At 36.2% G+C, this 72,089-nt stretch overlaps 4 protein-coding genes and 1 pseudogene across 5 annotated transcripts in view; 3 read left to right on the plus strand and 2 right to left on the minus strand.

The window, feature by feature from the left end:
• The first annotated feature begins 548 nt into the window (after positions 1 to 548).
• Positions 549 to 22,121, plus strand: LOC113516586 (SEC23-interacting protein-like). 2 transcript variants are annotated; one of them, XM_052897604.1, is made up of 15 exons: positions 549 to 704; positions 2,679 to 2,819; positions 5,043 to 5,193; positions 6,779 to 6,864; positions 7,212 to 7,370; positions 8,635 to 8,778; positions 9,319 to 9,445; positions 10,392 to 10,500; positions 11,076 to 11,161; positions 15,936 to 16,060; positions 16,636 to 16,710; positions 17,661 to 17,782; positions 18,572 to 18,692; positions 19,633 to 19,660; positions 20,719 to 22,121. In XM_052897604.1, exons 1-15 carry the CDS (start codon positions 564 to 566, stop codon positions 20,766 to 20,768), a joined length of 1,665 nt encoding a protein of 554 aa, XP_052753564.1. In that variant the 5' UTR covers positions 549 to 563; the 3' UTR covers positions 20,769 to 22,121. The 2 variants fall into 2 exon arrangements, with proteins under 2 accessions (XP_052753564.1, XP_052753565.1); XM_052897605.1 differs by having other exon boundaries at positions 5,046 to 5,193.
• Positions 22,122 to 26,382: 4,261 nt separating this feature from the next.
• Positions 26,383 to 42,651, minus strand: LOC128201235 (protein MEMO1-like). Its single transcript, XM_052897600.1, has 9 exons — positions 42,509 to 42,651; positions 39,328 to 39,409; positions 37,018 to 37,095; positions 36,517 to 36,629; positions 35,727 to 35,838; positions 35,535 to 35,600; positions 34,516 to 34,669; positions 32,823 to 32,927; positions 26,383 to 32,106 (listed from the first exon to the last, which is right to left on the minus strand). Exons 1-9 carry the CDS (start codon positions 42,555 to 42,557, stop codon positions 31,969 to 31,971), a joined length of 897 nt encoding a protein of 298 aa, XP_052753560.1. The 5' UTR covers positions 42,558 to 42,651; the 3' UTR covers positions 26,383 to 31,968.
• On the minus strand, positions 40,338 to 42,196 carry LOC128201236 (uncharacterized; annotated as a pseudogene).
• Positions 42,652 to 48,691: 6,040 nt separating the features above from the next.
• Positions 48,692 to 60,945, plus strand: LOC113515926 (ferrochelatase, mitochondrial). The gene is made up of 9 exons (XM_052897601.1): positions 48,692 to 49,018; positions 49,890 to 50,026; positions 52,044 to 52,209; positions 53,414 to 53,531; positions 53,981 to 54,082; positions 55,008 to 55,173; positions 56,268 to 56,423; positions 59,515 to 59,631; positions 60,671 to 60,945. Exons 1-9 carry the CDS (start codon positions 48,997 to 48,999, stop codon positions 60,800 to 60,802), a joined length of 1,116 nt encoding a protein of 371 aa, XP_052753561.1. The 5' UTR covers positions 48,692 to 48,996; the 3' UTR covers positions 60,803 to 60,945.
• LOC116413048 (uncharacterized) overlaps positions 60,878 to 72,089 on the plus strand; it is a 34,503-nt gene continuing 23,291 nt past the window's right edge. Inside the window, exons 1-3 of the mRNA XM_052897602.1 lie at positions 60,878 to 60,888; positions 60,948 to 61,309; positions 67,627 to 72,089. The exon at positions 67,627 to 72,089 is cut by the window's right edge and continues 945 nt beyond it. Coding sequence (XP_052753562.1) covers positions 60,878 to 60,888; positions 60,948 to 61,309; positions 67,627 to 72,089 — 4,836 coding nt within the window. The remainder of the gene's footprint in view (positions 60,889 to 60,947; positions 61,310 to 67,626) is intronic.

Raw genomic sequence — 72,089 nt, forward strand, 5'->3', positions numbered from 1 at the left:
ACGGTTGGGTTTCCGAAGCAATTCTGTTTCGAGAAAGATGTATAAAGCGGTGCTTTTAAATACTGGCAGCATAGTACGCTGGTTTCTCCTCCTGAGGTTCTGTACTCCGGCCGATTGTGCCTCCGCTGGGGGTTAGTTTGCCATCTTTTGTCATTAAGAGGGGAGATGTGAATATTAAAAATATGTTGTCTTTTTTTTTATACAACTTAGAATGTCAAACAAGCTAACGGCCCACCTGATGGAAAGTGGTAACCGTCGCCTCTAGACATGAGCAGTACCATGGACATAACAGAGTATACTGTTTCACCCATGATACCTCCCCATGCGTTGCCACTCCTGAGGACTCAGGTGTTATTCCTCTGTACCCAGTAAATTCACGCCATATCACATCCTTCAAACCGAAACACAGCCATGCAAACACAACTGCTTCACGGTTGAAACACGAATGGGACAGAGGTACCCAAGCAATCGACTTTTGTACGACTTTTGATGAAATAGCTATAGCATGTATAGTCGGTTCAGCCGGATTATCACCTCTCTGTCTTTCACCATTTGCTTCGACAATGATAAGCTTTTTTAGTCTAACGTATGTTTTCTTGACATTGCAAAGTACTGTTATAAATTGCAGGTGCAGTTGGTTCTACAAGGGTACAACGGACCCCAGATATGTACCCTACACAGAAGCAGTCGCCGAAAAGCTCGAGGTAATTATTGTACTATAGATGTTTCCATATTTCACAGTCAACGGATCGCTCGATTGAAATTGGCCACCGTCGCCTATACACATGAACAGTACCATGCACAGTAATAGCATATTAGTGAGGGAAGAAGGAATTGTCAGTAATGTAGACTACCAGACCCATTGCTAGCAATATACCCTGTCAAATCGATCTCCACATGGTCCTTCCTGGAAACCATCGTGCCGAATTCCACGTGTATTCATTACAATGGGCTAACTGACCTGCCTTTTCATTCTCAACTATCATCCCTCACTGGTGCCCTGCCAGTATATACCGATAGCGCAGGCGGGGTTACCATTCCATTATCGTCCATTAAAAAAAATTAATAAGTTAAGCATTAATTTTAAATGGAATTATTGATTCCATTTGTATATTTATTTATTTAGAGGATAGGGTTCAAACTGTAGATATTGACGGTGTAAAATCTAAGGGAGCTAATATTAAGATGGGCGTTCCACAAGGGTCAATCTTAGGTCACCTTCCCTTTATGGTAGAGAAAATTGCAGATATAGTGCTGTTTGCGGATGATAATGTCAAAGTAATCAATTAGACGATGTAAATTGTGCTATGTCTATATTAAATTGGTTTACATGTAATAACCTATTATTAAATTCCAGCAAAACAAAGTGTATAAAACACTTCCATGTAAGACTAATAAATACACAGTTATTGCTTAATGACGAAATAGTAAATTTTGTTAATGATACAGTTTTTTTAGGTATAACAGTGGACCCGAAATTACAATGGGGGCCCCATATTTCAAAATTGGCCAGTAGACTCAGTTCTGCTGCATATGCAATTAGAAGAATTAGGCAATTAACAGACGTGGCGACGGCTAAACTTGTATATTTTAGTTATTTCCATAGCATAATGTCTTATGGCATACTGCTGTGGGGTAAAGGCGATATAAATACTATATTTGTTTTACAAAAGAGAGCCATACGTTCATGGGTTCAAGAGAGTCATTACGTCAGTGCTTTAAAGACTCAAATATCCTCACAGTTACTTCACAATACATTTATGAAAATATTATGTATAACGGAAGAACTTGCGAGTTTTAAAAAACTCAAAGACTGTACAAGTAGAAACTTACGCAATATAAATAAGCTTATTTTACCTAAATGCCGTCTGCACAAAATCAGTAATTCATTCTATGGTAATTGCATAAGATTTTATAATAAACTGCCGGAATCTGCATTAAATCTGACAGAGAGGCAATTCAAATCTTATATTAAACAATTTTTATGTAAGAAAGCCTATTACAGGATAGACGAATTCATAGATGACAACATATCAAGTAAATAATTAGTTATTAGCATACAACGTTATAATTTTTTTTTTCTCATTGCTTTCTTGATTTAATTGATTAATTTTAGAAATATGAAAGCGTAGCGGTTTTTTGTATTAATTGCCGCATGCATTCTTATGTAAAATGTGAATACTATAACTATCAGATTCCATAGCTTTGACGTGGTCAGTGTTTTGAGTAGTCATGCTTAAAAAAAATGGTCGAGCGCAGTGATGGCTGGCTCATCCGTCATACTCGTGAACGGGTGCTGCTTGTAGGGACTGGTCTGCTCTAATCACTATGACTGATTTCCTCTTATTAATTGTTTAACCAGTTGGTTATGTATTCAATTTTTTTTTTCTTTTTGAGTATTTAATTGAATTAGTGCTAATTGGTGGTTTGTATTCACACAATTAAACTTAAAAATGTAAAATAATAATAAAATTATTTAAAAGAGCATCACGCAAGTTTCTTGCTCGTTCTTCTTGTGATGAGACAGCTTTCCGAACGAGCGGTAAATTAAAAAAAATGTAATGACTTTTCAAAAGTGCTTCAATGTAAGTTTATTTGAATAAATGATTTCTATTCTATTCTATTCTATTTACACCCATCAAAAAAAAAAAACTATCCTACGTTACTCCAACCCACAGGAGGAGTACCGCCACGGCATGACAACTGGCGAATGGCACAGGCGCCTGGTGCTGCCCAACAACGAGTCGGTGGTGATGCACGGCCCCACCGTCATGGTGCATCTGCTGCAGAGTGCCACAGACAGCTTTAGCTCCACACCTGTGAGTATACATCTTTGCATATCTATACTAAAGGTGATATCCGCAAAACTGTACAGGGGAGAGGCAGGTCATTTGCAAACTGGTTCTTGTTTGCTGGTAGGGGTAATATGATGGATATGGAGGGGTGGAATGTAGATGAAGATGACGTCATGTTTGCATTGTTTCAAAATATTCTATATGCAGAAAATAAAATTGAAACTAGACAATGCCACTACATGGGGGGGGGGGGGGGAAGGGATTGTTACCAATGGAGTTTGACAGCCCCATTGCTAGTAATATACCTTATTAGTGTGGTTCCCCCTGGAAACCATCGTGAACAATTCTTGTTGAATTCGTCACGATGGGCTAACTGACCTGCTTCATCCTCACATATCATCCTTCACTGGTGCCCCGCCGGTGTATACCGATAGCGCGGGTGGGGTTACCATACCATAATGGTATGGCATCCATTAAAAAAAATGCCACTACATGGGAAATACTGAGGAAAAATTGATGTTAAAGGTAGGAAATAAAAGACGTTTTCACACACTTGTGTTGCTAAAGATATAATTGAAAATCTTGGCCTTCATACTCCATCTAAATGTAGTTTGTTTAATTAATTTTTCTTACCTGACAATTTGAAGAATTTAGGAAGTTTTCTCAACTCAGTTTCCTAAATTGTCCCGCCTGAGAATCGAACCCTCAACCTCATTGACGCAAAGCAATGTGCCTACTTCAGGATCATGGAGATCGTCGAATGCTTTTATGTATGTACTTGGATCAGAAACCGAGGTTTATGAAAGATCTCATAAAGACTCCATCAGGAGGGAAGGGTATTTTTAGTAGCGGGAACTATAATACCCATTGATAGCAATGTAGCAGGTCAGTCAAGTCGACGTGAAACCATCGTGGTTAATTCTTGATGAATTCGACACGATATGCTAACGGACCTGATCTCATCCTTCCCTCTCATCTCTTACTTCTCATCGTTTACCGATAGCGTAGGCAGGGTTTTTTAATGGGTGATAATGGAATGGTAACCCCGCCTGCGCTATCGGTACACACTGGCGGGGCACCAGTGAAGGATGATAGATGACGATGAAAGCAGGTCAGTTAGCCCATCGTAACGAATTCCACTAGAATTAACCACGATGGTTTCCAGGGGGAAACACGTGGAGGTCGACCTGATTGAGGGTGTATTGCTAGCAATGGGTCAGTTAGACTCCATTACTGACAATCCCTTTCCCTCCGCGTAGGCAGGATTACCATTCTCTTTTCATCTTACAAATACATTACCCCACCCTGAATCCCCAGCTGTTCCTTATCATCCCTCACTGGTGCCCCGCCAGCGTATACTAATATCGCAGGCGAGGTTACCATTCCATTATCATCCTCTAAATACCTTTTCCTATCCTGAATCCCCAGCTGTTCAACTTCGGCAAACGCGTATACCGAAATCCAATAAAGATTAAGGTGTCAGGAGACCAGCCCGAGAAAATAGACCACTTGCTGCTCTTGGTTCACGGCGCGGGAGAGTACAGAATACAGAAGGAGAAGACAGTTAGTGTGAACGAATTGAGATACTGGTAGATAGACTTTGGTCGGATTTTGTCCTGTGTTAATGATAAAAGTGGCTAATATATATTGTAGTTATCTATATATATTGTATTTATAATATCTATACATATATTGGCCCAATAACATATATATTAGATACTAGTTATTCAATATATAAAAACGAAAAGAAGAACCTGCTGTGATGAATATAGATATTCGACTGGTATGGACGATGTGGCAATGGGTGATCATTGTCCGAAAGAACTATATACATATACATATCGAATATTACTGACATCTAGGTAATGGAACTTAAAGGTATCCAAATTGTGTTGATACTATCCCAGGAACACTATCAGCCGTTACCTGTCCACTGCTAAACACGAGCCTTCCGTATAGCTCCAAGAACCGACAACCGATGGGAAAGAAAGGTTCATGAGTGACGATCCTATATATGCAAATGCTGTGTAGGACGACCCCCCCCCCCTCTCTAGATGGAGTGACAACCCCAAATGCATTGAAGGCTGTCAGTAGGTGCAAGTGGCTCTGAACCGTTCCTTATGGCAGTCTGGGAGGTCTATGTTCAGCAGTGAACAGATAATGGCTGAAATGATGATGATAATGACGATGATGATGATGATGATCGTTCGTTCACCATTTACTCATGCATTCAATTATAACTTGCAGCAGACGACGATGCGTCCGCGCGTGGTGCGTCGCGGCTGGGACGAGTCGGAAATAGAGGACATGGAACCGTCGAGCATCGATCACCTGCTACTGCTTTGTCACGGAGTCGGTTCCACGTGCGATATGAGGCTGCGGTCTGTGGTGGAAGTCGGTAGGTGTTTGTTTTGTATGTGTGGCTGTGTGTGTGCGTGCGTGCGTGGGTGCGTGCGTGCGTGTGTGTATGTGTGTGTTTTTTTTTTATTTTATTTCGTACATTATCTTTATTATTACATAAAAGGGTTTAACTATTCACTGCTGAACATAACCCGTGGAGAGGTTTTGCCAATAGTTGCCACGCTCAGCAGATGAATTGGCAACCGCAGTTAAGCTTTAACGATGTTTTAAGAGGGATGCTGCTGCCCATCCTTTGCTCTCCTTTAGTCGCCTCTTAGAACACATGCGGGCAAGAAAGGAGTGGCTTATTCTATGCCGGGACCACAAGGCAATTTATTTTATTTATTTACACTTAATTGTAAAAAAATGGGGATAAAATCAAGAACGACCAGGTGTTTTTTTAATGGATGATAATGAAATGGTAACCCCTCCTAACGGTATACACTGGCGGCACACCAGTGAGGGATGGTAGGTGTGAATGAAAAGGCAGGTCAATTAGACCATCGTGATGAATACACCTGGAATTCAGCACGATGGTTTCCAGGACCACCTGGAGGTTGGGTGCATTGCTAGCAATGCGACTTGTACTCTGCATTGCTAGTAATCCTTCCCGGGCGGGGGGGGGGGGGGGCACTCCCTACAACCAGGTGTTAAGTTGTGTGAATTCCTGTGACCCGAGAGAATATGTGTGCCGTCCCCGCCGGCTGCGGCTGCGGGCCGTGCCGGGAGGCAGCACTAACTTGCTAGCTAAAATGACTGACTACCAGATAAAATTGATCTAATTGTAACCTTAAGGATGAAACAATAAAGACTATTTATCTATAATACAGAAATTTCCTGAATTATTATAAAAATGTGCTCAGTTTTTATGGTTCCGTACCTCCAAAGGAGAAAACGGAACCTTTATATGATCACTTCGTTATCCGTCCGTCCATCTTTCAGCCTGTCTGTCAGTTAACCCCCTTTTTCTTAGGAACGCGTGTAGGTATCAAGTTGAATTTAATATCATATATGTAGGTATGCAATCTCTTAAAGCAGTGGAAAAATCAAGCTTCTAAATCGACGCAATCAATCGACACGGCCGTTTATGTTCCATTTATATCGCATATTTCGACATTCGCAAAGGGAGTCAAAAACTACGTGAAGCAGTTGTGTTTGCATGGCTGTGTTTCGGTTTGAAGGGTGAGATATGGCGTGAATTTACTGGGTACAGAGGAATAACACCTGAGTCTTCAGGAATGGCAACGCATAGGGGGTATTATGGGCGAAACAGTATACTCTGTTATATCCATGGTACTGATCATGTCTATATGCGACGGTTACCACTTTCCATCAGGTGGGCCGTCAGCTTGTTGCCATTCTAAATTGTATAAAAAAACCCTATTGGGTACTTCCCGTTGACCTCAATCATGAAATTTGGCAAGAAGCAATGCCATGTAACGGAAGTAAAGGAAAACAACCGAAAACTGTAAATTTGTATTTCACAAAAAAAAATGATGATTTTGTATGGAACCCTCGTTGTGCGAGTCCGACCCGCACTTGATCGACTTTTTTTAATAAATTTGATTATGTTTCTGTTACAGTGGATGACTTTAGAGCCACCAGTCTACAACTGCTGCAGTCGCATTACAGGAATTCATACGACAACGGGGTCGTTAACAGGGTCGAGGTGAGATATGACATACTAACATAATACCAGAGCGAAACTTTGTACAAAAGTCGTTTGCTTGAGCACCTCTGTCCCATTCGTGTTTCTACCGTGAAGCAGTTGTGTTTGCATGACTGTGTTTCGGTTTGAAGGGTGGGATATGGCAGTGAATTTACAGGGTACAGAAGAACAACACTTGAGTCCTCAGGAATGGCAACGCATGGGGTGTATCATGGGCGAAACAATATACTCTGTTATGTCCATGGTACTGCTCATGTCTATAGGCGACGGTTCCCACTTTCCATCAGGTGGGCCGTCAGCTTGTTTGCCATTCTAAGTTGTATAAAAAATATAATCTATTTTGGCAGGTGTTGCCCATATCGTGGCACGCGACGCTGCACGCGGGCGAGGCGGGCGTGGACCGCCGCGTGGCGCAGATCACGCTCGACAGCATCCCGAAGCTGAGGAACTTCACCAACGACACCGTACTCGACATATTGTTCTATACCAGTCCAATTTTTTGCCAGGTAACTCTATTACTGCTTGAGTATAGTTTTTAACGTATGTCGACCGTCGAGGCGACGTGCTGAAGAAGGGCCAAATTAAAAGTACCCGTAACCGGCGAGCGTGTATGAAAAGATTGATGAATGTGGAAGAAGCGAAGGAGGTTTGTTTGAATCGAAGCATTTGGCGTTCCATTGTTTCTGCCTACCCTGATGGGAGACAGGCGCGACAGATATGTATGTATGTATGTATAGTTTTTAAAAGAGATATGATGATTATTGTCCCCGTTGCTGACAATGGACCGTGCAATGGACCATGTGCATGGACCGTTTAACTAGAGTTGTAATTTTTGCGCCAAAAAAGTTTAAAAAAATATATATTACACTGTAATAAATTGAATATTTCGTGGAAACATTAAAAAAAAAGATTTTATTTTTTTTATTTTTTTCACTTTATATTTGTAAGTTACTTAATTATTTTTATAAAGTGCCAACTTCAGTCTAGGCAAAACTAGTTTTGTTTTAAAACCAAACCACTGAATCAAGAAATCTCTATGAGACCAATCCTAATGTAAGGATATGTTTCAAATAAAAAAAGAAATTACCAAATCTAAAAAACTATTTTTTTAAATTCTGCCATATTTTATTATACATATGTACAGCGTCAGGCGTGTTCTTCTCTAGAAATCTGTCCGATTCTAGAATAAAGGCATACGGGTATGCGACCCCGGCCTCTCGAGCCGCTGCAGTGTCCCAGTCCTTTCCGCAACTGCAGTGTCTTAAAGGAATATATATATATATATATATATATATATATATATATATATATATATATATATTTATTACCCACCCCTAGGCTGTGCTTTAAAAAAACTAGAATGCTGCCTCAGAATCTACACTATTTTTTTTATGGGTGAAAATAGTATGGTAACCCCGCCTGCGCTAACGGGATACGCTGGCGGAGCACCAGTGAAGGGTGATAGATGAGAATAAAAACAGGCCAGTTAGCCCATCATGATGAATTCATCAGGAATTAACCATGATAGTTTCCAGGGGGAACCGCGAGGAGGTCGACCTGGTTGGGTATATTGCTAGCAATGGGATTTTCAGTCTCCATTACTAACAATCCCTTTCCCCCCAATCTACCCTATTACGACTTGATTAAAGCAGGCTTTTATAAGAACACTCATAAATAAAAATGGTGCTTCAAAATCGACTCTATTGCAATGTGAACAAGGCTTAATGTTGCTTGTAAATATAACTCACTGCTGACTTTTTCTTTCCATAGACAATAATAGACACGGTGTGCGCGGAAATGAATCGAATCTACAGGCTGTTCGTATCGCGCAACCCACACTTCCGCGGTACAGTCTCGTTAGGTGGCCATTCGCTTGGAAGCGTCATACTATACGATCTACTCTGCCATCAGCGGGTAAGTGCTTTATATATATATATATATATATATATATATATATAATGTTAACAGAGAAACAGAGATTTAAAAAAGTAACTGTCGATTTTCTTGCGGGCTCTTCTCAATAGGTAACAACCTTCCGAAACCTTGCGGTAGATTAAAAAAAATACGATTTAAATGTGCTTGTAAACAAGTCTTTTTTTTATACAATTAAGGTACCTCTGTCCTATTCATGTTTCAACCGTGAAGCAGTTGTGTTCGCATGGCTGTGTTTCGGTTCGAAAGGTGGGATATGGCGTGAATTTACTGGGTACAGAGGAATAACACCTGAGTCCTCAGGAATGGCAACCCATGGAGGGTATCATGGGCGAAACAGTATAGTCTGTTATGTCCGTGGTACTGCTCATGTGTATAGGCGACGGTTACCACTTTCCATCAGGTAGGCCATCAGCTTGTTTGCCATTCTAAGTTGTATAAAAAAAAGTGGCAATAGATATTCAAAATGGTAATTTTAGCTAAGTAATCACTTTGCTAAGGTTTCCAAATTGTTTTTATCAGCCGAACGACAGCGACCCGTCGGAGAAGCACTACGTGTCCGGTACGGCCGGCACCGGACAGGCGGCCGTCCGGTACCCGCGGCTCGAATTCTCGCCCGCAGCGCTCTACGCCTTGGGCAGTCCTATAGGTATGATGAAATGAGTTGTAAGGACGTCACTGTATATTCGGTGACGCCCCCCGTGCTGTTCATGTCTATAGGCGGCGGTTGTCGCTTCCCATCAGATGGGCCGTCAGCTTGTTTGCTATTTTAAGTTTGCATAAAATATGTTTTAATAATAATATACAATTGTTTATATGTGGCCGTGTGGTCCCGGCATAGAATAAGCCACCCCTTCCTGTCCCGTGGGTGTTATAAGCGGGGACTAAATGAACTGCAAGATTAAAGGATGGGCGGCGATGTTTAAAGAGACTACTCGCAGAAACCCCCTTATGAGGGAGGGGGGGAAGAGATTGCTAGTAATGGGGTCTAACAGCTCCATTGCTGGCAATATACCCTATCAGGTCGACCTCCACGCGGTTCCCCCTGGAAACCGTCGTGACTAATTCTAGTTTAATTCGTCAGGATGGGCTAACTGACCTACTTTCACCCTCATCTATCATCCCTCACTGGTGCCCCGCCAGTGTATATCAATAGCGCAGACGGGGTTACCATACCATTATCAACCATTAAAAAAAACCCCTTAGGGGGGGGGGGAAGAGATTGCTAGTAATGGGGTCTAACAGCTCCATTGCTAGCAATATACCCTATCAGGTCGACCTCCACGCGGTTCCCCCTGGAAACCATCGTGGAAACTATCATGGTTAATTCTTGATGAATTCATCATGATGGGCTAACTGGCCTGTTTTCATTCTCACCTATCACCCTTCACTGGTGCTCCGCGAGCGTATCCCGTTAGCGCAGGCGGTGTTACCATACCATTTTCATTAATCAAAAAAAAAAAAACGCTTCCAAATTCTCTCTGATCCGCTCGGCAAACACTTTCGCGAGGGGACCGTGTCGTCTAGTGCAGACTTTACTTAATTTATAACTAGATGTCGCTGTGTGTAATATATCAAAACTATTTTTTTCTTAGCAATTTTCGAGTGTATACGCGGAGTGGAGTCCTTAGGCGCTGACTTCGTACTGCCAACATGCAAACATTTCTTCAACATATTCCACCCGTACGACCCTATAGCTTACAGGTGAGTAAACAGTCACTTCCTATACTTTTAGGGTAACAGAACTCCCATCGAATACTTCGTATGGATTTCCATATCAAATGGTTGCAAAACAAAACCAGAATGCATAAAGTCGTTAGCTTTTGTACCTCTGTCCCATTCGTGTTTCAACCGTGAAGCAGTTGTGTTTGCATGGCTGTGTTTCGGTTTGAAGGGTGGGATATGGCGTGAATTTACACGGTACAGAGGAATAACACCTGAGTCCTCAGGAATGGCAACGCATGGGGGGTATCATGGGCGAAACAGTATACTCTGTTATGTCCACGGTACTCCTCATGTGTATAGGCGACGGTTACTACTTTCCATCAGGTGGGCCGTCAGCTTGTTTGCCATTATAAGTTATAATAGAAGCCAAAACAATCATTTTTTGTTTGTCTGTCGGTCTGTCTGTATTTGTTCTAGCATCACGCAAAAACTGCTGCACCGAATTGAATGCGGTTTTCACAGTTGTGTTTCTAAACGTTAATTATGTTAATAAGTAGTGGAATAAATGGCTATTTTATTTTATTTATATTTGTAAATAATTGTATTGTTCACAGAATCGAACCCCTGATCAATCCGCAACTGAAAAGTATGAAGCCGTATCTCATCCCGCACCACAAAGGCAGGAAACGGATGCACTTAGGTACGAATACTCCAATATTGCAGTTTGTCTTCACAGGCGTATTTAAGACGGGGACAGTTTTTTTTTGAGGTAAAATTTTAAAGTGTGAGTTTTTAAATTAAAACTGGTCCTGCTATAATTAAAGTCGATGTGTTTTTGTAAAACAAACTCTTAAATTGTAATTAAGTTCTTTTAAAACAAACCATGTGTGTGTGTGTGTGTGTGTGTATATATATATATATGTATCTTATATATTAAATTCTCGTGTCACGGTGTTTGTTACCAAACTCCTCCGAAACGGCTTTACCGATTTTCATGAAATTTTGTGTGCATATCGGGTAGGTCTGAGAATCGGCCAACATCTATTTTTAATACCCCTCAATGATAAGGGTGACCCACCCCTAACAATTTTTTTTTTATTTTTTTAACAATTTTTTTTTTATTTTTATTTTAATATGATTTAGCATTGAAAAATACATAGAACTTTAAATTTTCATCGTTTTACGATCAACCCCTGTATTTTGTGATTTTCGCAATTAGTGGTAAAACAACGTTTACGGGGTCAGCTAGTAAATATATATATATATATATATATATATATATATTTTTTTTTTTTTTAATTCAAATTCAATTCAATTCAATTTATTTTATTCGTTACAATATTGCATTGTGTTGAATATTTTTGCAAGTGACAAGAAGATATCGTAAAATATAACAAAACAAAAAAAAAACATGAAACAACAAAATAACCAATAATAATTGTCAAAAAATAACATTACAATCAATTTAAAAGTCATCAGTAAGGCATAAAATAATGAAAGAGTATTTTAAAATTCATCAATTGAGTAGATGCACCTTTCCAACAAAAGAGTATAAAGTTTTATTTTAAAAATTCTCCAATCTTTAATAGTTTTTAATGCAGTGGGTAATTTATTATACAATTTAACCGCTTGAAATTTTGCGCCATGTTTCACTATATTTAGTTTTGGTTGGACATCATATGCAACATTTTTTCGTCTAGAAATCATGCGTATATTTCTCTCTTCTCTCGTTTCATTTGGCAGACGATTCTTAACATAGTCTGTAACCACAATCAATACATACAAACTGGGTACAGTAAGAATACTATATTTTGTGAAAAAAGTCCTGCAAGACTGCCACTGCGGAATCCGAGCGATAGTTCTAATTGCTCTTTTTTGCAACCTGAAAGCCCTTTCCACATTGTAATTATAGCTGTTTCCCCACAGTTTAATGCTGTATCTAAATTTTGATTCAACCAATGAGTAATAAACTGGTTTGAGTTGATTAACAGTTAACACATCCCTCAAACATCTCAAAGCATAGCATGATGCACTAACTGATTTAGTTATAGAGTCTAACTCAGATTTCCAATTCAGTACAGAATCTATCTTCACACCTAGAAATTTTACTTCATTAACAACTTTAATATTATTACCATTCAGGTACACTTCCAAAGTATCCTTATTTTTAGAAGTTGACCTAAATAGTAAGGCACATGTTTTGTCTATATTTAGTTTTAAATTGTTAACAGAAAACCATTCATCTAAGAGAGCTATAACATTATTGATTTTTATTTCTAGGTCCTTTATGTCCATAGCGGAGATTATGGCATTGGTATCGTCGGCATATATTATTAATTGAGTATCATTTGCAACATTTTGTATATAATTAATAAGATCATTGATAAAGAGAATGAAAAATATTGGTCCCAATATAGAACCCTGTGGTACGCCTCTTTTTATGATGGTCAGTTTTGATGTATATATCATCTCCTGGTTATTTTCTATATTTCTTATTTCGACATATTGTTTTCTATTATTTAAATAAGATTTGAATAGTTTTAGTGATTGTTCTCGTATACCGTAATAGTGTAGTTTGCTTAAGAGTATTTCATGATCAACTGTGTCAAATGCAGAGCTTAAATCCAGGAAAAGCCCTGCTACCTTTTTTTTGCTATTAATCTTATCCAAAACATCATCTATGAGTGTCTCTATAGCTTCTGCGGTGCCTATGCCTTTTTGATACCCAAACTGTCCCTCGCTTAGTATATTATTTGATACTATATGTTGTAGAAGTCTAATTTTTAAAAGCTTTTCAAATATTTTGGAAAGGGTTGGTAAGAGGGATATGGGTCTATAATTTTTGGAATTATATTTGCAGTCCTTTTTATGAATTGGTATAACACGAGCTACTTTAAGTTGATCGGGAAAAATGCCTTCTTTAAAACACATGTTATAGAAATGAGCCAGTGGTTCCGCTAAAAGCTCAATATTCTCTTTAATGATAGATATTGGAATGTCATCATATCCACAAGATTTTTTAGTGTTCATATCTTTTACTACTTTTTTTATTTCAGTCGGAGTAATTGGTTCCCAAGATAAGTTGTCTTGTACTCTATTTGTGTTGTCATGTAGAATCTTTTCCGCTTTATATTTATTACCTGATGACTCGTCAAGCTTATATTCAAAATTCGAAGATAATATTTTAACAATTTCCTGTGGGTTGTCAATTATTTTTGAGTCAACTTTAAGTTTAAATTTTTCATGGTCATGCATCTTTTTGTTTTTATTTCTTTGCTCATTTATTACATTCCAAATACCTTTACTTTCATTATTTACATCTTGTATTTCTTTTTGTATGTAACGTTTCGTAGCATTTCTTACAACTCTTCTATATATTTTAATGTACTTGTCACGAAAATCTATAACACTTTGGCCACAATCTATCTTATTAATATTATATAAAACTCTTTTCATTGCGCTAGATACCTTTATTCCTTTTGAGATCCATTTAGCTTTATAAGTGTTAGTTATCCTAATTTTCTTTTTAGTTTTCTTAAAACAATGTTTGAATATATTATTAAATTTATTTATAAACGTATTTATGCTCATGTCACTCCACTTTATATTTACGAGCAAATCTTTGAAGTTTTGTTTATTTCTAGCGGAATAAGATCTTTGATTTTTTATTATAAATAATCTTTTGCTCTGTGCATGTTGAAATTTTTCTACTGAAAGATTACAAAAGATTCCTGCATGTCCGTCTGCCAATCCATTATGGTCAATGTAACTATCGGTGACAGAATCGTCTGTTAAATTTATTAATATGTTGTCAATGCATGACTGACTCTTATTTCTTTTATATGTTATGTCTTCAAAAAGGTGTTTAAAACCATAGCATTGTAGTAAATTTATGAATTCTCTTTTTTGTTTACTATTTTCTAATATATTTATATTAAAATCACCACAAATAATACATCTTTTGTTGAAAAAATAATCTAATAATTTTTCTAAGTATAACATAAACTTATCAAGATTCTTCATATTTGGATTTCGGTAGCAGCACAAAATACATAGATTTGTTTCCAAATCTTTTACACCACATAACTCAAAAAATTCCGACCTACTTAAATCCTTGCACACAGAAAGATCCTCAAATAGTCTACCGCTTTCGCTCAGTATTAGCGTTCCGCCTCTCATTTTATTAGTTCTAGTATAGTAGGAAGCCAGTTGAAAATTCTGTAGATGAAAGAGAGGAGCAGTGACACTATTTAAGAAGTGTTCGCTTATACAAATATAATGCATGCTTTTACATAAATAGTCCAAATAAATTTCTAGGTCGTCTTTTTTATTATTTACACCACACATGTTTTGATGAAATATATTTATATTAATCATATCGCTACTGTTCATTTTTAATTTATATTTACATTTATTTATATAATTTTGACATTGATTATAGCAATTATTAACGAAATAAACAATGTGTGATAATGGTATGGTAACCCTGCCTGCGCTATCGGTATACACTGGCGGGGCAGTGATAGAGGACTGATGAGGACTAAAGGTCAGGAATGCAGATCAGTTAGTCCATCGTGACGAATTCAACTAGAATTGGCCACGATGGTTTCCAGTGGGGACCACGTGGAGGTCGGCCTGACAGGGTATATTGCTAGGCTATTTGATCCTACTACTAACAATCCCTTTCCCCCCTATGCGTATGTGTTTGTGATGTATTCCGAGCGATGCTCGACTTGCCATGGCGGCGTAGTGTAGCGTCAGAGAACAGGGTTAATGATTTTTTTTCTATTTTACGTAAATGTAAAGCAAAATTTCATGTCATATTGTAAAGACTGTATTCCTCACTGCGTGCCTGACGACAAAAGATTTTATAATGAATTGATTTAAATTGGTAGTTTGTAATAAATATATATGTATGAGGATTTTTATCTAGTTTATTTAGCAAGTTGTTAATGTAATTTGTTTCTTTGTCTGTCTAGCATATTTATTTCTTAAGAAAAATAAAAATTTTATAACTCTTTGTTTTATGTATATATAAATATATATGTAAATAGGTATGTATTTATATGTTGTTATATATTTGTATACGCGTTTATATACACGTATGTATGTGTATATGTATATAATAATGAGCAGGGATATATATTTATATAATTGCATATGTTACATCTCTATATGCATTTAAAAACGACAGAATTATCGTGCCTCCCACCAAATTGTTTATAATTACTCCTCTCCATCCAAAGGTTGCCTGCAAGAGATCGCTCTTAGCGATAAGGTCGCCCATTGTTTTCTCACTGTGATCATTTCTTGTAATTGTTTGTATCTATAATAAGTTTACTATTGTAATCTTATGGAGGAAACAATAAAGAGTGTCTATCTATCTCTTAAAACACAGGGCATTTTATAAACGAATGTAGGAGACAGAAGTCGTGTGATTGCACAGCTTGCTTCTACATTTTATTTGTTTGTAGAACTCAAAGAGACGATGGCGCGAGTGGGCGCCGACTTGAAGCAGAAGCTGTTGGAGTCACTGAAGACCACGTGGTCCAGTGTGTGGAGGACGCAGCCGCCGCCCAGCGACTGCCAGCTCGAGAAGGTGCGTGTATTCCTACCGTAGCCTATAAACGCCTGCAATACCAGAGAAGAACCCCATGCTGTAGTCTCTTGGGAAAACCTCGGCAGGGAGTTTATTCTACAACATTATTGGACGAAAATTGAAGTGGTAACCCCGCCTGCGCGCTATCGGTATACGCTGGCAGGGCATCAGTGAGTGATGATAGATGAGGACGAAAAGGCAGGTCAGTTAGCCCATCGTGATGAATATACGTCCACGTATATTCAGCACGATGGTTTCCAGGGGGACCGCGTGGAGGTCGACCTGACATGGTATATTTCTAGCAATGGTACTGGTAGTTCCTCCCGTTACTAACACGATGCCTTTCCCCCCGGAACCAGGCGTTGGATATCAGGGGGCAATAATCCAGAAAATCTAGACCCGAGCCAATTCAGAAAAGTTAGTTTTCTAAAATCGATCCCCGATCGGGAATCGAACCCGGGACCTCGTTACGCAAAGTGACGTGCCCACCACAGCGCCACGGTGGTAGTTGAAGCTTTGGTGAAATTATCCATTCTTATTGTGAGCTCGTTTCAAATGCGATGTTTAATATTCAGGTGGTGGAAGAAGAGATAGAGAAGGAGCAGCTGTGCGAAGAGAACAAAGATGATGTCTCGCAGGACATTGATCTGGTAAGTGGCTGGAATAGTCGCTGGAATAGTCGCTGTATATCAACACTAGTGATGCGGCCCGGCTTCGTACGCGTAGATGTTTTATTTATCAACATATCAGCCTTTTAATTATTAGCCAGCCAAGGAGGTTTTGTCAGTAGTTGCCACACTTGGCAACCGCAGTTAGGCTTCGAGTCAGCTAATTTGACAATTAGCTGACAAAAAGTCGAGCCGTTTTTGAGGCTCGATGCCCTATCTATATAATCTTGTGTGGTGGACACAATGGTAGTCATGTCGTTTCAATTTGAGAATTATGGTGTTATCTCCGTACCCTGTAATTTCACTGCCATATCTCACTCTACAAACCGAAACATAGCTATGTAGGTACAGATGTTTCAAAGTAGAAACACGAGTGGTACAGGGGTACCCAAGCAGACGGCCTTTATACAAAATTCGAATTTACTGATGATATAAACAAAACGTCCCGTGGGTGTCGTTTTTTTTTATACCACTGAGATGGCAAACAAGCATACGGCCCACCCGATGGTAAGCGGTTACCGTAGCCTATGAACGCCTGCAATACCAGAGGTATTACGCGCGCGTTGCTAACCCTGAAGAAACCTTTTTACCCCCTTTTGAAGAACCCCATGCTGTAGTCTCTTGGGAAAACCTCGGCAGGGAGCTCATTCCATAACCTGAGGCGATTAAGGGAGGACGAGGGATGGGCAGCAGCGTCCCTCTTAAAACATCTCTAAAACTAACTGCGGTTGCCAATCCACTTGCCAAGCGTGGCAACTACTGGCAAAACACCTCACGCTTATGTTCAGTAGTGGACAGTTAAAGGCTGATACGATAATGATGATGATGATGATATGATAATGATGATGATGATGATATGATGATGATGAATTCAAAATTACTTGAATAAAGGTTATATAACTTTTTCTTTCATTCTGCTATCCATGATCCAGGAGGCGCCTGATGTTCTGGGCAAGCTGAACAGCGGCCGGCGGATAGACTACGTGCTTCAGGAGGCGCCCTTCGAGATGATCAACGAGTACCTGTTCGCCATGAGCAGCCACGTCTGCTACTGGTCAGTGCCATCTTGTTGTTAGTGAAGGATTTATTTAAAATGGGCTCACCTCACTATAGCCTGTGAATGCTTGCAGTATAGACCACCAGAGGGAGACTTTGTACAAAAGTTGTTTGCTTGGCCACCTCTGTCCCATTCGTGTTTCTACCGTGAAGCAGTTGTGTTTGCATGGCTGTGTTTCGGTTTGAAGGGTGGGATATGGCGTGAATTTACTGGGTACAGAGGAATAACACCTGAGTCCTCAGGAATGGCAACGCATGGGGGGTATCATGGGCGAAACAGTATACTCTGTTATGTCCATGGTACTGCTCATGTCTATAGGCGACGGTTACCACTTTCCATCAGGTGGGCCGTCAGCTTGTTTGCCATTCTAAGTTGCATAAAAATATCAGTAACGTGACTTAACATTTAATTTTGTATAACTATTAAAAAAAATTACGTTTGCCGGTTGAGCTACTATTGTAAATAGAAAACGTCCAGGCCAATACAAACAGCCAGGGGGAAAGGGATTGTTAGTAATGGGGTTTAATTGTCCCATCGCTAGCAATATACTCTGAAAGGTTGACATCCACGTGGTTCCCACTGGAAACCATCGTGGTTAATTCTAGTGGAATTGTCACGATGGGCTAACTGACCTGCCTTTCATCCTCACCAATCATCACGAGCGTTGGTGGGGTTACCATTCCATTATCATCCATAAAAAAAGACCTGTATAACACGGTAACAAAAACTATGTTATGAACGAAATATGTGTTTTTTTTTAAATCAAACTCTTGTGACTGATGGCAGGGAGTCCGAGGACACGATGCTGATGATACTGCGCGAGATATACTCGAGCATGGGCGTCCAGACGGACGGCAGTCTGCCCCAGCAGAGCCTCACAGTGCAGCGGACGCGGCTGCAGCGAGAGGTCACTGTGTTGTCTACACTAATATTGTAAAGAGGAAAGATTTGTGTTTTTGTGTGTATGTATGTTTGTATTGAATAAACACAAAAACTGCTTTGCCGATTTCAAAAATTCTTTCACCATTAGAAAGCTACATTCACCCTGAGTAACATAGGCTATATTTATTGCTAGAAAAGATTAGGGATCCTTACTAAAACTTTAGTAACGTAACTCAAGGTGTAAAAAAATGCTATAAAATATCTTTGGTCGCGTGCGCTGCGGAAACTATTGGTGATAGAACAAAAGTATGTTCTACAATATTGAAGAAAATATCAATAACTAGAAAAAACTTAGCGATATTAAATGTCCCACTATTATCGTTATGTCACAATAAACACTTTTTAAAATGTTGCAAAAATGTCCACCCGTGCGAAGCCGGGACGGGCCGCTAGTTATTTATAAAAAGAGTTAATCGAGTGCTTACGAACAAGAAGGATTTTTTATAACCACAGACAAGCATGCTCTCGTACATAGACAATATAGACTATACACATTGATTAATATTCACCAATAGATGTCGCCAATCTTACATTTTGATATTCAACAGTTTTTCTATATAATTGCCCTGACTTCGAATAGATTTTTTGAAAATTTAATACAGCCTATGTTCACCGTCATCATGTCAGCCGTTGCCCACTGCTAAACTTAGGCCTCCTCTTGGGGATTTGACAGTAGTTGCCATGTTTGGCAGGCGGGTTGACAACCGCAGTTAGGCTTTTAAAGATGTTTTAAGAGGGACGCTTCTGATCAATCTTCGCCCTCCCTTAGTCGCTTCTTCTTACTCTCATGGGAAAGGAAGGGATGGTCTATTCTATGCGGGGACCACACGGTCGGAAGTGATTACATATGATCCCATAAATGATAATATTACACCAAGAAATTAAATGCAATATTTTTATTACAGGAAGAAGCTCTCAGTTTGAGTACTACAGGTAAATAACTTTTTTTTATTTTTATTTCGACTAACCAGCTACTTTGCTCGCGTCGATTACAGAAGTGCGGATTTCATAATTGTACTATAATAAAATTCATACACATTCGAAACCGTGGAGGGTAGGGGGTCGCAAGATATTTTTACATACTAAGGGGGTCGCAAGATATTTTTACGTACTAAGGGGGTCGTAAGATATTTTTTCATACTAAGGGGGTCGCAAGATATTTTTACATACTAAGGGGGTCGCAAAATATTTTTACATACTGAGGGGGTCGCAAGATATTTTTACATAATAAAGGTGTCGCGTTATGTAAAAAGATTGAAAAACACTGATCAATCAGAACAATATGGAACCTATTATTATTAAGCTAGTGTCGCAATTCGAGTGTACGAAACGTCTCTTTCAATATCGATTTATTGGGATTTATTTCAAGAGTAATTCCACCGTTTTTAAATCAGACATTTAGTAATACGCCAGTAAAATTGCATTCAATTTTGCGTGTTCTGGAACCTTGAAAAGCCCATGTTTAACATTTATTAACAAGATTTTATTTATTGGTGAAATAAATCAAGGTGATATAATTCATGTTCAAAATTAAAGGAAAAATTGTTAAAAAATAAATTTGACAGCTATGTTTTTTTTTCTGCGATGGACATTAAAAAGGTATCCAGACACGATCAACTTAATGTGAACTTGTTCTTTTATATAATTTTTGGACATTCAATGTTATGATGGAAATTCTACCGTTATGCGAAGGTGGGTTAAACGCCATTTCTTGTTAGATAGATAGACAATTTATTTACATTACTTACAGCACACAAATTACAATAAAAAAAAAAAACATACACGTAATACACAGCAAAAGAGACAAAAGAATAAAAATAAAAAAAGCACAAACAAAAAAAAAATACAAAAACAAAATACATAATCTAACAATCTCCTTTGTTACCATTCCTTCATGCGTGTGCCATAGTAACACAAAATGGTCACAGCTCAGTTTATTGCTTTGCCCTTAAAAGAGCAAAACACTGATATTCTGCTATTGTTATTTGCAGATCACCCGTCGACGAGCCGCGGAGACACGTATAGGAAATGTAGTAGTTAACGTTAGTTATAAACTTATAGTTTTTATGGCGGCGAATGTAAAGATAAGGGGGCGGGGGATTGTTAGTGATCCAGACTAGCGAGTCCTATTGCTAGCACTGTACCCTGTTAGATCGATCACCACGTAGTCCTACCGGAAACCATCGTGCTCTATTCCAGGTGTATTCATCACGATGGGCTAACTGACCTGCCTTTTCATTCTCACTTATTACTTGTCACTGGTGTCCTGCCAGTGTATACCGTTAGCGCAGGCGGGGTTACCATTAGATTTTCCTTCATTAAAAAAAATATATATGAAAACTTAACCCTACATTATGACCCTACATAATTCACTTTATTATGTCTTGATGGAATAAAAGTAATAATAATATAATGATAAAACTTTTTAATTACTTAAAATAAGCAAAATACATATAGAGTGAAATTAAAGCGCGGCCACATAAGAAAACGCATGGAAGCCAAAAGAAGTAATGACAGCGAATGAAACTAGATGGCGCTGTGTCGTTCACTTTCAACATATCTTTATGAATCTATTTCAAAAAAGAGTTTGTTAGCTCATAACTTTGTCTTTTATATAGGTTTATAAAAGACAATGTTTTGAGCTAACAAACTTTGGAAAATTCTTGTCATTGGAAACCCAATCAGCCAATCGTGATGAATTCCACAAGCATTAACCGCGAAGGTTTCAAGGGGAAAGGGGGCCATTAGACCCCTTCCCTCCGTAGGGCGATGCTTATTTTAGTTTACCTCCGATAATGCATCTTTTATAATCGTCGCCATTTCTACTAATTTAAGGTTGTAACCTAACTTACTGGTTTATAGAGATATTATTTGTAAACTTAACGAACACTCGAACGTTTCAATTTGTAATTACAGTTTAAATAAAAAAAAATACATGATTCGTAATCGAGTTCAACAAGTATGTTACTAAATAAAAAAATAAAATAAAAAATAAAAAAAGAAAAACCTAAAAATCCCGCAATTGCAAGGTTATATAATCCATTACAGTTAAATATTAGTTAAATTTTTAACCGCCCCAGTTGAATGATCAACCATAGTTGTACCATAGTTTCCTTGTTGACAATTTATGTCTGTTTAATTTACATATTTAACACTTATCGTTCACGAGGGGTAAATATTTACACCAAGCAATTTACCCTTGCATTGTTTACCAATAATCACGTAAGTTTCGACCAGTGTGAGATAGTACCCCAAGTTTTTTAGACAAGTGGCAAGCGATTCCATCGATGGAATCGACATCATTAGCGAGATAGCAATGTCGGAGGATTCATTCCAACTGATGGACTCGCTAGCAAATTCGATTCTATCGATGAAATCGCTTGCCACTTGTCTAGAGGGCCAGTGGTGTGTAGGCTACGTTAGGGGGCCCGAAGCGTGACCGCTAAGAGTTAAGAACTTTTATAACTTTATCTTGACGAAGTGTAGATACACTTAGATTAAAATGTAAAAAGAAAATAGACATACAGACGTATGTCAATTTTCTTTTTACATTTTAATTCATGATTCGATTGTTATTCAAAAAGTATTCTATAAAAGATAATATATAGCTATATACATATATATATATATATATATATATATATATATATATATATATATATATATATATATATATATATATATATATATATATATATATGTACAATAACGAATATATCGATTGTTATTCAAAAAATAATAAGAGATAACAGACTTAACATATTCGAAAATAGATATCCGACCGATATGGGTGATATCGAAATGGGTGATGACCTTTTCCAGTGTCAATGTCCAGAGAAACCCAATATATAGATATCGGATCGGTATCCATATTACCCATGCCTATTATGCCATGCTTGTTGGCGACTACAGTGGTATAAAAAAATTGTTAAGCTATCACTGAAAATTTGGATTTTAACGGCAAAAATGTATTTGAAAAATTGTAAAGAAAAATAAGATGTATGTGCAAAGTTTTTAGTGGTAGAGTTGTATTATTTATTTATTTATTTATTACATCCACTGGGTGAGCCTTACAGTCTTCCAATACGCCCATCCAGGAGAGCATGAGGACAACAACATATAAAAAAATACATGTAAAGTATTCTATGATTAACGTCTTAGTTTGGTAGCAGAGCACTGTTTAAATAATCAATCGAATACGTTGAAAATTTATAAATTGTTTTTGAAAATTGATGGTTGGTTGTCACGCTTTGTCAATATAAAATTATGATCGCTTTTAACTACCTACTACATTAGACAATATAGCAACACGAGACAGATTATAAAACTAAAGTTTATAATTACTTTGTCAAGTGAGGAATATTAAAAAAAAAAAAATTTGATTCCAGTGTTAAGGGTTTTACAACCGCTGCAGAGCAAAATTGATGAAACTTTAATTATATTGTTATTTTGTTGATAGAAAACAAGATTGTTTTGTAAACGGATTGGGTGATAGCAATCAAAATATATAGTCTATGTCAATAGTATGCACTATGCTTAGTCTATGGTTTCAATAGAACTTAACGAATATGGAAACATACGATTAATCGACACGACCATAGACAATCTGCTAGTGTTTAAAAGTAGTACGAATAAAAAACTGTTTAATCGATTCGTTATTTTTTTTTTTTTTTCATTTGAAAAGTGTCTGATAATTTCAACAATACTAGGTTACATCTTCATTATATTGTATAGAATCAGAATATATAAAACCTTAAAATCTAGCTACAGTGACCGTTTATCATCAGACAGGCTGTATGCTTGTTTGTTAACTTGGTATAAACAAAAAAAAAATATTAATTTTTTGCTAATTGACATTTATTTATTTATTTATTCATTAGTACAAATATGTGAACACGGCGGACTTAATGCTAAAAGCATTCTCTCCCAGTCAACCATAGGGAAGTGTCAGAATACACGAACGCGGTACTAGTAATTATTGATATACATACATACTAAAATTACATATATAAACGACTAAATATATATAAATAACAAATATACTTACACATATATGACATATACTATATTATACACGAAATTGAGAATAATATAAAGCACTTACTGCTCGGATAAAGTAAAAAAGTGAGCGTGAACGTTTTACAATATTATTTTAATAGAACCTCAAAATTTGGAAGTCAAATATGTACACCCATGAGTATAATAAATATTTTATTTGTTACCAAATTATTGGACATGTACTTTCTTAGTATATAATATAAATGATTATTTAAAACTCTCATTGTTTTTTTTTGTTGTTGTTCAAATTTTACATATACAATAAGATTTAAAAATAAATTCATGTGGTAAAATAAATATAATACAGAATATATTTTTTTTTCTTATAATAATTTGCTTTATTTATTTTTTTAAGAATTATTATTAAAATAAATTTTTATGATGTTTTAATTATGATAATTAATTCTCCTTTCTACTAAAGGTTTGCTGGAAATCTTACAGAGTTAAGCTCGCCTGTTGTACATCTTTATTTTATATATATATATTATATGAATGTAAATTTTGTGTACAATAAAGTATAAATAAATTATAAAATATAAATGAAGAATTTGTAAGTGACAAAATGGTGGTATTTTTTTTTTTAATAAAAATCTATTTATTTTGTTTAAAATAACAAAAGTGCTTATTGATTATAGTTAGGAATTGTAAGAAATTTTTCAATGTTTACCTTCACGCTACGTCCCTAGCGGGATAGACAGAGACATATGCTTGCAGTCTTTGTCCTTACATATATCTCTTCCACATTTATATATACATAAATACAACTTAAATGTAATTAAATTAACAGTTTTGTATTTATATCGTGGGTTGTGGGTTCGAATCCAGCTAAATTGTGTATATATTAAATTGAATTTTCTCTATACACTAAGCTTTAGTATAAATATGTTTATTTAATATTTACTTTCATATAAACATTTTGAATTCAAAATATGCTTTAAAATATTTATGTATTTGTAAAATGTGATTGTTTAACCATTGAAAAAAAATATATTTCGTATGAATTTGAATAATACATTTTAATTGGTATACTTTAATTATTAAAAAAAAAAAGAGAAATATGGTAAACGATCCAGTTTTATTAATTGAATAATTTATTATTTTTATTGTGGTATGAGAATGATTAATTTATAGATTACAATGTTAGAACAATTTATTTCCAATTTGCGGGATTAAAAATACGTTCCAAATTGTTTATTTATGAATATATTTATTGTTAAGTTTATCACAACTCAGTGTATATGTAACACTAACAGTACATATTAGTTGAAGGTGAATAAAATTTATATTTTACTAAAATCTGTTTTATTTCATTACATTATCATCATCATGTCAGACAATAACTGTCCGCAGCTGGACATAGGCTGACCCTATTAGGAAGGTTTTGCCAGTAGTTGCCAAGCTTGGCAAGCTGCTCGTTCTTCAACAGTTAAATTCCCTTAGTCACCACTTAGCATGAGAAAAGGTGGCCCCATTCTATGCCGGGACCACACGGTGATTTTATTTATATATTACTAAGTTTTTTGTCAATGAGTTTATAATATGTTTAATTAATAATTAAAATACAGGAATTAATTTACATATAAACGAATACATTTTTGAATCGTCCAAATCAACAAAACTCTCTCGTCGCTGGCCCGTGCACGGGATGCGCGCGCAGCCAACAATTACAAAGCCTCTGTTGTTTGTTTGTTTGTCTGCTTGTTATTAAAATTCTATTTTATTATAAAAGTTGATATATATAATAAACATTGGTATTATCTCACCACAAGTTTAACATTTACCCGTGATTGGGGGGAGATATTTCTTGACCGGAATAAAAGTGCCCTATATCCTTCTCCACCCCATGTCGTATGAGTGTATTAAATTTCATAGTGTTTGATTAAAATGTAAAAGCACTATAAGGTAACACAAACACTCACACATTTATAATACACGTTTGCAAAGATAGCCCGTTTTAAAAAAGGTATATATGAATTTGGATACTTCCAAAGGCAGAGGAAGACCTAAAAAGACGGGTGAACTCTGTGAAAGATGATATGGCCGGAATGGGAGTGAATGCGGAAATGACTGGGAATAGAGGAGAATGGAAGAGAATAAAACCAGAGGGAGTCTTCTTGTGTTTCTACCGTGAAACAGTTGTGTTCGTATAGCTGTTTCGGTTTGAAGGGTGGGATATGGCAGTGAATTTACTGGGTACAGAGGAATAACACCTAAGTCCTCAGGAATGGCAACGCATGGGGTGTATCATGGGCGAAACAGTATACTCTGTTATGTGGATGGTATTGCTCATGTCTATAGGCGACGGTTACCATTTTCCATCAGGTGGGCCGTCAGCTTGTTTACCATTCTAAGTTGCATAAAAAAATTACATATTTATGAGGTAACAAAAAAATACAATCAAATTGAAAAAAAAATGTTTTCGCGCTATCTGTGGTATCCGAAAATCATGTCGGCCTTTATTCAAAAATACTTCGCCTTCTTCCCTTGCAATGTATGTACATATGCGATAAGCAGTATTTAACAAAAAAAAAAAAACTCCTTCAGATTTAAAAAGTCGGTCGAAAATGGTGGATACCCAGGAAAAAATAAAACACGCATTATTAGCAAAGTACATATATAATTGAGAAAGGTATCAATACGAGATAAATGCAGTCTGACACGGAATATTTTGCGCGCGCATTTTATAATATATTTATAGATTCACTAACACGTTACACTGTAGCCTTCAGTAAATACTCATTTATAATTGGTACTTTTTCAGTCTAAAATCCAAAACTAAAGAAATCGAAATTCAAATGTTCCAAATAATATAAAAAAAAAAAAAATAAGTAGGTAATACATTTTTTTATATCAAAATTTTTAGCATCAAGCAGCGAGTTATAATGCTGTTTTATAGATAAAGTAATTACATTTTCAAGTGTCTATGAAATTAGAAAAAAAAAAATAATAGATTTAAGCCAGTATTTACGCGATACTCATAATAAATGGCGCCTATATTAGGCTTAGAGCCGTTGAAAGAATATTACAATTTCCCCAACAAATACTGTAAATTTCACGAATAGATGCCTCAGTGTCTTATAAAATATTCTTAATTATTAGATAGCATAACCTAGAGAAATTAAATCAGCATAAAAAATAACTCAAATGTAAAAAAAAGTCTAACTATGTAATCGATTTATCAAATTTCCCGCGCTTTTTAACTGTCATTAGCTATAAAATTTGACGCTCTTTTGCAACTAAGCCCCTTTGAGTCGTTTCCCAAAAATCCTATTTAATATAAAAAGAGATGCTATCTAAAAGAAGTAGCTATTGTAAGTATAAAAATTAAAACTGAAAGAATAAGAAATAAATTAATTGAGAGATTACACGTACAGAAGGCATGGAAACTCCGCTTTATACAATATTCCTCTCTTTGTATAACCCGCCCATTTACATATACTAGTCTGTTAATATTACGGCCACAACGAGAGGCGCGTATTCAACTAGTCGGATTATACAAAGAAAATCCTGCATGAGATATTAAAAGCAAACCTTATCTGATTCATGTAAGATCGAATTTTAAACTCCCCAGCCTCCCTAAACAAGGTGTCGACGAATCCATCGACAATATCTCCTCTGGCCGAGGAGATATGAGAAAGACTAAGACGGCGTATATCGCTGTCTCATTCTATTGACGGATTCGTTCGTACCTTGTCTAAATGGATTTCCACGTTAGTAGACAGTAAGTACCTCATTACAGTTAATTTAATATGTTAATTCTAAATGCCTTCATATATATACTTACTTCCAACTTATGTCTTCTACCAACAGTCAACAGTTACTGTTTTACAAAAATACATAACTTTTATTACAATTTATTATATTTTACTTAATATCTAAGTACAGTAATAAAAAAAGAAAATTTTACTCAAGTGAAAAAAGCTATTTGTGAGGAAAAAAAAATAGTATAAATTATCAATTAATTTTTAATAATATAGTATATATACATTAGACAGGAATGGCAACACATGCTAGTTGCCATATGCGTCAAATATTAATGGGCTTGACTATGGTATTCTGTCCATTTCTACAGGCGACAGATACCTATATAAAATATATAATTTAACCTAATTATTCATAAAAACTAAATTCTACTACAAAATTATTTTAGTTATTACAGAGTGTTTTGTCACTTTCTCTCAAATTACGAGATTAAGGTAAGAGAAATAGATAGAACACATTTGACATTTTTATAAATGTGTCAATGTTTTTATTTTATTTTTTTTACATAAAGAATTTTTTTTAAAGAAATTTTTTAGGTGAACACTTAAAAAAAACTATATATGTATATCAAAAACGTATAAAAAAAAATTCTAAAGCTTATAAACTAAAAGCAGTGCCCACATAAAACTGCCTGAAATAGTAGATTCCGATTGAAATAAGCAGTTTTTCATTTAAACATCGATATATTTCCATATTTAAAAATTGTTGAATATAAAAATAAGTAATATTTAAATTCAGAAATACAATTGTTTAAATTTCGGTGTTAGATTCAGTAAGTGATAACACAGAACACTTATCTACAGTTGAGATAATTACACGTAACAGCAAAACGAGTGGTTTTTTTTCTACGCACGTCAAAATGAGAGAAGGGGTTGTCAGAACTAGTGCTATTGGCTGTAAAGAAACTATGGACAAGGAATTACATAGAAGAAATGCTAAAATAAAACCTGTAAATCATATGGTTGCCTCCTTTCTTCTTATGCAAATATAATTAGTAAAAAGAGGACGAAAGATACACCATCCGTTGCTATTTATCTCAATTCATAGCAGGCTAGTGTATAGAAAATGTTTGATATGTCAATTATTTGTCAATGACAAATTTTACATTACTAGATTATATATTCGACACAGTTTATGTAGAAAGTATGCAAGCAGGTTGTATCTGAATTTGGTAGGATTATACGGCCGTATAACATTTTCTGTACACTAGCCTGCTATGAATTGACAATTTTATCACTCCTATGTATTCTTGTTCTTGGTATAGTGAGGCACATATCCTGTCAGGTAGACTGACAGATAGGTAGGCCTAATGAATTAGAACGCCTGATTTTATTCTCATTTATATCCCACTGGTGCCTCACTAGTGTATACCGACAGCGCAGGCAGGGTTACCATTCATTAATAAAACCAATCTTAAAAAAAAAAAAGAATTTAATTTATATTCTAAATTTAAAATAAACATAATAGACATGTGACCTATTTTTTCAGGCAGCTTTTATTAACTAAGTATTTTATTATTGAAAAAAAAAAGACATATTCTTTGTGGTTCAATAAGAGAACTAAAACTAATGAAAAATACCTTAAAATTATTACAATATAAAAAAAAAAAAAATTGTTACACATCACCAATTGAAATCTTTTAGGGCTAATCCCGTGGGACTCGGAATCCCACACTTTACACAACACTAGTACCTATTAAATATTTTCTTTTTATTAAATATACGCAAATTTTGAGATGTAAACAGTCTATTTACAAATAATCCCGGGAATACAAAATAAGACAAGAAATTAAATGTAAAAGTAGTTATAGAACGCGACAGTTTAAACTTTTATTTTTTAAAACAATCTTTTATAATCCGCCATCTTGTAGCTGCCAATTATTTTAATGACGTCATTTATTGCATCGTTATCTACTCTTCAAATGCTTTCATTTAAAAGCCACAGTAAAGGAGTTGATAAAAAATACACCGTCCGCCATTTTGTGGTGACGGCCATTTTGTAAGTATTATGAGTATGCAAAATTTTAGTTCAATCATGATATAAAGGAATGGTTTTAAAGCTTGCAAGGTTCAAATTAAACAAACTTACGTTGCAAGTTAAATAAAAGCCCGTAAAATATACATTTTTTAACCGGGAATATTGGACATACGCCATAGAAGAGCAGAGGAAATTATTAGAAAAAAATTATACGCGAAAAAAAAAATAGTACAAACTGTTTTTATACACTTGGCATATATTACACCGGAGAAAAACTTTGTACAAAAGTCGATTGCTTGGGTACCTCTGTCGCATTCGTGTTTCAACTGTAAAGCAGTTGTGTTTGCATGGCTGTGTTTCAGTTTGAAGGGTGGGATATGGCGTGAATTTACTGGGTACAGAGGAATAACACCTAAGTCCTCAGGAATGGCAACGCTGGGGGGTATCATGGGCGAAACAGTATACTCTGTTATGTCCATGGTACTGCTCATGTCTATAGGCGACGGTTACCACTTTCCATCAGGTGGACCATCAGCTTGTTTGCCATTCTAAGTTGTATAAAAAAACAAGTGTGGATAGTGAAGATTGTTTACGCTTGGTGGAGTTTAGAATTCATCTTTATATTTATTTATTATTATTTATTTATATTTAACAGACTTTTACGATACATATATGCCAAGTTTAAAAGACAGTAAAATAATGTAACATTATTAGTTTTTTTTATTTTTTTTTATTAAGGGTTTATGGGTTTACACATTAAATAAAAGAAAAAACTTTCTTGTTTCTAAAAAGGCTCCCAATTAAATCTAATTACAGAGCAATCAATACAGATTGTATTTTTTTTTTAATAAAACTATAAAGTTCCAGATCTTACGATTCGATATAGATTTTAGTTTAATAACTTATATTTATTTATGTGGTAACACAGTACACATACGATGCGTAAGCGCATTATTTCGTTCCCATGGTAAAGAGGCGGAAAGGTGGCGAATACCACCAACAAGTGCTTTCCCAAAAGAGGGTTGAGGTCAGGCAGGCGGCCGGTCGTAAAACTAAGTCAATTTCATTTTGTAATATTTTTTTTTACAACACGGGGCAAACGAGCATGCGGCTCACCTGATGGTAAGTGACTACCGCCGCCCATGATCACTCACAACACCAGCGGCATTGCAGGTGTGCTGCCGGCCTTTTAATATGGAAAAAACATTACGCCGACCCCATATAATAATTGGGATACGGGTAGGAAGAAGGCAAAGAACGAGGCGACTGTAGGTGCATTATAATGAGGCCGATTCTGTGGTACTGTGCTTCTAAATTTATTTCTTAACTTATTAATTGAATGTTGGGCTTTTTCAGGCAGAAAATCCTGGAGCCCTTTACACGATCTTTCGTGCTTGCCCTCGCCGTGTTCCCACAGAACTTAAGTTTTAATAAAAAGTGCCGTGGAACTTGTCCTCTATTTAAGCATTATTAAAAATTAACAAATATGTAATTTTTTTCATAATAATTTAATGAGAATGTAAACTAAATTAATCGATTCCCCCTCGCCCTCCCGAGACAGCCTAGTGATGTCCGATCGAACAATCGAGAATCGATAAATTGAATGTTGATTATCGATTGAATATAGATCACCAGAGGGAGACTTTGTATAAAAGTCGATTGCTTGGGTATCTCTGTCCCATTCGTATTTGAACCGTGAAGCATGGCTGTGTTTCGGTTTGAAGGGTGGGATATGGCGTCAATTTACACGGTACAGAGGAATAACACCTGAGTCCTCAGGAATGGCAACGCATGGGGGGTATCATGGGCGTAACGGTATACTCTGTTATGTTCATGGTACTGCTCATGTCTATAGGCGACGGTTACCACTTTCCATCAGGTGGGCCGTCAGCTTGTTTGCCATTCTAAGTTGTATAAAAAAAAAGATTTATTCCTAATTTTGTTTAGAACGTACTTTTATGATAGCTTCAACAAAATTTAATTACATTTTCATTAAATTGTATTGAAAAAAAAAAATTAAACATTTGTTATTTTTTTATATGTTTTAATAGAAAATAAATCCCACGGCGCCTTCTTTATTTGAAATTTAATTAAATGTACAATTTATTTGTTTTCGACAACATAACAGTACCCATGTGGAACATTTGTTTGACATCTTTTTGTTTTTAATTAATGATTATCAATGTTTGACACAATAATTAATGAATGGGTCAAACATTAAAAAAAAAGGACACTTTATTACACTGTCCTTTTAATTAATTTTTTTAATCAATCAACTAACCATTTCAAAATTTTTTATGAATTGTGACAACACTTTCCAATCCCGGGATCGATTTACCAACAACAACATTCTAAGAGATCGTCACTAACTTCACAAAAAAAATCGCGGAATCCCGCGGGATTTTCGCCGGTGAGTTTCAACGGGATGATGCGGCGGGTGCGGCCTACTCGAACACGAGGGAGGCACTGGCGTACGACACGGACGAGTCCTGCGGGTTCACGCACTGCGACGACTGGGCGTATTTTAGGAATTTCATGGACATTCTTGGTGCGTTCTGTTGCGATTGAAGCTTCGATATTGCCTGGAAATACAATTTTTATTATTATTTCAGCTGAACGAGTCTTCTCCACAAGGAGAGTGTTGCCAGTAGTTGCCACGCTTAGCAGGCAGGTTGACAACCACAGTTAGGCTTTAGAGTTATTTTAAGAGGGACTCTGCTGTCCATCCCTCGACCTCCCGTAAGGAAGTGGTGGCCCATTCTATGCCGGGACCTATACGGCGGAAATACAATAGTATTTATGGACCATTTTCAGCGAGTGCGATACTAGTCCTATTTCGATGTGTGCTTTTAACTTTTTTTTAATATTGTTAAAATAAGGTGATTACTGTTAAAAGACCAGAGGGAGACTTTGTACAAAAGTCGTTTGCTTGTGTACCTCTGTCCCATTCGTGTTTCTACCGTGAAGCAGTTGTGTTTGCATGGCTGTGTTTCGGTTTTAAGGGTGGGATATGGCGTGAATTTACTGGGTACAGAGGAATAACATCCGAGTCCTCAGGAATGGCAACGCATGGGGGGTATCATGGGCGAAACAGTATACTCTGTTATGTCCACGGTACTGCTCATGTGTATAGGCGACGGTTATCACTTTCCATCAGGTGTGCCGTCAGCTTGTTTGCCATTCTAAGTTGTATAAAAAAAAAAAACAATATTACAAAATTTGTGAACATAAAATATAAACATAAGCATACATCTAGTGAACAGTCACAGATGGTGAAGGTGATGATGATGAAACGTACCTGCAGTAGCACGCCTATGGGATGCCTGCCGCATATCGTGTTGCTATACTTTTTTATATACTCTGTGAACGCGCGCGGATCCATCTTCTCAATTATGTCCATAGCCTAAAATGAATGGATGAAATTTTATAATTCACTAGATTAGAGAAAAAGAAAGGAAGTATTATTATTTGAGTAAACTTAGAATTTAACCATTTTTTCTCAAACATGCTTGGAAATGTGAGCATTGTTTTGACAATCTACCAAGGAGGTAACTAATAAAAGGTTTTATTTAAATTTCGAACTGGCTTGCAAATAGAAAGCTGTTTATTGAAAAAAAAAAAAAAACAAATGAACATTATGGCGCGTGAAAAATTATTATTGTTCGTTATTCGTCATTGAACTTAAAAAAACTTTGATGGACTCACGTATGTGTGCTTCGGCTATGCCTCGGCCCACATTTGCACCTTCGTCCATCAATGCCTCAGTAGTTGGCCGCTGCAGTAATGTACTATTAATAGTGTTTTTTTTTTCATTACCACCCATTCGGAATGCTATTTCAGCCAAGAACGAGCAAGAAACTCAGCTGTTGCTTTTTCAAAAAGTTTAACTATATAAATAATGAATTTGTATGAATACAAACTACTAAGCAGTATCAGGTCATGCAATTTAAAATATATTTATATATATAAAAATTAATGCCACTTTTCGTTGTAATTTTCTAACTCAAGAACGGGCTCACCTATCCAAACCAAATGTTTAAGCTTTGTTCAGACTATTTAGTAGATGGTTTATGTGAAGTTTGCACAAAATCGCTCGAGCGGTTCTTCATTTATCACATTTTTTGTAACAAATGAATTCAATAAATGGCGGATCATTTTGTTAATGGGGATTTTTGTGTCAAATTCAAACTTTTTTTTAAGATGGGGATTGTGCTGTCAAATTTAAACTTTTTTCAGTGTTGACAGTACAAGCATGTGGGGGGAAGGGATTGTTAGTAATGGAGACTGAGAATCCCATTGCTAGCAATATACCCAACCAGGTCGACCTCCTCGCAGTTCCCCCTGGAAACTATCATGATTAATTCCTGATGAATTCATCATGATGGGCTAACTGGCCTGTTTTCATCCTCATCTATCACCCTTCACTGGTGCTCCGCCAGCGTATCCCGTTAGCACAGGCGGTGTTACCATACCATTTTCACCCATTAAAAAAAAAAAGTACAACCATGTCGTTATGTCATTCATGCGGTCATTTTATTTTGGACGTGCAATTTAAAAATTTAAAAATTAAAGCAAATTGTCAGCGATAATTATTGCTTTGTGTTTATATTTTTAAACATCACTTTATACGTAGCGAAGCACGTACCGGGCCGCTAGTAGTATATAATTAAAACAAATCTATATTTTGTTAAGAATTTACAGGGTACAGAGGAATACCACCTGAGTCCTCAGGAATGACAACGTATGGGGGTATCATGGGCGAAACAGTATACTCTGTTATGTCCATGGTACTGCTCATGTCTATAGGCGACAGTTACTACTTTCCATCAGGTGGGCCGTCGGCTTGTTTGCCATTCTAAGTTGTATAAAAAAATATACCTTTAATTACAAAATAATGAACAAAAACCACAAGTATCGATTCCAGCGCCATCTATAACAGATGGCGTGATTTTTTAATTTCGTTTAGTAACGTGCCACGTTAAACACTGTACCTGTTTGTCGAGCCACTCGATGCTCTGGTGGATGGGTCCCCTGGACGAGTCGCGCCAAGTGTACCGGAACCTCGAGCCCCAGTGGCAGAAGTCGGAGGAGATCACTAGTAAATTCTGCGGGTCAGCCAGGTAGGGGGCCAGGATTGCACCATATCTGGAACGTTAGATAGATACTCTTTATTGTTTCCTCCAAAAGATTACAATAGTAAACTTATTATAAATATAAATAATTACAAGAAACAATCACAGTGAGAAAACAATGGGCGACCTTATCGCTAAGAGTGATCTCTTTCAGGCTGCTTTGATTGGCTGACTGTACATTTGTTACACACAAAAAAAAAAGACTTTAACGGTGGCAAATGTAGTTTATTTTGATTTAAAAACCAAACTACTACAGTGTCTTTGACAAATTTTCTACGAGAACAATCTAAAAATATATTTATTTATTTATTCTTTATTGCACAATAAAATTTTGTACAAATGGCAAGCTTAATGCCATATGGCATTCTCTACCAGCTGACCATTAGGTGAAAACAGAAAGCGTATGAAGGGCAGATGTGGTGAAAAATATATGACAATTATAGTAACAATAGTATATATACTTGGTTTAAAATTTAAATAATTTTTTTTTATACAACATAGAATGGCATACAAGCTGACGGCCCACCTGATGGAATGTGGTAACCTTCGCCTATAGACATGAGCAGTACCATGGACATAACAGAGTATACTGTTTCGCCTATGATACCCCCCATGCGTTGCCATTCCTGAGGACTCAGATGTTATTCCTCTGTACCCAGTAAATTCACTGTCATATCCCACCCTTCAAACCGAAACACAGCCATGCAAACACAACTGCTTCACGGTAGAAACACGAATGGGACAGAGGTACCCAAGCAATCGACTTTTGTACAAAGTCTGCAAAATTACTTATTGATATACATTGACTATATTATTATATTAGCCGTTAACTGCCCACTACTGGACATAGGCGTACCCCATAAAGAAAAAAAACTTACTTGGCCTCCTTTTCCGGCGTTAGAGAGCCGACCAAAATTGGTATGATTGTGAAACCGGTTTTATACCTGAAAATAAATATTATAAACATATCAGATAAGTGTTTCCCAACGTGGGGCCCACGGCCCACAAGGGGACAATTTGATAACTATCAAATTGAGATAACTACAAATAAAGATAAAACATGTACATACTCCTCCATAACTTTGGCGATGTACGGTAGGTGCATCTCTATAGAACGCTCGTCTTCGTCCGTCTCCACGTCCATCCATTCGAACTGACGCGTCGCCTCCAACTCCGCGTATACTGAAAACAAATATGGCATTCTAAATTTGAAATAAAGAAATGGTATTCTAAATTTAATTTGTTTAAATGAATTTAAAACAAAATAAAAAAAAATGTGTTTAAATTTCGAATAAGTTTTGGATTCGTTGTTTTTATGTACAGTGTACATTGACTGCTTTGAACAAAGAATTACATAGAAGGAACGTTAAAATAAAAACTGTTTAATCATACGTTTTATCAATACGTTGTATTTATGACATTGCCAATGCGTTAGAAAGGGATAGATATATAAGATATATAAAAGCGCATCTGCCCTTTGACTAGTCCGTAGAAATCAAATTCCTCAAGATATGTCACTTGGTTTTATTGGTCGTATAATCCTACCAAATTCAGATACAACCCGCTCGCATACTTTCTACATAAACTGTGTCGAATATATAATCTAGTAATGTAAAATTTGTCATTGACAAATAATTGACATATCAAACATTTTCTACACACTAGCCTGCTATGAATTGAGAAAAATAGCAACGGATGGTGTATCTTTCGTTCTCTTTTTACTAATTATATTTGTATAAGAAGAAAGGAGGCAACCGTATGATTTACAGTTTTTATTTTATCGTTCCTTCTATGTAATTGCTTGTTCTTAGATTATATCAAACTCTGTGTATCTATTACCAATAATAAATTATCTCTTACTCTGTTTGTCTATGGTGAGATCGTAGAGCGGAGTTTGATATTTGTCGAGCGAGGACAGAGCACATTCGCCCATCCGGGCGTAATGCGACGCGCCTAGGATAAACACGCGCTTCCTGAAAATAACCTCAAACTGTATTATTATATTTAACATTTTAAGACAGCGCCCATCTAGTTTTTTTTTAATAGGTGAAACTGGGATGGTAACCCCGTCTGCGCTATCGGTATACACTGGTGGGGTACCAGTCAGAGATGAGAGGTGAGGATGAAAAGGCAGATCAGTTAGCCAATCGTGACGAATTCAACGATAAATGAGTCTAATAAGGCATATTGCTAGCAATAGGGCTGTCACACTTCATTGCTAACAATCCCTTTCACCCCAATACACAGATATCGGATCGGTATCCACATTACACAAGCCTAGTTTGCAGCGTATTTTTTCTTCAAAATAGATACACTAGTGGTAATTTATTACGTGAATTTAATGTGAAACAATGTACTCACACAACAACAGGGCTGACTTGTCTGTAGGCGAAGGCTGCGCACGCTCCCCACGCTCCGCAATATGAATAACCCGCGTGGCTGAAAGCAAGCACAATTATTTATTTATTTATTTATTACATCCACTGGGTGAGCCTTACAGTCTCCCAATACGCCCACCCAGGAAAGCATGAATACAACAACATAGAAAAAAAAGGAATATTACACATATATACAACAAGAATAATATAAAAAGACTTAAACAAAAACGTCTGAACACAAATACTCTGTGGTCACCCGGCGAAACTCCAGCAAGTTGGAGGCAAATACATCCAATTGCGGATACTGGCTCAAAATATCATTGAGTAGTTTCAATGCAAGAGATAGGGGAGCCTGCTTAGCGAACTCTGTTCTTCGTAATGGAACATCGAATAAGTGCCGTCTACGTGCTCGCACGTAGTTACTGGGCGCTCCTATTGATATTGATTCCAGTACAGTTTGGTTACACTTTTCCCCCGCACTAATTTTACCACATATTCAATTAAATTTAGTTTTCGTCTCACTTCAAGTGTATTATAGCCCACCATACCCAACAAAAACATACTCGGGTATATATGGGGATAAGACACCTTGAAACCATACTGTTTTATTATTTAGAAGTAACACATTATAAAGAAGTAACACTTGCTGACTGCTTCATACCAATACAAGTCTAAGTGACATACCGGCACAATTGTAGCCGCTCGCCATTACTACCCTACGGATTTTTTATTTTTTTCATTTCTTTTTATGAGTGATAATGGTATGGTAACGGTAAGTCCGCCTGCACTAATGGGACACGCTGGCGGAGCACCAGTGAACGGTGATAGATGAGAATGAAAACCGGCCAGTTAGCCCATCATGATGAATTCATCAGGAATTAACCATGATAGTTTCCAGGGGGAACAGCGAGGAGGTAGACCTGGTTGGGTATATTGCTAGCAATGGGATTCTCATTCTCCATTACTAACAATCCCTTTCCCCTTGATCTTTCTATTTGCGCGGTTGAAAAGACACAGTTGCGTGATTCCTGGAGAGAAACACTGTTACCATGTTCTATTATGTTTTTTATACTAAGATTTGTAAGATTTTCAAAATATCGAAGATAAATCTATAACTACATGAACCAGAGTTGTTATTTATGTCGCATCTAAACTACTCGCTTCCCGTTTGTCTGTCCATGTTTTTTTTTATACAACTTAGAATGGCAAACAAACTGACGGAACACCTGAACATAACAGGCTGTTTCGCCCATGATACCCCCCATGGGTTTATCATTCCTGAGGACTCGGGTGTTATTCCTCTGTACCCTGTAAATTCACGCCATATCCCACCCTTTAAATTCAAACCGAAACACAGCCATGCAAACACACCTGCTTCACGGTTGAAACACGAATGGAACAGAGGTGCCCAAGCAAACGATTTTTGTACAAAGTCTCCCTCTGGTAAGATGTATGATGTCTCTAGATCTTTAAAAATACGCAACGAATTTTGATGTATTTATAAACAAATTAAGAGGAAGGTTTGTATGCATAATACATGCATACATACAATATAGTAAAGGAACACAGATAGTTTTAGAGGTTTCTAATGTAATGACGTATTGTAATGGGGGGCCGGCGGCGCTATTTAGTATCAGTATTGCATCCGTGCGAAGCCGGGGCGGGTCACTAGTTTAAGATAAAAAATGAATTTTCCAAATTCCAAATCGGTTTACAACTGATGGGGTTATGAGGTAATAAATATAAAAAGAAAAAAAAAATAATTCACTCTTGCGCCACCTGCCCACTTCTATCTGTTCTCCTTTAACCAAAGGTTGTCTGTAAGAGATTGCCCTAGCGGTAAGACCGCCTTTTGTACCTTTATGTGTATATTCCAATCTGTATTTATGTTACTGTATTTCACTTGAATTATTCACTTGTCATTGTATATTTTTGTTTATGGTGCAATAAAGAGTTAAATAAATAAATAAAAGCCAGCAGCACACCTGCCATCCTTCCATTGTTCACGACTGACGGAGTTGTGAGATTGTTACCTCACAACTCCGTCAGTTGTGAATCGATTTGGAAAATTTTTTTTTTTTTTATCTAAAACGATATATTTACAGATGGTATATCCATGTAGAAATTTTATCAAAATTTGTTCAATAGTTTAATTTTTAGACCAAAATAACTGGTTTTCACACGATTGAAGTCTTTTTTTTACAATACAATTTTTAATTAATCCTCCAGGAATACTGCTGCTGGGAGTTGGTTTCAAAAACTACACCAAATAAACCACGAAGTCTATACTTACGGTGCAATGATGGCTCGTGCCGGCCCGTGTGTGAGATCAGCCTTTGACAGCCAGAGGTCCAGTTGGCGGGACAATTCATTGCCTATATCCAACAGAAATTTAATCTACAGAGAATGCTTATAGATATAAAGCATCCACATTGAGTACTACAGAAGAATATTTTAAATCTCTTAATAAGTTTAAAACTGTTATTAAAAAATGCTTATTGAGCAAAGCCTATTATGTGCTGAACTATAGCTAAGATTTATGTGAAGCAATGATTTATTGAATCTAAAAAACTATACCTATGTCAAATACCTCAAGAGTTTGTTATGCCATATTATTGTTTATTTGTTAATTAGCACGCTGTGTTTCCTTTAAAATGCTTGTACACTAAGTATAAATAGACAGTAATCTTAATATTAAATCTTATCAGTGTAACAATTGCTGGGAGACCAGATAAAGATAAAATAAAAATGAACTATTACTTGGATGACAAATGTGCATGGTGTTAGTCGATCATGCACGAGCTTTTAACGACCATGTAATTTTAGACATAGTACATTGAAATATATAGACATAGTGTTAACAGAGATTTAAAAGAGTAACTGTTGAGTTTCCTGCGGGCTCTACTTAACAGATAACAACTTATCTAACTCTGCAGTAACTAACTGCTCTGACTCTAACTAAAAAAAAATTACAACTTAAAAGTGCTTTTTGAATAAAAATTATTTGAATTTGTTCACATTGTATTTGACACTGTTTTGTTTTTGTTTTGAAAAGTTATTTATTTATTATAATTAGTTGAAAATATAATAAATTCAAATGTGTGTAAGCCTAGAATTTACAGGGTTTAATGCTAGCAATGAGAGGTAATATCCTCATTACTAACAATCCCTCTACACCCCACTAATGGGGTATTAATTTAATTTACTATATTATATTTAATTTCAGAAACAAAAATTAACTCATGCATTTAAATTAGTATATTAGTAATTTGAAAGCTTTATCAAAGAAATAAAATAATTTATTTAATAACAATTATTATTTAATTTTAATTGAGATCAAGTAACAAAATATAAATTAATCATCCATCACTTTGGATATTTTATCAGACACTTCCTTTAGTAATCTCTCATTGAACTTTGGGAACTTTGCCTCAAATTCGATTTCAAACTTTCCAAATCGAATCTATCTTTTTCTAATTCCTCTATGTTTGTCTGTGATTTTTCATACTCTTTAAACTTGTCTATGTCCAAATTTGAATGTTTTTTAATCTGTTCCAATCCCTCAATGGCTTCATTCACAGCATCAAGTAACTGTTTATGCCCAGTATCTTTATCATATCCAAAATCAATATTTTTTGTTTCCAGTTTGTCAAGACATGCTTGTTCTGTGGCAGATAAATTTTGGAGAAATTCCTCAGCATTCGAAGAATCAGTCATAGAGTAGAACTGTGATGCATCCTGACTCTTTAAATCTAGCAACCTGTAATTTATAAAAATGCCAGACTGAAGTTTAAAATTTTTAATTATATAAATATACTATTTCTTTTCAATTGGCATATTTAGTAAACCATGTAATCTCTTTTTATCAAATAAGTTATTAAAGTAACATATTGCTAGAATAGTCTTATGTTTAACTAGCAACTCACCCCAGATTTACATAGATACATATTGGACATATAAACATTTTATAAAGAATATCTAAATGACAATGAATCCCATATGATAATGTCTTGCTTCCTTTAAAAGTACTTTAAAAAAACATAAATATGTCAACTTTGTGTTAACCTACATGTCCATTTCACCTGTCTTAGGGTAGTGCAGAAACAATGGAACGCCAAATGCTACATAATCTCAATAAAAGCATACCAAGATGATTTACTACATATATTATTTGGCTAGTTTGTGTATGATAGTTTACTGTTTCTCAGTAAACACAAAATAGCCATAAAATTTGTACTAACCTTTTCTGTTCCACTATAAAGGATATATCCTTCAGCCTCCTGTTAGTTTTATCTAATAAATCCACGGTTTTCTGGAACCTATCCGCCAATTGTGCCATTTGTATATCCATCTGTGTTTCTTCCAATTCAATTTTCTCGTCTACTAAGCAATCTTCTAACATAGCGCGTAAAAACTTTCCGTAAGCAATTTGACGGTGTTCAGCATCGAAATCAAGTACAGAAGCTTCTTGGCGTATCATCGTCATGTCCCCTTCGCCTAATACCGTAGTGTTTTTATTATTTTTAGGACGAGCACCAATGTTTTTATCTTTCGCCGTTGTCGCATTTTTCCCGCGCGATGACGAAGTTACAGCACTAACTGTTGATGGTCGCTTAATTTTTACAGTTTTAGATGTTGGCGGGGGCATTGTTTTTGATTTCTCAGATATTTTTAACGATTTTCCAACGATAAATATATGCGACGAAATTTGTTGTATTAAAATTGACGTTCAATTCAAACGGTTGTCAATGCTGTCATAGCAACCATGTTTCGTTCAGAAACGTTATATTGAAACAATACGAAAGTAAGTCAGCGTAGATTAGAGATTTACAATTATTTAAATAAAATTGTTTATAAATATAAACGATAAAAATAATTTACTATTTTTTTTTTATTTTTTTAAATAAATATTGCTCTGGCTCCTTACATGAGTTAACAGGACACAAGTAACATTTCTGAACGCAGGAAAAACAAGTACTTGTCAAACAAAATAATCAAATGACATTCTTTTAACAATAATTATAAAATTATAAAAAAACATCAGGCAGAAGAATATTTTAGATAAATAAATATATTTATAAATTGTAAAGTTCATCATAGTATTAACGTTTAGATGAAAATCTTGCTGCATATTTTCTTTCAGACACAGAGAATTATACGATGTTTGACTACAAAATTACTTAATTAATATTTTTTTTTTTTTTTTACAAATATCAAATCTCTCAATAAATTTTTATAGAAAACAAAGAACAATAATTGGACATTTAACGACTAAATTTAAGCAGAGAGGTCATTAACCTATAAGGATTATTGACTCAACACAGGAGTCAAACCAAAGTAAAGGACAAAATAGGGAATTATAAGGTGGTCCACAAAAGAATAGTAATATTAATTTACGTTCACAAGAATATACTCAATTAGTTAATATGAATTTTAGATAATTATCTATCTACATTTAGCAATGATTTACATACCATTTTCAGTGTACCAACTACCAGCGTGAGAAGCGTTGCGACAAGACATTTTAATAAAAGTTATATGTTTTTGTATTTTATAAACAAAATAATAAATAATTTTACAAATTCACAATCACAAATATAATACTTTGACGTTGACGACTTTTTTTTTTTTTTTTTTTTTTCTTCTTTTGTGGCGTTCACCCCGATATTAGGGTATTTTGCCAAGAACAAAACGGGGAAACGATAATAGTAATAAAAATACCTAACACAAACGAATTTAGAAAGGATAAGGATTAGGTCTAGGATATTTATAGGATATGAAGGATATACTTGTACATATGAGAATATACTTATAAATATATAGGAAAAGCAATTGATGCAACTATAAATGTATTCATGTAATATAACTAAATCTTAATATTGTTATCATATATATATGAAGATAGTATTTTATAGATAATAGGATCATTGGAAGAAAGTAGAGTAAGAATAGAAGTTGGGAATGGAACACGGATGGATCGGAGATGATTAAAAAGGGAGGTGTGGTCAAATTTAGAACATGAGAAGAATATATGATTCAAGTCCGCCACTTCAGCACCGCAATTACACGACGAACTTTGTACAATACCAAGCTTGTATAAATGAGAAGGTGTGCATACGTGACCTAGACGCATACGAGTTATAATAGTTGTTGCGGTCTTTCCAAGCTTTAATTTACAAAACCATGGTTTGAAAGGAATATCGGGTTGTATAAGGCGATAAAATCTTCCTTTTATTGTACTTGTTTTTTCCCAATATTCCTTCCAGGCATACCTTAAATATATTTTTGGGAGACAAGCTAGGTCACTACAGTAATTATGATACGGATACATATCACCACAAGTTACAGCCTCTCTTGCCATAAGGTCAGCTTTGTCATTGCCGCTAATACCACTGTGTCCTGGTAACCAGGCAAAAGAAACGGAATACCCTCTCAACATGCAAAGATAAAGACTTTGTCTTATGTCACAAATAATGGGATAAACTGGTTTTGATTTAAACGGATATTTGGCTAGAGCTTGCAAAGAGCTCATAGAGTCAGTGAAAACTATTGCCTTATGTAATTTCATTAAAAGTATATATTCTACAGCTTTTAAAATACCATAACATTCCCCGGTAAAAACTGAAGATTCCGATGGAAGTTTAATTTTTTGAACGATATTAAATTGTGAATGAAACACACCCACACCTACACAACCGCTATTGTCTGGTTTTGATGCATCTGTAAAGATGTAGTGCCATTCATTCCATTCAATGTCAGTTATAAACATAAATTTGGCATTCAATTCTGAATCATTTTTTGATAACCCAAAATCATATTTAATATTAGGAGATAAAACTAAAGATTGATATGAGCATTTATAAATGGGAAAACAGGACGATGTAAAAGTGGGAGATTCTATGGATTTATATTTTTCATAACTTTGTATTAAACATGGAGGTTTTTTATGTTTCCAATAAGATGAAGACGAAATAAAGATATGTAGTTGAGATAACTTTTGAATAAGCGGATGATCAGATAATTGTAAACAACGAAAAAAGAAGCGATCAGATAAATATTGCCTTCTTAAAACCAAAGGTGGATCACCGACTTCGAGCTGTAAAGCATTGATTGGACTTGATTTCATTGCTCCAGAGATAATCCTCAAGGCCTTTGATTGAATTAAATCCAATTTCTTAAAAGCAAATGAACTTCCTGGAGCTAACAAAAAAGTTCCATAATCAATGACACTCCTTATAAGACCATTATAAGCAAGTTTTAGTGAAACGGGATGTGCTCCCCACCAAACTCCAGCAAGGCACCTAAGAATGTTGAGGTTACGCTCACATTTCGTGGAAATATAATTACAGTGGGACAGACCTGTTAATTTATTATCTAGCACGATACCTAAAAATTTAATTTCAGTCTTTATAGGAATGTATGAGTTATCATAAAGCACCTTAATTTGTTGCGGTGATCTCATTCTTGAAAACAAAACTACACTACTCTTGGTTACAGAAAGATTAAGACCATTTGCATCTAACCACGTTTTTAACAAATCTAATGAATCAGATAATTTGGCAGAAGCAGATTCTATGGACTTCGCAATAAAATATAATAAGAGATCATCAGCATATTGTAAAATTTTGACGGATTTATCAAGGAATGATTCTAGATCGTATGTGTATATGTTGAATAAAATTGGACTGAGAACAGATCCTTGTGGAAGGCCTTTCCATACTGTTCTAGATAATTTGGTATCTTCATCTAGATCCATATGTATTGTTCTTTCTGATAAAATATTAATAATGAAATTAGAAAGCATTACCGGTACATTTAAAGCTTGTAATTTAGTTTTTAAAATAGAAATTATTACATTATCATAGGCAGAATTTATATCTAAAAAGGCTGAGAGGATTGACAAATTTTGTGAGAAAGCTATATATGAATATCTGAAATAAGAATGCTCACATTATCTAAGGTGCTCTTACCTTTCCTAAAACCAAACTGGTTCGGGGATAGTAAGTTATTACTTTCTAAAAACCATTCTAGACGGTTCTTCACTAAATGTTCAGCTAGCTTTAGTAAGACAGAGGAAAGTGCAACAGGACGGTATGAAGATGGTTCAGAAGGTGGTTTATGAGGCTTTAGAAATGGTATAATAATCTGAGACTTCCATGAAGTAGGTATATTTCCCGAAATAATTATGGAATTAATTATATTTAAAAAGTAAATTAATGTCGCATCGCTAGCATTTTTAAAAAAGGAATACGGTATACCGTCTTCTCCCGGTGCAGAGTCTTTAATAGAAGCTAGAACACCTTTAAGTTCTACAAGAGTAAAAGGAGACTCAAGTTCGGATAATTCGTCAGAGACGGATAGAGAAATATTGTAAAGGCATTCCGGCACATAACTAGGAGCAAGGCGATCTAAAAATTTATTCGCTAAAGTTAAATCGAGTGCAGAACGTGATGTATGATCACTAAAGGCAGATCTGAATCTTTTAATATTATTCCAAACGACTGATGAATTAACTTCTGGACAGATAGAAGAACAAAATCTTCTCCAACCTTCCAATTTCTTTTTTTTCAGTAGTTTTCGAGTAGAACGTGAAACTGCGGTGTAAATTTCAAAATTTTCTGATGTCATGTAATTATTATAATTTTTTTCAGCCTCTTTACGATTTTTAATTGCTTCCGTACAATCTTTGTCCCACCAAGGTGGAGAGGGAATTTTCCCTGAAGCACTATTTTTAACAGGAAATAATAAATCAGCAACCTCCTTCATATTAATTATCAAGTCATTACAACATTGATGTTCATTTCCATGATAAACAATAGGTAACTCCGATATTTTATTATCTAAATATTGTTTGTAAATATTCCAGTCTACATTTGATAAATTATATTTAAGTCGAGGACTACTCTTTCGACTTGAGGGAATGGAAATTGGAAAAGAAAGAATGAGGGGAAAGTGATCGCTTCCGAAGGTAGAGGAATGAGGATACCACGACAGTGAAGAAGCTAAATCAGAAGAACATATTGAAATATCAGGAGCACTAAACCCTTCATTCGGTGCAGTTCTACGTGTCGGTACATCTGAGTTAACAATACATAAGTTGTAAGTGTCAATTATCGTCAGGAGTTTTCCACCATAAAAATTAGAAGTAGAACTGCCCCACGATTGGTGCTGAGCATTAAAATCGCCCATTACGAGAAAAGGTTTAGGTAAAATTGAAAATAATTGTTCTAGTTGTGAATATATTTGGCATGTAGGATCAGGAATATATAAAGTAACAAAACAGATACCATTTATAATTATAGCAGCTGCATTAATGCCGCTATATACAGGAAGCGAAAAAGAAGAAAAAAGAAGGGAGTTTTTGACCAATATGGCAACACCGCCATATCCGTCAGCTCTATCATCACGGAGACTTGTAAAGCCTGAAATCCTAAAGGATATCCTGGCTTTAACCAAGTCTCTTGTAGAGCTATTATAAAAGGATTATATTTATTAATCAAATAAAATAAGTCTGATTTCTTATTTGTTATGCTACGACAGTTCCACTGAATTATTTGGACTTTGTAATCCATTGCGAGAAGTTAACAATTGAGACAATACATTGTACATGGCATCGTTGGACGGTGGTAAAGTTGTTTGTATCATTTTTGATTGCGATAACACTTTAATAAGCATGAGAATAATATCAATGATGGATTGATTATTGTCAATATTATTTGATGATAATGCACAACCATTAGAGGGAGCAGGAATATTATATTCCTTAACTATGGCTTCATGGGCAGAACGATCATATCCTTGTTGTATTTTTTGAGGAGAGCGTGGTTTAAGTGTAACTGTTTTTTTATATGATGATTGTATATGTGGTAATGATGATTTCTCTTTAAGGAAAGAAGATTGAAAATGAGATTTATTGGAAGGAGATGATGATGTTAATACATCTGAATATAGTTTAGAAGTTGGAGGATGAAATTTTGATGCTTCAGCATAAGAAACACAACTATGGGCCATTGTTTCTTTAATGGCTTTCTGACGTGCATATTCAGGACATTTTTTACTAATTGCTGAATGAGAACCATTACACAAGATACAAGAAACATTTTCCTCATCTACTTCACATTTATCACCTGTATGATTTTGCCTGCATTTATAACACCGAGGATTTGAACGACACTGCATCTTGACATGTCCGAACCTACAGCAGTTATAGCATTGGATAGTAGGGTAAATGTACAAATCTACAGTTAATGATGTGTAAAACATAAATACTCTTTTTGGCAATATTTGTCCATCAAAAGTAATAATAATGGTTTCAGTATTAATAAAACTTGGTTGTCCTTCATTAATTGTCTTTTTCTTTATTCTTCTGGTTTTTAGAATTTTCCCACAACCTATCGGTACTGATATATTTTGGATTACTTCCTCTTCTGTCCAATCTTTAGGAATACCCCTCACAATTCCCATACGGGTTACATGGAAAGAAGGTATAAATGCCTTAAAATTATGTGTTTCTAAGTTACTATTATTTAAAAATGCATTTGCATTTTCAAAATTTGAGAAAGAAAGCGATAAACGGTTTCTTCCTATTCTTTTGAGGCTACCATTCACTATATTATTTATCTTATTAGTGTGTAAAAAGCGACCAAATGCAATAGGATGTAATGTAGTGTTATCATTAGGATGTGTTTCATTTTTTTGTACATGAACGACATAAGGTGCTATATCCTCGGCATTGTACAAAGTTCTGCTTAAAGTACTGGGTGGAGAAGCAGGTTTAACAGACTCGGTATTGTTTACAACTGGGATTGATACTTGAGTTTGATTCTCATCTTCAATACATTGACAATCACTATCTTTAATTTTAGATTCAAGACCCTTGGTGTGCCTCCTTCGTTTTTTATTGCAATGTTTGCAAATGCGACGTTCACCACATACTCGCTTACGTTTAGAACTTGCAACGCTAGAACCATCTGTGTCCATACTAGATTCACCCAATATATCAAAACTATTATTGAATGGAATAGTTATATTTGCAGACACCTGGGGGGTTGTCCCCCCAGGGTCTATAGGTGGATCCATAATGTTAATATAGGTAATTTACTTACCAATATTTACAGCAACAAACACTATTACTACAAAATATACAATTAAATATACAATCTAATACACAATATATAAAAAAGACTAATCCTTATATAAATAAAAATAAAATTAATTTAAAGAAGATCAAAAAACACTCCCGCTTTTTTAAACGTTTCCCGCGCTTTTTTTTCCGTTGACGACTTTGATCTAAAAACAATATACCATAGACAAACAGCAGTGTTACCACATCAGGTGTGAATTTATGTGCTAAACAATAAGAATAAATGCAATATCATTATTTTATATTATTTTGAAATTATTTGTATTTATATTTTATAGAAATAGTTGCACAAGAAAATGAGGTACGATCCAATTTATAAAAATGAGAAGACGTAATACTACCTCATCTCATTTTTACACAAATATATATAGAAAAATAAGACAATTTTAATTAATAAATATAAGAAGCTACGTTTTTTTTAAAAAGAAGCTAAGTTGAGTAATTCAATTGTGTTGTGTCTAAGCGGTGCTACCACAGATATTTTGGAGAGAGTTGTTACGTTCTGTCAAAGACAAACTGGAATTGGGAAAGTTGAATAACCGGAAACCCCGGCTAGAAGTTGTCAATTTTTTTTGTTTTTAATTGTAAATAATATAAGTTCATAATAATATTGTTTTTTTTTTTTATAAATATGTTATTGCAGATTGTGTACGATTACTTATAAGATTTCTGGTACTAATTGCACCTTATGATATTGACTTCTACGTGATTACTTGCTTGGCGATTGATCTATATGTATTATCTTCTACATCCATACTTCACTCAATCTGTTGATCACTATCTATTATCAATTATAACCTAATTTTTTAAACAATAAATATGAAAATGGTCTCTATTATATGTGAGTACGATATTAAGAATCTAAATGTAGTAATATAGACTATACCCTACGTTTTTTTTGTGGAGCCCATTCCTTGGCACTGTTGCAAAACATTTTTATAATTTCGCAAAAGCACTACTTTATTGATCATTACAATACGTCATAGTCCTTAATATACAGTTTTTGTTTTGATTACAAATTTAAATTATTACAAATAGTTTTAAAGAATGCTGATGCAGAATCGACCCCAATACTGTCATTCTTTTTTTAAAATACCTATTAAAATTTTTTTTTTAACTTTCTAAATTAATATAAGGACTAAGACCAAAGAGTGTAATACTTAATTGTCCATACCTTATATTCTAAAAAGATAAAGAAGACTGCTGCTAAGAACTTCATAAAATTCCTGTTACAGACAGGAGTTGGTAGTGAACTTTAAGAAAGGGTGAACACAACATATCTAATATGTCCCAGTGTTTCTCTGCCTGACAAAGTCTACTGCTCAATAATAATAATTGTTTACACTTCTAATATCTTTCATTTATCTCTTACTACAGTCAGAATGTACACTTTAAGAACAGGAAAATAACTGGGGGTCTACCATGAAATGAAATTCCGAATTATCGGGCTCAATTTCGTGGTTTTGTTCGTACCAAAATCGACCCTGTAAATGGAGCTTAACATTTCGTTTATCATAAATCCTATCATAAAAGTTCAAAGGAACGATATTTTAGCATTTTTAATATTTTTAAACGGTACATATCATGTAATTTTAGCATCAAATTTTTGTTTCTTTCGGATCTGAAATTTTGGGAAAACATTTCATGATAGGCCATCTGATCTAGCTTTAAGATTATCAATTCATGATTTCAATATATTTTTTAAATTTCAGCCCGTATAAGTAGCACCCTGTTTCCTCGTGTTAGTATGCCTGCCTTCACTATGGCATCACGCTCAAAAGCAACATCGGTTAAGCCTAAAACAGCCATTGTCATGCTAAATATGGGGGGACCTCAAACTACTGATCAGGTATTTATTTTTTACATTTTAACTGCATTGACTCAAAATTTTGTATTAAGCATTCGATTTTATTATTTTTGAGGATTTGTTAGTAATATGGTCGGTCACACAGCTCCGTTGCTAGTAATACTCTATTCTCCACTGGATAAGGAGGCACAGTGGATCTTATGGTAACGAAGCAAGCCCATATCCACTTTTTTCTCTTCCATTCTTGTAGTTCTAAACATGGATTCTTCAAAGATGCACTTTGTTACTAAAGATAGATACAGGCTACTCATTATAGACAGGGGGGAAGGGATTGCTAGTGATGCAGGCTACCAGTCCCGATGCTAGTAATATACCATCTCAGATCGACTTCCACATGGTTCCTCCTGGAAACCATCATACTGAATTCCATATGTATTCATCACGATGGGCTAAATGACTTGCATTTTCATTTTCACATATCTATAACTGGTGCCCCACCAGTATATATCATAAATGCAGGCAAGGTTACTAAAGGTTCCATTATCATCCATTAAAAAAAAACTTGTCATAGACAATCAAAATTGGGTGTGTCAATGAACAATTGTCAAAACATTTATTATATGTAGGTAGGAAAAAATCTTAAAACAATTATAGGAACAATAAGGGGCCAGGCCCCTTAAACACAATGGAGTCCACAAACAGCCTTCTATATCAAGGCTGTTTTTACGGTGAAGAAAGGGCTGCCCACGTAATTCTGGAATGTGTAACTGTGGCTCGTCAACATTCAGAAATCCTCAGAATAGTGAGATCGCTCTATGAGGCCTGTGAAGATACCAGGAAGCTTCATTGTTTCTAGGCGCAGCTTGGCTGGCTGTACTAGCTATGACTTACACATACAGCGGCCCAAATTAGAGACTGAATGAGCCCAATTTACATTGTATTACATTACTCTATTAAGTAGAAGGCCACGCAATTTCCTTTTAAAAAATTATTGCGGTTAACACTTTGCTGATCGGTAATTTCGTCAAGGTTGAAATCTTTGGATTTAAACTAAAATTGTGATAAAAACCTTTTTTTTTATACCACTGAGGTGGCAAACAAGCATACGGCCCACCTGATGGTAAGCGGTTACCGTAGCCTATGAACGCCTGCAATACTAGGGGTGTTACGCGCGCGTTGCCGACCCTGAAGAAACCTCTTTACCCCCCTTTTGAAGAACCCCATGCTGTAGTCTCTTGGCCGGGAGGGAGGTCATTCCATAACCTGAATGTTTGTGGGAGAAAACATCTCTGAAACCGTGTTATACTCGACCATTTAGGCTGTAAGGTATGAGGGTGAACTCCCTGTCGATGGCGAGCCGTACGATGATAGAAAGTGGCCGTAGGCATCATATTGAATAATTCCTCTGAGCACAATCTGTTGTACAAGCAGTAGAACACAGAGAATCTTAATACAAAGAAATGTAATTTTTTGGTCATGAACGCTTTGTAATCCGAAAGGTCTTGTTTTGGTCTTGTCGTGGTAAGAGGACGTACCTACACCCTAATTCAATGACAAGTGAACTCATCACCGGTCGGTAACGGTTGGATATGAAAAGACGAGTTTTTTTTAATGGGTGATAATGTGGATAGAACTATAACCCCGCCTACGCTATTGGTATACACTGGGGCATCAGTGAGTGATGATAGATGAGGATTAAGTAGGCCAGTTATCGTTACGAATTCAACAAGAATTAGCGGCGACGGTTTCCAGGGGGAACCACGTGGAGGTCGACGCCGCCTGCGCTATGGGTATACGCGGGCCGGGCACCAGTGAGGGATGATAGGTGAGGATGAAGCAGGTCAGTTAGCCTGTGATAAATCGAACAATAAATCAATCACGTTGGTTTCCAGGTGGAACCACGAGGAGGTCGACCTGATATAGTATATTGCTAGCAATGCAAACCTTATTACTAACAATCCCTTCTGAAAAAATACAGAAATACAGCTGGAATAGAGATGGCAAACGATAGTTCTACAGTCTGCCTCTAGTAATCTTATCAGGATTTCTCTTTGATCAGGTTGGAGGATATCTTCTGCGTATCATGACAGACCGCGACATGATTCAGCTTCCGGTGCAGAGCAAACTAGGGCCATGGATCGCCACGCGCAGGACCGAGGAGGTAAAGAAGAAATACAATGAGATTGGTGGCGGTTCGCCCATACTGAAGTGGACTAATACACAAGGTGAGTGTAAGGCAAGTGTGTTTAAAAATATTTGAAAACAAACTATTGTGTTTTATACTAGCGGCCCGTCCCGGCGTCGCACGGTTAGATATTTTGAACATTTCCCTTCACTGCTCTGCTCCTATTGATCGTAGCGTGATGAAAAGTACTGTAACCTGCCCAGGAGTATGAAGAATAATTGTACTAGGTTTCGTTAAAATCCGTCGAGTAGTTTTTGTTTCTATAACGAACATACAGACAGACAGACGGACAAAAATTTTACTGATTGCATTTTTGGCATCAGTATCGATCACTAATCACCCGCTGATAGTTATTTTGGAAATATATATCATGTACAGAATTGACCTCTCTACAGATCTATTATAAGTATAGATTTATTATAAGTATAGATAATTTTATATTTATACTAGCAACCCGCCCCGGCTTCGTATGGGTGTAATGTTGATTCTAAATAGCGTTGCCGGTCCCCCGTTATATTAGAAACCTCTAAATTCATCAGTGTTTCTCTACAATATTATGCATGTATTATACATATAAACCTTCCTCTTGAATCACTCTATCTATTAAAAAGAAACTGCATAATCGTTTGTTGCGTAGTTTTAAAGATCTAAGCATATATAGGGAGGGGGGACAGAGATTGTTAATAGTGGGATCCACAGACCCATTACTAGCAATATACCCTAACAGGTCGACCTCCACGCGGCTCCCCCTGGAAACCATCGTGATTAATTTTTGATTAATTCATTACGATGGGCCAACTGACCTGCCTTTTCATCCTCACCAATCATCCCTCACTGGTGCCCCGCCAGCGTATCCCGATAGCGCAGACGGGGTGACCATTCCATTTTCATCCATTAAAAAAAAAAAAGCATATATAGGGACAGACAGACGGGAAACGACTTTGTTTTATACTTTGTAGTGATTGGTGTTGTGGAAGGGGTGGCCTATTCTATGCCAGGACCACACGGCCAAGTCATGAGCTGACGAAGAGAGGACGAGAGATGGACAGCAGTGTCCCTCTTAAAACATCTCTAAAGCCTGACTGCAGTTAACAATCTGCCTGCCAAGCGTGGCAACTGCTGGCAAATCCCCCCAAGGGGAGGCCTATGTTCATCAGTGGACAGTTATAAGCTGGTATGATGATGATGAGACCACTTTTCCAGGAGGACTGGTTATTGCGTAACTTCATAAGGCCTATCTTCAGGTAGAATGCTGACAGAAGCCCTAGACCAGATGCTACCAGAGTCGGCGCCGCACAAACACTACGTGGCTTTCCGCTACGTGCCGCCGTTTACAGAGGACGCTTTCCAGGAAATTGAGCGGTATTTGTTTTCAAAATTTTATTTTTTTAAATTGAGAGTTCCCTCTTGTTGGGGCAACCAATTGATGTATTCTCTTCCAGCCAGCTCTATCTCAGGCCATATCTTTGACCTCCCTATACGACATGACACATAGTGTTTCCTTTATCTGTCCCATGTAGTTTATTGCTCAGTCTTTCCCTTCTTTTATCAGTTAGCCCGTCGTGATGAATACACCTGGAAAACAACACAATGGTTTCCAATAGGGATCACGAGGAGGTCGACCCGACATGGTATATTGCTAGCAATGGGACTACCAAGTCCGGATTACTAACAAAAACTCAGTACAGACAGCGACCACTTACGTTTTTATTATATGTATTGATCAGGTCACCGGCACCAAAAACGCGGAGTAAAAAATACTAATTCTTTTTGAACTAAATTTGAGTCTAATATTTTTTTTTTATCACCAGCGATGGTGTAGAACGAGCGGTGATATTCTCCCAGTACCCGCAGTACAGCTGCGCCACGACTGGCTCCAGCTTGAATGCTATCGCCGACTTCTATAGGAATAGGTAAGAGACGGACTCGCAAACAGTCCTTATTCATACAGAGTACCTATATATTCGGTGCCGTGCGGTCCCGGCATAGAATGGGCCACCCCTTCCTTTCCCGTGAGTGTCGTAAGGGGCGACTAGGGGAGCGTAATGGTCGAGGAGTGGGCAGAGGGAGACTTTGTACAAAAGTCGATTGATTGGGTACCTCTGTCCTATTCGTGTTTCTACCGTGAAGCAGTTGTGTTTGTATGGCTGTGTTTCGGTTTAAAGGGTGGGATATGGCGGTGAATTTACTGGGTACAGAGGAATAACACCTGAGTCCTCAGGAATGGCAACGCATGGGGGGGATCATGGGTGAAACAGTATACTCTGTTATGTCTATAGATGACGGTTACTACTTTCCATCAGGTGGACTCCTATTGATCGTAGCGTGATAAAAAGTATACTATAACCTGCCCAGAAGTATGAAGAATAATTGTACCAAGTTTCGTTAAAATCCGTCAAGTAGTTTTTGTTTCTATAACGAACATACAGACAGACAGACAAACATTTTACTGTATGCATTTTTGGCATCAGTATCGATCACTAATCACCGCCTGATAGTTATTTTGGAAATATATTTCATGTACAGAATTGACCTCTCTACAGATTTATTATAAGTATAGATATGCATGGATGTAGGTATATATTTATGTATATATGTATATTTATACGAAATAAATGTAATTTATTTAATTTAATTTTGTCTATGTTGTTTAAAAATTGTCCCAATATTGTACACCGCTCTAGCCGCTGACATTGATGCTCCTTTCCACTTTGCGTGTTGCTGGATGAGAACTTTATTAGAGTTAAGCTCGCCTTTGTACATTTGATTAGCTCTGTCATATTTTTATAAATAATTAGTGTGTACAATAAAGAATTATATAAATGAATACCATTTCAGAGAAGTACCAAGCAGTATAAAGTTTAGCCTGATCGAACGCTGGGCCACTCATCCTCTCCTCGCGAAGGTGTTTGCCGAACGGATCAGGGAGAAATTGGAAGCGTTCGACAGTAGAGTCAGGAATGACGTAGTCATACTGTTTACAGCTCACAGTCTACCATTGAAGGTATGTAACCAGGGTCATAGCTAGATCTAAGTTTAAGGTAGGGCAAAAGAACTTGGTAGAGCAAAAGTCATAATTTTGTGACTTCAAAGGGACTACCAGAGGGAGACTTTGTACAAAAATCGATTGGTTGGGTACCTCTGTCCCATTCGTGTTTCTATCGTGAAGCAGTTGTGTTTGCATGGCTGTGTTTCGGTTTGAAAGGTGGGACATGGCGTGAATTTACAGGGTACAGAGAAATAACATCCGAGTTCTCAGGAATGGCAACGCATGGGAGGTATCATGGCCGAAACAGTGTATTCTGTTATGTCCATGGTACTGCTCATGTCTATAGGCGACGGTTACCACTTTCCATCAGGTGGGCCGTCAGCTTGTTTGCCATTCTAAGTTGTATAAAAAAAAACATGCTAATCTTGTACACTACTATAGTGGCAATCAAGCATATGGCCTGTCTAATGGTGAACCCGAACAGGTCAGTTGGCCCATCGTGATGAATACACTTGGAATTCAGCACGACGCCTTCTAACCTAACAGATCTAACAGAGTTTATTGGAAGCAATGGGACTGGTAGTCCTCATTACTAGTAATCCCCCTCCCCCCCCCAATCGAAAGTAGCAGTAGCTATCAAAGAGTTCCTCAGAACACAATCCGTTATACAGACGATAGAAGGTGCAATAGGAAGAACTAATGGTAGGATTTGACATATTTTTTTGTATTTATTACCCCATTTTTTAAAGAAGGTCGTAGGGTTATCGGCATCAGGATACGATTTAAAGAAAAGCCACAGGATACAGTTTTTTTTATTTTTTATTGGATGAAAATGGTATGGTAACCCCGCCTGCGCTAACGGGATACGCTGGCGGAGCGCCAGTGATATCACCCTTCACTGGCGCTCCGAATCGCGATGAGAATGAAAACAGGCCAGTTAGCCCATTATGATGAAGTCATCAGGAATTAATTATGATAGTTTCCAGGGGGAACCGCGAGGAGGTCGACCTGGTTGGGTATATTGCTAGCAATAGGATTCTCAGTCTCCATTACTAACAATCCCTTTTCCCCCTTATCACAGGATACAGTTAGTTCAATATACATTCCAGGCGGTATCGAGAGGAGACACGTACCCTCATGAGGTGGCAGCGACCGTGGCGGCCACCATGAGCACCCTCCAGGTCCCCAACCCTCACAGGCTGGTGTGGCAGTCCAAGGTCGGGCCACTGCCCTGGCTTCAGCCGTACACAGATGATGCAATCAAGGTAGATAGATAATTTATTTACATTACTTACAGCACACAAATTACAATAAAAAAAAAAAACATACACATAATACACACTAAAAGAGATAAAAGAATGAAAATAAAAAAGCAACAAAACAAAAAGCAAATTTCCTTTCTTTCCTTTCCTTCATGCGTGTGCCATAGTAACACAAAATGGTCACAACTCAGTTTATTGCTTTGCCCTTAAAAGAGCAAACCACTGATATTCTGTTGTGGCCAAGAGTCAGTCGTGAAATTCCTTATTAAAAATAATAATAAAAAGAAATATGGATGAACCGTCCGTATATATATATATATATATATATAATATAATATATATTAGATTTCTCTGGACAAGGGTCACCCATATCGATATCGCCCATATCGGTCGGATATCTATATATTAAAAGTCTGTTATCCAATATTATTTTTTGGATAACAGACTTTTAACATATTCGTTATTGCACCAGTATATATATATATTGTCACTAAAATATATTAGATATTGTATATATGTTACCTACCCATAATATTTCCTTCTACTGTATACGTACGAAGGTGGCGCCCTCTGCGGTATTCACAGTTGTAGACCAACCGAGAGAGACCAGAAGATACCAGAGGGAGACTTTGTGCAAAAGTCGATTGCTTGGGTACCTCTGTCCCATTCGTGTTTCAACCGTGAAGCAGTTGTGTTTGCATGGCTGTATTTCGGTTTGAAGGGTGGGATATGGCGTGAATTTACTGGGTACAGAGGAATAACACCTGAGTCCTCAGGAATGGCAACGCATGGGAGGTAACATGGGCGAAACAGTGTACTCTATTATGTCCATGGTACTGCTCATGTCTATAGGCGACGGTTACCACTTTCCATCAGGTGGGCCGTCAGCTTGTTTGCCATTCTAAGTAGTATATAAAAAAAAACCAACAGTGTATGCCGGGTGCAAATCCAGCGACCCGGAGGTCGTCGCCTCCGGAGTAGAAGCCGGGGTAGTGGGGTACGCCCCGAGGCTCCTACCTCGCCCGCCCACACACCATCTGGCGGCCAAAGAGATACCCTGTTGTTGTTGTAAAATGTGGTTTTTGTTTCACTTCTATTAACTGATGTGGTATTTGGTATTTCATTGGTTTTTCTACTTCTAAATTTCGTATTTTTTTTTTCATACTGTTATGTATTTATGTTAGTAATAGATGGGTATCTGTGTATGTTATAAGGTCAAACACATTTAATAATAATAATTTACATACAATTTAATAACAGAAAAAATAGCTTATTATAAATACCAACCATCAGCAGTATTAGAAAATTAACGTCACACAATGTACTGGGGATCGAACTATTATAACAGATAGAAGAATACATTACAACAGACCAGATATTAAGATTTTTTTTCCCCTTGTTATCTGCAATCGGCTCTTCCATAACAGCCATAATCAGATAGTGTCATGTGTGAAAATTAGCGTTTTGGGAAGCAGTCCAGCCAGTGACAGCTCTCTCAGAATGATTTTGTAGAGCTCTTCAAACTCTAGTGTCAACGTTCAATACAAGCCATCGTCTCAGTCTTGTAGATTGTCGTGCTGTAAGCAGTTCTCCAGCCAGGTCATTCCTATGATTTATAAGGCGCTGTTTATATTTTTTGCTGTTCATCCTTATCTCTTCTTTAGCAGTATTAATTTGCATATAGTTATGTACCTCCTCATTTCTAACAAACCATGGAGATTATTCTTGATAAAGACAATAAAATAGTTTACTTTATAGACATAGCAACATGCAACACACACAATTTGACACAAACACACTCTGAAAAACTGGCTAAATACACGGATCTCTCTATAGAAATAAAATCCCAATGGCGAGTTCAGTACAGTAAAAACAAAAACAATAGTTTTATCTACAACGGGTGTTATTACCCGAAAACCTTACACACAAGTCTCCATACATTATGTATAAAACCCTCCACATATATACTCCTCCAAAAAGCAGCAGTTTTAAATACATGTCGCCTGCTCCGTAAGTTCCTATCCATTGAACTGATGTTCCAAAAACACTTGGCTTTGGCCCGTGTCTAAAACTATCTCTAAATGAGAGATATAACAAATTAAATAAATAATAATAATAAACGGTCGGTAAACGGTCTTATCCCAACCAGTCTGGAACAACATCTCAGACGGTTGGGATTCCGAGGCGGCTCACTCCCGGGAAAGATGCAGAAAGCGGTGCTCTTAGTTACTGTCCGCATTGTACGCCGGTTTCTCTCGCTGGGGCCCTGAACCGCGGCCGACTGTGCTTCTGCCGGGGGTTAGTTTGCCATCTCCTCTCCTTAAGAGGGGAGATGTGAATTTAGCAAAAATTTAAATAATAATAATAATAATAAAGATTTATTGCACATAAAAATATACAGTCATGGGCTTACAGAAATATCAAAGTGAATTATATATGTATAAAATGTAGCATTATGCCCAGCACATTAGAGTCTAAATTAGGCCTAGCCTGTATCTTAGACACCAATGCCTTCAATTAGATACATATTTTCGTGCAGTTTCGCTATATTAGAATAATACAAGATTCAATAAGCAACATGTTTTATATTACTAAAATAGGGTATCTGTAAAATTTATAACCATGTTGTATCAAGAAATGTGGCATTATTAGTAAAATAGATGTCATGCTTTGCATTGTTCAGCATTTATTTATTTATATATTTATTTAAGGAACACCAACAGCATATTGCATTATAACATATAGGTATAACAAACATTAAATACAATACAATATTAATGCACACGCCTATTATAGGTATTCACAGCATTCACTTTAACATAATTATACAGTGCAAGAAAATTAAGTAAATAATAAAAATAAACATGTAACCTGAGTTGTGAGCAATGTCAGAAAATAAGATTATGAGTGAATTGAATTAAAAAAAATATATATTATGACAATTAGAGTTAATTTTCATAAGATTTATAATAAAATCAGTGCGTATTCAACCTCCACTTCTGTCACTCGTCCCCTGTCTCGCATATTTAGTATTGGCGACGAAGGTGGCGAAGGAGGCTGTATAATTTTTTTTTTATATTGAATTTCTTCTCAGGCATACGTGAAACAAGGGCGCAAACACCTGATCTTAGTGCCGATAGCATTTGTGAATGAACACATAGAGACCTTGCATGAACTGGACATAGAGTACTGCGATGAGCTGGCTAAGGAGGTAAGTGGGTTTTTTTTTTTATAAATGATAATGGAATGGTAACCTTGCTTGCGCTAACGGTATACGCTGGCGGGGTACCAGTGAGAGGTGATAGCTGAGGATGAAAAGGTAGATCAGTTAGCCCATCGTGATGAATGCACCAGGAATTCAGCACGATGATTTTCAGGGGGAACCGCGTAGAGGTGGATCTGATAGGGTGGGGTACATTGCTAGCAATGGGGACTAACTACCACATTGCTAACAATCCCTTCCCCCCAGTAGGTGGGGTTATCAACTATTTTATTAACAAGTTAAAAAAGGAAGCAGATGATGTCAGTTCTAATGTATTTTTAACAGACTTTTAAAATAAGGATTTACAATTCGGTTCTTTTTTTATTTTTTATTTGTTGTTTTGTTTTAACTTCGTCAGTCGTATCAAGGTATCTTATCGGTAAGAGTCGACAATCTGTCGCTCCCCTCTCGCAGGCTTGGAATGCCAACTGCACTCGTTCCTGTACGCACCCGGTGAAGCTGTAAAGGCCATCTGTACCAACAGCAAGTACAGATTGAAATAATAAACAATTTAGAATGGCCAACTAACCATCGCCTATAGACATGAACAATACCATGGATAAAGCAACGTATACTGTATACTGTCTAGCCCATGGTACCCCCCATGCAATGCCATTCCTGAGGACCAAGATGTAGCCTCTCTACACTGTAATTTTATTGCCAAGTCACGTAAACGCAACTGTTTCACGGCAGAAACACGAATGGGACATAGGTATCCAAGCAGAGGGGCTGACCACCAAAATAAAGACGTATGTACTCTGAGACATGTCTTACGTGACTGCTGAAAACATGTGGACACTAGACAATTTACAGGGTACAGAGGAATAACATCTGAGTCCTCAGGAATAGCAACGAATGGGGGGAAATGGAAATAAATGATATAAAATAAAAAATAAATTTCTTTGATAATTCAGATATGAATTATCAAAGAAATTTACTGTATTTTAACGTCAAATAATAATTAAACAAATTATTTTAATTGTTTCAGATCAACAAACCGGGCCCCAAGTCGGTACCCTGGCGCACAACGAATACGGCGTCACAAATCTCCCGTCTGGGGACGCAAACTCCAATACAACATTTCCAACATTACCGCCAACAATCAATCCAAACACACTAGACAGTAAGCAAAATGATAAATATAAAGGTAGCTCGGCTTTGTCGAATTTATCAAAAGCTTCACAGAAATCCGAAGATGACTTTGACGTAAATGAATATTTCGCGAGATTACAAGGAAGTAGATATGTAAGCGCTCCATTGAACAGTCTTCTCAAAGAAGACAAGAATGCAAATTTGGAAGCGACCGAAGAGAATCTGGAAGAGATCAATTTGAATGAACCAGAGAAAGTGCAGAATGCGGATATTCAGCAAAGCTTGACAGCTGATATAGCGCAGAATTTTTCACAGCTACCAACGGTTTTGCCTCAAATGGCAAGCGCTGTTTTTAGCTCGTTTTCCAACATGTTGAGTATGAAAAGTCGAGAACAGACTCCTGATGAGGTAAAGCCGGATTCAGGATATCAGGAGGTACAGTTTCAAAGACCCGAAGATATCGGTGTGCCTTTAATGGGTGTGGATGAGAGAGTGAAAGAGGTAGCCCCGCCGCCGAAGGAGCCTCCTATTTCTGGTAAGTATTATAATGTATTTTGTAGCTATAATAATTTAAATCAATTTTTTTAAGAAGACTTTATACTAATGTCGTCTGAATGAGGTACTTCTGTCTCTTATCCTCTATATTTTGCCAATCTGGTGTTCTTGCATGGTTGTATTTTGGTTTGAAGTGTGAAATATAGCAGAGAGATCACTGATTACGGAGAAATAACACCTAAATTTTCAATGATGACGACGCATTATGGGTGTCATGTCCACGATGCTGTTTATCTTTATACGCGACAGTTACCACATTCCATCAGGTGGGCCGATAGATGAAAATTGTTGTTAAATTTATTAACTATTTCATAATATACATATGTACATATGTATTTTAACTATTTCAATAATAAAATAATTAAAATTAATAGAAAGTATTAAAAAAATAGGCCGAAAGTAATTTCAAATCCTTTAATTAACTGAAACAGTAACCGAAATTGATTTTTGACTTTGAAATCCATGTCTCGATTGGACACTACTAATTCTTACTGTTCGTCATCATCTCAGCCATTATTTGCCCACTGCTGGACATAGGTCTCTCCCATAGACTGCCACGAGGAACGGTCCTAAACCACCTGCATTTATTAACTCCCTGCAATGCATTTGAGGTCCTCACTCCAACTAGTGGGTGGGGGGGTCTTCCTACACTGCGTTTACCCGTACGAGGTCGCCACTCAAGAACGTTTCATCTATTGACGATCGTTCGGTTATCGATTCTTCAAGCTATGTGGCCAGTCCATCGCCACTTCAGCTTGCTTATTCTTCGGACTATATCCTTACTATAGCCACAGATAATAATATGCTGTTACTAATGTGAAAGTATGTTTGTTACTTATTAACGTCTTAACGGTTTAAACAACTTACATGATAAGTACATACCTATTATATGGTATGGATACATATCCCGGTCATATGGACAAAGTCGCGATTAAAAGCTAGTGTAAAACAGCTGTGTATGACCATTTACCAACACTCGTGGCGTGACGTTGACCGCGCAGCCCTGTAGTTCATAAGGTTCTCACGGCAGTGTGACCTCTATGCCCTTAGCATAAGGTCACAAGTAATTATCGATCTAGCACCGCGATGCAAATGCCACGAACTTCCGTCTTTTTTAAAATTGTTTTGGCTGTTTTTTTAGAGTTCATAATTTTGCCTTGACGGAAGTGACATCAAGAACAATTTAATAATTTTCAATATTTATGATGGATTATTTAAAAAGTGCCGTGTGGTCCCGGCATAGAATGGACCACTCCTTCATTTCCATCCAGGGAAAGGAGGGAGTGGCGTATTTTATGCCGGGACCACACGCCGCTTACAGTCGGTGCTCTTTTATAATTATGATGTTTTATTGTAAATTCAATCACATAAAGAAAAAGAAGAAAGAAAGAAAATATTTATTGCCAACAACAAAAAGTACATTAATTATCAATAGAAAAAAAAACTTTACAATTGTTATTGCCAACGTAATTAGATAATAGAGAAATAGAGAGAGAGCAAGAGAGGCAAGTATAACACCTTAATCCTCAGAAATGGCAACGCATGGGACGTGTCATTTGCGAAACAGTATACTCTGTTATGTCCATGGTACTGCTCATGTCTATAGGTGACGGTTACCACTTTCGATCAGGTGGGCTTGTTTGCAATTTTAAGTTACTTAAAAAAAATAAAATAAAAAAAATATGATTACACTGTAATATGTGCAATGCATTTACTGAAAATTACAAAAAAAGTAATAAACAAGGTAAGAGTAATGTCCGAGCAATGCATACGGGGAAATTAATTAAAAAAAAAAACATAATAAACCGAAATGATATCAGTGCAAGTGTGTATTGCTGCCAAAATCGCGAGTTCCGAAACTCTTGCGCACCCGTCATGTCATCACACTTATCACCTGCGTGTCCGTACACCATCAACGCACAGACGGACGGGCGGACGGACATAACTGCGAGTAATCGGTGTAATTTGTACACAATTATGGTAATGTTACGACATTGGTCATTACACTCGTGAGAGGTCAGGTGGTCCACCATGAAATGAAATTCCGAATTTTCGCGCTCAATTTCGTGTTTTTGTTCGTACCGATATCGATCCAGTAAATGGAGCTTAACATTTCGTTCATCATAAATCCTATCCTAATAGTTCAGGGGAACGATATTTTAACATTTTTAATAATTTTAAACGGCATGTATTATATAATTTTAACATCAAAATTCTGTTTCGTTCGTCTCCGAAATTTCGGAAAATATTTCATGGTAGGCCCTCAGCACTGCGCTCGGTACGTTATCATAATAAATAAATAAAAAAAAAGGTAAATACGTGGCCAATAACGTCGAAAATGAAACTAAGTTGTAAGGCGAATTAGGCGCACTACGAATGTAACATTTACATATACCTCTAATACGAATAGATTCACTAAATTGTATTTTTTTTTTGATGGGTGAAAATGGTATGGTAACCCCGCCTGCGCTAACGGGATACGCTAGCGGAGCACCAGTGAAGGGTGATAGATGAGAATGAAAACAGGCCAGTTAGCCCATCATGATGAGTTCATCAGGAATTCACCATGATAGTTTCCAGAGGGAACCGCGAGGAGGTCGACCTGGTTGGGTATATTGCTAGCGATGGGATTCTCAGTCTCCATTACTAACAATCCCTTTCCCCCCACCAAATTGTATTGTCTTTGGAAAAGTTAAAGATGTGCAGCACCTATTGATGGCATGTGATTGGAACCGAAGGAGAAGGGAAACATTTTTAAAAAACATTTAATATTAATAAATTAGGATTTTTTTATACTACTTAGACTGGCAAACAAGCTGACGGCCCACCTGATGGAAAATGGTAACCGTTGCCTATAGACATGAGCAGTACCATGCACATTACAGAGTATACTCTTTCGCCCATGATACCCCCATGCGTTGCCATTCCTGAGGACTCAGGTGTTATTCCTCTGTACCCTGTAAATTCACGCCATATCCCACCCTTCAAACCGAAACACAGCCATGTAAACACAACTGCTTCACGGTAGAAACACGAATGGGACAGAGGTACCCAAGTAATTAACTTTATCACAATTAAAGTCGGTTTTTTTTGTGGAACATACTTTGTCTGAATTGCATTTTCTGTCCTAACTACTTGTTCGAGTTAAAACGACTAATTCTTTACAGTTAGAAATCTAGATGTGTCTACGACTTGTCTAGATTTTTCCTTTCTATACAGGACCATTGAGTACAGCGTTTCGTAACCGTTTCTTTAGCTGCGGATCCCTAGTAATCAAATACAATTATCAAAGAATCTGTCGTTAAAAAAAACGTATTTTTCTGTATTATTTATCAATAGGAACAAATAAATGAAAGGCTTGTAAAGCCATTTATTTATTATTAGTTTTGACTAATGACTTTAGCGACGTCGTTCCCGTAACTGGAATATGGTCACTGACCTAAAAATGTTTTTCTACATCTCATATAGTACATATATACCAAATTTAATTGCAATTGATCAAGTCCATAAGAAGTTATGAAAGGAAGCGTAAATATTTACCAATAAATTGCATGTAACATACTCTCCTATTGTATTAGGAGGGTTGTTTGTACGCGTAAATATTTTCCAATAAATTGCATACAACATACTCTCTTATTGTATTAGCAGAGTTATTTGTATGCGTAAATATTTTTCAATAAATTGCATACAAGATACTCTCTTATTGTATTAGCAGAGTTATTTGTATGCGTAAATATTTTTCAATAAAATGCATACAAGATACTCTCTTATTGTATTAGCAGAGTTATTTGTATGCGTAAATGTTTTCCAATAAATTTCATACAACATACTCTCTTATTGTATTAGCAGAGTTATTTGTATGCGTAAATGTTTTCCAATAAATTTCATACAACATACTCTCTTATTGTATTAGCAGAGTTATTTGTATGCGTAAATATTTTCCAATAAATTGCATACAACATACTCTCTTATTGTATTAGCAGAGTTATTTATATGCGTAAATATTTTCCAATAAATTGCATACAACATACTCTCTTATTGTATTAGAAGAGTTATTTGTATGCGTAAATGTTTTTCAATAAATCGCATACAACATACTCTCTTATTGTATTAGCAGAGTTATTTGTATGCGTAAATATTTTTCAATAAAATGCATACAAATAACTCTCCTTATTGTATTGTATCGATAAAGTAGTTCCGGATCTAAGATTATTTTTAATCGAGGCAGAAACTTAATAGTGGCGCCCTCTGCAGTGTTAAAAAAGCACATATATAATAGGTGGCAATATTATAGTGTAATATTGGCGACATAATACATACATATAAGAACGTGTATTTTTAATACTAATATAATAATTCTTTACGGGTATTGTAATTATTTTGCCCACAAAAATAAAGGCGTAAACAGAGCAAGACAAAATTATTTATTTATTTTATATTACAAGAACCCTATTTCTAAGCTGTTGTGATTTTGGTAAATGACAAAATATTTTCGATCTTGCTCACACTTCCGTGTTTTGCTTATAATATCTCTTTCTAACTATTACTGTCGTTGCGTGCTATATATTGTATATCGGGACAGTACGCGCCATTCTTAATCTATGAAACTCCTTAATAACTTAGTGTCGCAGTTGCCACATTAGATTGACAGCGCCCCCTGTTAGCCGGGTTTTTGCATCGAGAAATACTTGGCTAATTGCAACAGCGCGAAAGTTGTACTGGAATACTTATTAGAAAATTGTACAAGACTACTTAATTGATTGTTGAATTGATTAGCAATTATGTAGTTTGCCGTTTTGTGCCACCAGATGGAGACTTTGTACCAAAATCATGTTCTTGATTACCTCTCTCCCAATCTCAGTCGAGTTTCTCCCATCAGCGGTTATGCTTGCATGGTTGTCTCGGTTCGAACGGTAGGATGTGACAGTGAAAATACAGGGTATGGAGGCATAACACTTTAGATTGAGGTTACATGAGGGATACCATGGGCCATACTAGTGTATTCTATGACGTCCGCGGTGCTGTTCTGGTTACCTTTTTTACCATGAAATGGGCTGTTAGCGCTTTTTTTTTTTATTTATTGACCACATTATAAAAAATGTCTGGTACAAATTTTTATGTGGACTTAATGCTATATAGCATTCTATACCAGTCAATCTTTGGCAAAACAGAAATGTAATTATTTGGTAAAAAATTGAAAATTGTTTTAGATTAACTGTTTATCTAAAACTATAAAAAATTTGGAGAAATACTGTACGTTATTAGTTTCTAAAAAAACCTGTACCTCTGATTTACCTATTTCTGTATTGAAATAGAAATAGCCTTTATCTGTTCACTGCTGAATATAGGCCTTGGGAGGTTTTGCCAGTAGTTGCCACGCTTGGCAGGCGGGTTGGCAACTGCAGTTAGGCTTTGGAGACGGTTTAAGAGGGACGCTGCTGCCCATCCATCTCCCTCCCTTAGTCGTATCTTATGTTACCCACGAGAAGAGAAGGGGTGGTCTATCCTATACCGGGACTATAGCCGTAAAATAGAAATGTATTATTATAAAAAAATAAAAAAAAGTACTTTTTTCTGCGTAGAAAAAGCTACTTTCTCAGCAATAAATCAGGCTGTATTTGGTCGACACTGCTGAAAATACTTGAAAATACGTGTAGAATACGGAATCGCGCATTTACCAACATATTTTGTTTTCAACTGGCACGTTTGGCAAATAAAAAAGCGACGTTAATTGTATTTTAGGTCAATTTAATGGATTATATTGATTGACACTTGTAATCCGTATTGATTAATTATAATTTAGGTTTAATAACCTTTTCACGTTTTCATGACACCTTTTTCAAACGGGGAACAATTTGACTTTCTTTTATTTCACTGAGGTGGCAAACAAGCATATGGCCCACTTGACGGTAACCATTTATAGTAGCCTATAAACGCCTGTAATACCAGGTGTGGTTCGCGCGCGTTGCCGTGTCTGAAGAAATTTCTTTACCTCTTTTTTTTAAGAACTCCATGCTGTAATCTCTTGGAAAAACCTCGACAGAAACAGCTCCCAGAGCCTTCATGGGAAGAAACATCTCTAAAACCGCGCTGTACGCGACCATGTAGGCTCTAAGGTATAGGGGTTAACTCCCTGTCGATGGCGAATTGTATGATAGTAAAAAGTAGCTGTGGGAACCATATTAAACAATTCCTTTGAGGACAGTTCGTTTTACAAGCTGTAGAATAAATTTTGTAAATCTTAATTGAGTTTTTCACATTATATTCTATATTCATTGTAATTTTTTTTTATTACAGGTACTACAAATTACCGCATCACAACAAAGAAGAAGGCATACGCTCAAATACCAGGATTAAGTTCTCGTGAAAATACTCAAAATTTACCTTTGCATCCCCCTATGAACCATTCTAGTATACCGCCATTCTTCACTCCACCTACTTCAACTAATGTATTAAATGAAGGTTCGGGATTGGAAACCGATCCAATTAGACCAAAGGAAGTTAATTTATTCAATCCTGTACATACTGAAACAAATAACGAAGGAACCGCTACAGTCCATTCAGTAGTAAACTATAATGAACCTAATTTATATGCTAATAAAGTTGACGAAAATTTTGGAACTATAGAACATGCATCTAATCAAACTGTACCGTTTTATGGACAATACGCTCAAACTGCAGCGATCGCTCAACCAACTCCACCTATAATTCCGCCTCCTCCTATGTTCTCTAATGCACCTAGGAAAGATAATAATACAGTAGGAAAATCAGTCTTACCACCATCAGTTGCAAGGCGGATATCTGCAAATCATCCAATAATTAAACCTACAATGTCACAAGCTCCGGTTTTCGCATCAAATATATTTGTGCCCAATTTAGATCCTTCGACTACAGATAATTTGCAGAATTTATTTAATTCTGGACACAGTCAGTCTCAAAATATAGTTTCGACTGTATTCACACCGACGCTTGTAACAAAATCGCAACCGACAATTTGTAATGTACCTGCAACTCCTTTAGTTGCTCCAGCTGTAACACAAGCGTCAGCTGTTCTTCAGAATCAAAGCGATTCACAATCACTGGCAATTTCTTCAGCATCAGCACCTAATGTACCAAGTGACAGTTTTAATTTACAATCATCGACTTGGAATATAACAGCTCCGCCAACGAATGTGTTAAATAGTACCACATCTATTCATCGATCTAGTTTTATTCAAGAGAACTCTGCTGATGTAGTAAATTTACCACCGTCATCTACAATTTTTTTCAACCCAGGACCATCAAATTCATTACCACCTATAAATGTATTTACACCGACTTCTGCATTTAATCGCCAAAAAACATTATCTTCAAGTGTTGAAGTACCACTACCAGCAAGTAAAACTCCTAGTTACCCTGGTGAGGACCTCTTACAGTCCTCTAATCCAACAACGGAATCCACCACTACAAATATTTGTCAAAACTCTGCATCTAATAATGTATTAGCATTGGATCAGAACACTTCAAATTTGATAAAAACAATTCCATTGAACACTCAAGATAATATTTTACAGCCTTCATCTTTTGCGCAAAACGTTCCAGTAGCTCCATCTTTCTTTAATCCTAGCACTGTGAAAACTGCTGAAAATGATTTAATACAAAGTAATCAAGAAAATGTTAAACATATTATCCCGCCTCCGGTGGCAGATATCCATAAATCGATTGCTGAACCACCAAAAGCAAGTGGCAATATCAATTATAGATTAAATAAGAAACGGCCTCAATATTACGCCGGTCCAATTGAAGGAGTTGGTTCAATAAGTAATAATATTAAACCCCTGCTACCTACAGTGGAACCGAGTAGTTTTCAAGGTGATTTGTTTGTTCCTCAACAACCGAGCTTAGCACCGATCGAACAAGAATTAGTAGCACCTAATATTGAACAAGCTACTGTGCCATTTGATCTTAATAAACAAGAAAATACTATGTACTCACAATTTAATGTATCTAATACACAAAAATTTGCGCCACCTAATGTGCAATCTGATTACAATACAGCATTCGATTTAAGTAGACCAACCACAGAAAAATACCAGGAACCACCACAGGAATCTAAAGGGTTTGGTATTATTGGTTCTTTAAAATCTAAACTTAGTTCTATAGATATAAATAAAATCCAGAATACTGTGACTACATTCTTTGACCCTGCTTACAATGAGGCTAAAAAAGAAGAAACATTTAACCAAGAAAATATTTCTCATGGCCATCAGTCTAATGCACAAGCATCATATGGCTATAACAACCAGGAATTTGAAATATTTGTACCTAATGAACAGCCTCCAATACCTACACAAAATTACGATTATCAGAACAGTCAAAATATGTCTAATTATTTTGATCACATGCAGTATTATCCAGTCCAAGACTCATGTAATTATTATCAGAATCAAAAACAGACCAACTATTACACAAATTTACAACAAAACTATGTAACCAATTATGATAAAGATCCACATACTTCAACTGTTGTGAATACGGCAGAAGCACCTGTTAAAGATAATCTGCATAATGCCTATTTTAATGACACTAACACTACATCGTTTGAAAGTATAGACAAACAACCTATCGGTTCAGTTACGTTACATGAAAAAAGTGAATACATACCAAATGCAAATGTACCTGAGCAAGAAATTGCTCAAAATCTGAGTAAGAATGATATTAGTTTGTCTGCTCAAAACTTTTTCAGTTTTATACCACCAACATCACAGGAAAGTTCGCTATATAAAACATCTGATTCACAGCAGTCTGTTAATTCGACAGTTTATGAGAATAAACCCGAAAATGTATTAAATGTGACAGCACACCAATTTTTTGATAATAAATTACCAGTTACAGAAGAAACAGTAACAAAAGAAAATGTCGAACCTCCATTACAAGAAACTTCTCAAACTGAAGTTAAAGATGAAAATATTCTTCCTCCAGCGAATTTTTTCAGTTATGATTCTACAAGCAAAAATAGTAATGACGATGTATTAGAAATTACAAATATACAAACTACTGTAAATACAAGTGTAAGATATAATAATAGTACTAAACAAGTTGAAGAGAAAAATGATATCTTAGCAAAAGAAGCATTATTATTGTCTGCAAAAAATCATATTCAAATACCAGAGAATACATTTTCTAATTTTAGATTTGATATTGACAACAAAGATAAAGATCAATTTCCGATAATTCAAAATAATCAGACAATTAATCAAGAAAATGTAACAGATAATGCTGAAATCGAAGCACCGGTAGAATATAGCACAAATAATATCTCTGATAAATCTTTAGAAACTACGGAGCTCGAGTTTGCTTTGAAAAATGTGTCTTTAAATGAAATACCGAAAAACGTGGAAACTGTATCTAATCGTGACACCAGTATCAGTTCTTGTGAAAACATCACATGTAGAGATAAACCGCTTCGTGGTAATAGTCAGGAAAACGATAGTGTATCTGACTTTAATATATGCGAAACATGTAGAGAAGTTAATAAACCAGAGGGTAAAGAAACGGATGATTTAACTTCACAGATGATAGAAAACATCATAGCACCTATACAACTTCTGAATCCTGTAGAGGTTCCATTCACAGAAAGTAATACTCCAGTTGACGATCGGATTGATTTTGATACAGAACAATGTGTAGAAATATCTAATATAACTGAAGAAACCATTGAAGCTCTTCAAGTACAATCGGCGGCAAAACTTTTAGATAATGAATCTGGGGATAATATTTCTACCAGAGGCTATGGATGGTGTACAGACAATACAATGCCTACTTCGAAAGATTTAATAGAACACAATTACGCTTTCCAAATAGATCCAAATTCAATTGGCTTTTACGGTGGAAATTCTTTATTTTTTGATAATATTCCCAATAACGCTAGTGATGAAATAAAAGCCGAGTACAAAAATTCGTATGAAGATACACCTGTAGTGCTACCCAGACAAATGAGTGTACCAACAGCACCTCCCGCACCGAATAATGACTTTAAGTCCGATGAAACTGGTGGTTTAGATGTGCACTCTATAGAACAGGATGCAAAGAAAGATTTTCCTCTCTTTGAAGAATTTGTTATAGATCCCTCGGAAACTGATGATGATAAAATAGAATATAAAGAACGAGAAAGAAGCTCAGACGATCCTGTTCCAGAAGTAGATTCGTTTACTGACAGAGTAGAGAAATTTAAAAAAATGGAAGAAACTGCAGTTGAGGAAAATGATGACATATTTGATGCGCAGAAGTCACAGAGAATTGATCTAATTACTATGAACAACCCTGTTATTACAATAGCCTCTTATTTTGATACTGGAAACTACGCTGCAGAAACTCATTATAGAAATTCGATTTCTTCTCCATATAATCAGTTCCAAGTGGGTTCACCTAATATACCTATGCGCATTCCGCCTGGTTTTGAGGATGAATACAAGAGAAGACTAAGTGGCATTTCTTCAGAAAACTTATTTGTAAACACTAAGAACGAACCGTACATTCCTGATACTTCCACACAAATACGTCCTCCAGAGATACCAACTTATAGTTCGATTCACAGGCCTGATGAAGAACTACCTGTAACGCAAGAAAAGGAATCGCGCAAATCGTCATGTGCATCAGAGAAACTAATTCCTTTAGCTACTATTTTTGGTGACAATATGGCTGTGAAGCAAACGGAAAACTTTCAAAAAATAGAATCTGCGGATAGTCAAAGATTAAACCTTTCCTCAGAAATTCTTTCT

This window comes from Galleria mellonella, unplaced genomic scaffold (genome assembly GCF_026898425.1).
Source record: "Galleria mellonella isolate WM207_F2 unplaced genomic scaffold, CSIRO_AGI_GalMel_v1 utg3720, whole genome shotgun sequence".
Classification (NCBI taxonomy): domain Eukaryota; kingdom Metazoa; phylum Arthropoda; class Insecta; order Lepidoptera; family Pyralidae; genus Galleria; species Galleria mellonella.

Bases quoted from the DNA above. Each gene is read 5' to 3' on its own strand.
- LOC113516586 (XM_052897604.1), top strand. From the start codon at position 564: ATGATAAGCTTTTTTAGTCTAACGTATGTTTTCTTGACATTGCAAAGT. The intron at 6,865-7,211 runs GTGAGATATGAC...CTATTTTGGCAG, and splicing joins GGGTCGTTAACAGGGTCGAG to GTGTTGCCCATATCGTGGCA. The intron at 17,783-18,571 runs GTCAGTGCCATC...GACTGATGGCAG, and splicing joins AGCAGCCACGTCTGCTACTG to GGAGTCCGAGGACACGATGC.
- LOC128201235 (XM_052897600.1), bottom strand. From the start codon at position 42,557: ATGTCTTGTCGCAACGCTTCTCACGCTGGTAGTTGGTACACTGAAAAT. The intron at 35,601-35,726 runs GTATGTACATGT...ATTTATTTTCAG, and splicing joins ATCGCCAAAGTTATGGAGGA to GTATAAAACCGGTTTCACAA. The intron at 32,107-32,822 runs GTACGTTTCATC...TTGTATTTCCAG, and splicing joins CCATAGGCGTGCTACTGCAG to GCAATATCGAAGCTTCAATC.
- LOC113515926 (XM_052897601.1), top strand. From the start codon at position 48,997: ATGAAAATGGTCTCTATTATAT. The intron at 53,532-53,980 runs GTATTTGTTTTC...TTTTATCACCAG, and splicing joins GCTTTCCAGGAAATTGAGCG to CGATGGTGTAGAACGAGCGG. The intron at 54,083-55,007 runs GTAAGAGACGGA...ATACCATTTCAG, and splicing joins GCCGACTTCTATAGGAATAG to AGAAGTACCAAGCAGTATAA.